Source organism: Cebidichthys violaceus, unplaced genomic scaffold, assembly GCF_023349555.1.
Source record: "Cebidichthys violaceus isolate CVI_PGR_0920_01 unplaced genomic scaffold, fCebVio1.0.p SCAF_12, whole genome shotgun sequence".
Lineage (NCBI taxonomy): Eukaryota > Metazoa > Chordata > Actinopteri > Perciformes > Stichaeidae > Cebidichthys > Cebidichthys violaceus.
The window spans coordinates 8,439,720-8,503,721 of NW_027176285.1; the positions used below are offsets into that span (position 1 = coordinate 8,439,720).

A 64,002-nucleotide genomic window follows, 5' to 3' on the forward strand; every position below is an offset into this window, starting at 1 on the left:
TACCAAACATGAAGATGCCCTTAAAGTTGTTTTTCACTTGTCAAGATGTTTTTGTATCTGCTTGGGTGGCAGCGGACATGTTCTCCTGATTGTGGGATTTAATGGACAATCTAGAAACAGCATCGACACTCTGTCCTCTAGACGACACAACGACAGCTGTTTTAGTTGATGTGTGGTTGATGTGTGGTTTTGTGACTCATTCATTTCTGCTTGCCACTAATCTGATCTAATGCAACATGTTTATTGGACAGATACATACACACAACAAGGTCAGAATACAGTCCACCAGGTATGACAGACATCTTGTTTATTTACATGAAGAACCATCCAATTAAGTCATCACCAACTTAAAATATGTTTTCCTGAATTTTTAGCATACATAAATCAATTGTAGTAATCATTTAAAGAAAAATGGAATCCAGTTCTGACAGTGTATCGTACAGCAAGTGCTTCCTTTTACCATTTAGACAAGCTATCACTGGTAAACAGGCATGCAATAGGAATTTCATACAATCAGAAGGCCATTTTATATGAAAAAAGATTGACCCAAACACTGTGCATGTGGTAAAATGGTTGCTTCTTTAATTCACATGAAGACAAACCCACTTATCACCCGACTCTGTAAGTCCTCTCATTTTGACAGAATATTTTGGTGTCTTTGAATGCCTTGTGTTGCTTTTCAGACCAACTACTGTTTTGGTTGACGCTCACTCTCACGCTCAGCAACAAACGACAGACAGACACATAGAGACAATAGCTGATGATCTGTTAAACACACCTCTACTGTGAGTTAACTGCCATTGTTGATGATAACTGTCTAGATTTTCTAACATTTATGGTACCTTTGCAAAACCACGCTGTCAATTTCCACTTAAATCGCCATGTCATTAAGCCATTGTGGCTGAAGGACTGAGGTAAAACACAGACAAGTTTGTGGAGATGTGTTGTTGTTTGTCAGGGCATGCCTAGTTTTAGTCCTCTGTTTGCTGGGCTGTTGGAGGGCCTTTAACATGCTCATCAACTAATCATAACTCAGGATTTAGGGGTCGCACCAGAAGTGGCCAATCAGATTTCTAAACCACCCTTAGTCAGTCCCCAGACATGCCCCATTTCAGAGTGGTACAGCAATCGATGTGCTCATTATATTTTAATACATCACTTGAATACATGATGATGTAAAAATTCAATAAGCACATTTAGGTGCTCTTTTGGTCCTCATTTAGCCCTCAGGGTGCAAGAACAAATAAATTACATCGCTATTGGTCATGAAGATTCATGATGAATATTTCATCAGGATGCCAGGGAATTCTCACCATTGCCGTTAATGACAAAGCATGCCATCTGCCACAGCAACAGGTAATTTAAGGAATCCATCATCATCTGTTGCCACATACGTGAACAGAGAATGATACAGACTGCAGACGATACCCAAATGTCTGGTTGTCTGTTGTCTAAAAACAAACAACACATTTACTTTCTGAGCACAGCTTGTTCCAGTCTGGCCTGACGTCTTCCAGCTCGACTGGATGAGGTAAGGATTAAAAGCAATGAATAATACATCCAAAACCTGCATTTTCTCATCACATTTTAATTGAACTTGTTTTACAGCATGATGACATCATAACCATCCTCAAACAGGCCAGTTCATTAAACCCTTGGTTCACGTATATACTGGAGTGTGGTACAGTCTGACCAGACCAAGGACAAATTAGTGTCAGGGAAGTTGACTGAGCCAGAGCAGGTGCTCATGGTGAATGTAAATTGTGATAATGCATTTTATTATGAAATATTCATGAATCACTGTGCAATGCAGGCCATGTTGTACACCAATGTCTAATTGCCAATTACACCCGCAGCTCACAGATCACGATGGTGAAAGCGATAACGATTTCAACAATATAACAGAAATTGCGGAAATTCATGTGTTAGGTCATTTAATTTCTTCTAAAACCATAAAAATACTAAATATCTTAATGAACTTGTTTTGAAGGACAGTTGAAGAAAATAAGTCGAAGAAGGTGATCTCAAGAAGAATGTAATAGAGAACACCACATCCATCCCTAAAGAAAGGTAAATTATGAGCTGTGTCGACAATATTGACATCTTAAGAGCTTTATGGCGGGGAAACAAGAAACACACACATCCTTTGCTGTCAGTACATGCCTCTTTTATGTGTGTCGAGGTCTCCTCTAAACCCGACACTCTCTTTAATACTGCTAGAGGACATTTTGCCATTGTTTTTAGTTATTTCACCACAATGGTGTATTTAATTAAAGTCCTATGAAAACTTGAATCTCTAAAGTGTCAACTCATCAGGTAAGCCTTGTGATAATTCACAAATTGCCAAATTCAAGAACAAAGATTAATTAATTATTAATTATTCTTTCATTATCTTCATACTGTGATTTTACGTTTTTGACTTCTGCATCTGTTACTCTTTGTGAAATTTCCCTCTTGCGTTTTTTCTTTATTCATATTTGTGAAATGGGGTTTATAGATACAATTGACTTGAATTAATTCTCCACTGGCTGGGATCTCAAATGCAAATGTCTCGCAGTGATAATCCAAAGCACTTTTTGTGCCAAGCCTCTCACGAACCCAGAGAAAGTAACAGTTGGTATCTGACTCTCGATGTTACGATTCTGATCACATAAATGCTGTCAGTGGTGCGACCTCAGTTTCTGAAACCAAAGGTTCTTTAGTCAATTACAGAAGCAATCAATAATCCCAAATTAATCTTTGACGGTAAATTGTTTTGATGTAGGTGCCATTGATGAGATTTTTGGAACTTCTTTCTGCACTGTTAGTTTTATAGATTGCATTTGCCATGCAGGGAAAATGCTGTTCCAGTTTCTTGATCTAAAATTTGACCTATGTTTCCTGACGATAAACATGAATCTCATTTCAAGTAGAGTGATGTCTAACTAGCTCAACACTTGGACAAAAAAATGGAGACATGCAACCACATATGAACATCAAGCAATTGTGCCGGCTAACAGAAACTTGGTTGTGTTACCTATTGTGTGTTTTAGACAAACATGTCTAATTCTTCACTATAAATTTATTTGCTATAATTTTTTGGGTGGATTAAGACATGGCTGGCATGGCTGAATGCAGGGCTCAGTCAGAGGTCATTCAGCCTCAGGATAGTCTTCTCGGACAACACATTATGAGCAGATGTCACTGATTGTTACCATGTAAACATGGCTTTTAGTTAGCCTGGGGGTAAGGTGGCTAACTTCTAGGCCAAAAAATACCGTAAATCAGTCTTATCATTATTTTTTACTCGGTTTAACATGCATTAGATTAATCTAAGAGCAAAATTAAGACCAGACCAGACCAGTTTAAAATAGATTTGTCTTTCTAAATTGCAGTGAGATTTGCTCTGCTGCCTTACTGGTCCTGTGGTTGTGGTTGTTTTCTGCTGTTTGTCTTGGCCCTCAGTTACTGGGACTAACTGAAGGAATACGTTCTTTGAATTTAGAGGAGTTTTCCTCCATCCAGCGCTGAATATTTCCGTCTTGACTACCTGGATGTCAGCAGCTATGTCTTTGATGTCTCTTACCTGCCTGCTTTCAGGTCTGCTGCCTCTGTAGACAACCCTCAGCCCTCCCTAGAGGCTTAATTGGATGATGGTAGGATGGATGTCAGGACTGAGGTGCTCTCAAACCAGTGTCAGCCCTCAGGTGAAACGACCACTGTGGTTCACTTTTCACCCTAGGAGGCATTTATACGCCTTTTACTTATAGTTGCAACTGTACAGCCATCAACTGCAATACACAGGTGACTCTAACACTCCTGTTTTATAAAATATTGATAAGTTTGGGTGTGAGGAGTTTGACTGGACTGCTCAAAGAAGCTTTCCTGGCTTCTCAAGAGAATAAAAACATCTTGGTTTAGCTGTCATATACTTTTTTTACAATGTATAATTTATATGGTGGTTATCCCCAGATAAATGTATCCAATAACTTTCATAAGTGCAATGTTTCTCTGATATTTGATAATATGTTTGTATTTGAAATGTGCTGCAAACATAAGCTTTACTACAAGCTCCATTGGGACATTTCCAGAAATCATTTCCATCAATATGTCTTTTTAGGAGCAGCACATATTACTGCCTTTGTTATAAAAGCACCGGATGTCTGTGCTACTATTCAACCATGTGTTTCCACAGCTTTAAAGACTATGTGAAAATGATTAAAGTCTCAGAGTCTGAACCTTCACATATCCACCATGTTGTGATTGGAAAGAGAACAAAGGCTGTTTTTCTGGTTTTAAGTTTTCTTTTGTGAATACGGAGCCAGCAGGAGGCTCAGGTGCAGCAGAAAGAGACGATCCCTTCACATTCCGACGGGAATAGACCTGTCAGTCCTGTAAATGCTTGAAAAACCAACCAGTGGAACCACATGCAGCCCTCTCAGCACACACCGCACTTATCTAGCGTGAACCAGGGTGGAAAGATACCAACGCAGGGCATCATCATGCAAGATGCAGGCATTCTCAACGGGTAATGTTTTTGTTTTCTGAGGGTTTGCTCGCACTAACCTCCATCACATTTCAGTGATTCATACAGCTTGCTTACAAAAAGTGACGGTGTGTGCTGCTTTGTTTTGGGTTTAAATAAATAAATGATGTGATGTAACCCCTTCAGTGGGCTTGCTCGTTTCCAGGAACTGGATTGTTTTTCATGAGCAAATTCAGATTTGCCCAGTATTCCATTGTCAGTTTTTTTTAAATATACAGTTTATATCCCCCATAAATCCTTCCTAAGATTGCAAAAAAATGTGTCAATGTTTGCTCAACCTGCATTGATAAGTGAGTGAAAAGACACATTGCTTTGAGTTATTTATGCTGCGGTCAACTTGCTGTCAATAGCTAAGACCATTTTGTCACTCACTTTATCTTCAAAGTTTTAGGAAACACTCATATTCTCCCTATTGAGAGTTAAATGAGAAGATAGGTAGCACTCGATAGAGCTACAGCCACCATATGATTAGCTTAGCTTAGCATAAACAGGCTGGAAACAGGGGGAAACAGCTAGCCGGGCTCTGTCCAAATGTAACAAAATCTACCTACCGCTAAAGGTCACTAATTAACATGTTATATTTCATTTGTTGAAGCGTAAAAGTGACATGATGGGGTTCACAGAGGGTTATACACTGGACTATTTCTTTAGAGCAGTGACTTCCTGGAGTCTTGGCGTTACCTTGAGAGTACCGGGAAACCAGCGGAGACTCCATGGGGAGTATGTTGTTACCTTTGGACAGAACCAGGCCAGCTGCTCTCTCTCTGCTTTCAATCTATGCTAAGCTACACTAAGCGGCTGCTCACTGTATGGCTTCATACTTATCAATCAAATATTATAGTGGTATCAATCCTCTCAACTAATTCCAACAAATAATGTTCCGTCTTCCAAAATGTTGAACTACTCCTTTAACCTTATTGATTTGGTTGCCTTTGGTCTTTGATGGTGGTTCCCTTTAAGCCTCTCAAAACCATAGCTCGGATTTTAAATTTTACAGAATTTGATAATGAACTATTTATTGACTGCCTGAAATGTGCTCTGTAAATTGCCTGCAGGCTTAATTTAATTTTTCAGTATTAGTCCCTCACCTTCCATTTAGCCTCCAGCCTGCTACTGCAAAGAGCTCAAGAGCCTCACTTGTTGCGATGCCTCTTACTTTTTTTGATGAAGCTATTAAACATGCAAGCTTTTATATTTGCCTAAATGTGTTTTTGTAATTCTGACTTGTTTTAACACCCATCACAGGGTGCAGAAAATGAAGATAATCCCGTTATAATTTGGAAACGGTCAATAGACTCGGCTGTGACAGAAGCAGCAGTATAGTGGAGGCGTGTGCGCGCGCGCGTGTGTGTGTGTACGCGTGTGTGTGCGTTGCTTCGTGAGAGCCCAATGAGACTGGAGCAGACAGCTGTAAAGAGAGAGAGAGAGGATCACTGCCTCATTCAGCGTGTCTGTATCAGATGAGAGGGGGTCACCCAGGAATCCCTCGAAACTGCTCTCCAGGGGAAAAAAGAAACGTTAGACGGTTTTGTCTGTACCTCGTGTACCGGATAGTATCAGCTCGTGAGGTCGTTCTCTGGTGATCGATTCGTTGTTTTTTTTAAGAAGATGCCGTCACGGGGGAGAAAAGTGATGCAGATTATGTCGAAAATAGACAGTTTGAAAGAACAAGACGAGTTGTAGGAATCAGCGACACCAACAGCGAAAAACTCAATTAAGTGCCGATATTTTTTCAATTGATGTGTCGTCTTTCTTTCTTTTTTTTCTTCTTCTTTTTTTAATTGCAGGAGCTATGCAAGGCAAAGCAGCCTGTTTATCTGTTTGACTCAATATTAACATGAGCTAACCAATATGTTAATGGTCAACAGGCTGTGAAGTAAAAGTTTTCATTTAAATTTTTTGTTATATGGAGCACGGTGTTGTCTAATTGCTCCATATAATCTGCTACAGGCTATACATTGAAACCAAAGGCGGTTTACAAGCTGCATTCTTGGTTAAACACGCAGCTCATTGCAAGGCGTTTTTACTCATTTTAGTCTCTGAAAACACGACGAGGGTTGAACTTTGCGCAGGGGGGAGTTCCCGTTTCATTTGCTTGAGATTTTGCTCATCAAAGACAGTAGCAACGGGTCTGTCTCAAAACTCCGGAGAGGTAGGATATATCTCAAAACTCCGGAGAGGTAGGATATATGAAGATCGCCACACAGTTGGTTGTCTCTCGCAGAAATGCCAGTGCGTGCTGTGACCACCAGGTTCATGTACAAGGGACTTTGCACTATTGAAGATGTCCTCACCTACCGGACCCCTGTTATCCTGCCTGAGGATGAGGTGGAAGGTGAGTCTCGTGCGTTCGGCCGGTTGGATTGTGGTCGCATGTGCTTGTTGTAACGTTGTAGAGTTGTTACATTTAGATGCAACGTCCACCTGACAAACCAGTTCAGGACCCCGGAGAGCTCCATGCGGTGTGCGCTCCTTTTCCTGATCCACAGATCGGACTGAACACTAAACCGAAGGTCTGCTTGGAAAGACCAGCAGTGACGATTTTTTTTCATTATGTTAAGGGTCTAAATGTTTCACAAAATCTAGGATACATAGACAAACTGTATGTTTACATTTCACTTAGACTGGCTTTCTTTTTTGCATATTTTTGCTTCTGATTTGTGTCACAAAATATTTTTTTGTCATTTGTACATGATTTTAAAATGTCACATCATCCTCTGATAATCATAGTAGTAAGCTAATAATCCTCCTGATTCTCAGCATATGCCAAGTTCTCCACACATGGCACATTGTCATAAACTTGTGAGTAAAAGACATTGTTGAATACAATATCTCCTGGCTGCATGGCACCTGTTAGACTTAACTGCACTGGATTTCACTTACTGTAAGTCGTTTGTGCTTGAGCCAAGAGACAAGACTTCAGAGTCAAGGGGACAATGCTTGAAATTTGCACAACAAAAGACGAGCCTGAAATAGAGAAAAAAGGGAATGGAAAACGTATAACTATAAAAAGATGTACATTAAAATATAATTTCTAGAAAATCCATCCCATATTAAACTCAGTAATAAGATAGGAGATTGATTCATTTTTTCAGTCTTAAATGAAATCCTCTCATCTCTTTCCGGTTTGTGTGATGAATTTTGTCTTTGATTAAAAAAAAAAAAAAAAAAAAAACGACCATCCATAGCACAGTGTTGCACTTAGGCCATCTAAAAGATTAATTAGAGCATTATGATCGTTCTTTCAATAGAAAGCTTAGTGCATAGCCGTTAAGAACGAGGTTTTGTTTTGGCAAATGGTCCCCACAGTGAGAAAGCACAGCTGGCAGTGACTACAATAAAGAGATAACTCAGATCAGATTTGATATCACCAAGTCTTTTATTCAGAGGGAATTCCATTTCCCTTTCTTTTGTCTGCAGGTTGCCCGCGCCCACAAGTGGCTGCCTGCCCTTCCTTTGAGCCACTCATTTGACATTGAAAATCCACTATCTGCAATGACGACATAAATTTAATTAAAAGGTTGGTTGGCTATGGAAAAAGCACGAATTTAGAGCAACAGTAAAATGGAGTGTTGTGTGTTGCATGAGATGCTGTGCAGCCGTTGACGACACAGCCTTTCAAGTAATGGAGAAGTCTTTTCAAACTTACTGATTGGTAGCTATTCAATATTCAGAACAGAACAGAGACAGAGAATTCAACCATGACTGTATTTACCCAGGGAAGATTCACTGAGCACATAATGCGCTGCTTCATTTACATGGCCTCACACCTCGGCTGTGCCCTGGGTAAACAGGACTCTACCTTTTGTCACCAAGCAGCTCCACCAGTGCGTTGAAGAGCACTTTGTTTGTAGCTGTTGTGGGAGTCTTCCATTTTCAGATCCTCAGACAGACTGAATCAGCAACCTCCCACTTACTGACCAACTACCCTTGACACTACAACTGCTCCACCTTCACACACAGCGTGGGAGCTGCTGCTGCTGCTGTTGTTCTGTGAGCAGCACTGCGGACGGTCCAGTGTCTCCGAGTGAAAACGGCTCTTTTTTTCCCAGAGGTCTGCAAAACAGCCAGTACATGTTGTTTCATCCCCAAAATCTTTAATTACTGCAGGGCAGACGTTCCCTAATTGCTCAGCCCATGTAATTATCTCCCTAATCATATTTATGATTATGTTAATATATTTTTCCTATTAAGGTGTGCGTATACCCAGTGTAATTTGGGATCATCTGAGAAACAGATTACTGTAACACATCACTGTGACTGAACTACATCAAGCTTTGGGAGGTGACTACACAACTGATACTGAGATAAGCACAGTAATGGTGTGTCTTCATTTTCACTTTATAGAATGCAGACCAACCAGATGAAAACATCTCAGACCTCAGCCATTAAATCCAGATGGCTAAACTCTGACAGCAATGTAAGAGTTTATTTGGCCTTATTATCATCTGGTCACTAAACCCTTTTGCTATTTAAAGTTTTCTTTGAAATACATTTCGGTTTACCCTGCTGTTTTGTTTTTTTTTTACCTTTTTTAACTGCACAACGTCTACAGAAATCCATATGATGGTTAAAATATAGCCTAATATCTAAACTGCTTATTTAAATATTCACCTTAAAAAGTGGCACTAAAGACATTTAGCAATTCTGTTTTAAGTTTAGCAAGTAGAGACCATGAAACTCACACAAAAGTGAGAATAGACAATCCTCTGTGACTCAAATCAACGGGAATCTCTCTCGGTGACATTGTTGCAGACACATGCTGACCATTTTAGTGCGCACTGACAAACACAACACACAAGGTCAAAAGGACCTTACATCATGTTCAATCAGACTGTGCGTGTCACACTGTAGCCTTAGTGACTTAGTGGTAAAAGTGAACAGGAAACATCTGACCGTTTACAATTATAGTGATTTAAATTAGTCTAGGGAAGGTGAGAGATTCCCACAAACAAAAACACATCACATATTTGATCTGCCACCAACCTTTTGAGCTCAGAAAAAACAGTCCTACATATAGAATACAACTTCTTCAGGGTTATTGACAATATCATCCGACACTTTGATGTTTAAGCAACCAGCAACTACCTCGGTTTAATGCTGAAACCAATGCAGAAGTGCCCTGAGCTGCAGAATCTCAAAGCTGTTTCAGTAACACTCCCCACTGAATTCAACTAACTCTGCAGTTTCTTTATTGAAGAATACATTTGAAAACGTTTTCTCTATAAATTCAATTTCTCAATGGATAACTTCATTTCCCATGATGTGTGTCTTGGTAGCATTTTAAGAAATATATGATTTAAAAGTTAAACAAGAATAGGAAGGAAAAAGAAAGGCACTGTTCATCATTCAAAAATAGATTAATGACACTGAATTTTTACTGGCACATTTAATGAGGATTTTTCTTACCATTCAAATGTAATTATAACAAATAACTTTACAGGTTTAATTTTAAATGCATCAATGAATTAAATGATTACAATCAACCAATAAAACGTGGATAATTATTCAGTGGCACACATGAGACTCCATAGAGATTATCTGAAAATCTTTATAATCCTGTCGTCTCAAGACATTTGTGATCTTTAATCTGACATTTTATGCGTATCACAATCACATCTGCAATATTAACTGTATTTACCATAGCTATATTGGACATTGGCTACAATATTTAGAGAAATCTTTAGAATTAATAGCAAATAGTGAGGATTACAGACACTTCCACTGAATGAAGTCACTATTGTGTGTACTGGGTGAGTTTTAGGGAGGCTGATTAAATACTCACAGCTCTTAATGGAACTGCGGTTTCCAGCAAATTTTTGTCAAACAGATGGTTGCCTAGGTGGGCATGCGGGTCAGTGTCAAGGCTTCCGGCCCGCTCCTTCGCACTTGTGTCATGCAGTCGTCATAAACCCTGATGTGTATTCAAACCATTACTACTGAGCAAGCAACTGCACCACAGTTTTGTCTAAAACTGTACAAAGGCTATGCTTATCGATTTGGGCTTTTAAAATGTTTCATCCAAAACCTGATTAGTTTAAACTTTAGTTATTCTAATTAATTTAACTTTTAATGGACTTACCTTGGACATTGGGTTGTTAGGTAGTCTCTCTGTTATGGATATCTCTCAGTGGAAGGAAAATCACATTTTTTCACTAATGCTACTTATTGATGCCAGTGACATTGCTGTAACCCGCTCTATTGTTTGTGTTCAACACACCCATTTAACATTTATGTGTATGTTTACCCTGTGTGAAAAAGTTACAGTCACTGAGCATCATTTTGCAAATATGTGGACATTGTGCTGTGCCAAGTGTATCCCCATTTAATGAGCGCAATATTAAAACCAAAGTCCAGAGCCAAGTTCAGCCCATTATGCATGAACTACTGGGATAACTGAACCTATGATATTTTGCCCAACATGCATTGCAATTTCTTTATTACCTTTTATAATCACGCTCACAAACGTAAACAAAGTGATGTCTAATCATGTGATTATGTGCATGCACATATAGTACATGTGAGGTAATAGACCTGATATTCTGAAGATATATTGAATGATTAGACTCAATGTAAATAACCATGATCAGTAATCATATAAAGACACTCTACATAAACCCATTTAATGAACATATAATAATCATATCAAATGTCTTATTTAAAAAAAGCATCTTACCGTGTCAATATTACAATTAGTAAAACACATAACTTACATTAAGCTGGCAGACACTCAAACCGCACATGTGTTGAAACCGATAACACTCTCGTTTTATGGCTCAACAGTCATAACTTCCCAGCAGTTAAACTCTTGGAGGTTTTTTTGAGCTTGTGTCACTCCTCGGTGCATTGCTGACGGAGGATGTGAACAGTATTAATAGATCACAGCCAGCAGGAGAATCCCCAGATGTCAGGCATTGTAGCGAAGTGTAGACCCTCTTCCACTTTGTATGCAAAGCTGTCGTCTTTCTGCTTACAAATGGAGTGTTTTTTTTGCAGCAACATTGTCATAAGACAAGTATATGCGTGCTATGTATATGTGTGTGTGTGTGTGTGTGTGTGTGTGTGTGTGTGTGTGTGTGTGTGTTGCTGTATGCTGTATTACAGCTGTCAGGGCTCTATAACTGTAAATATACTGTACACATACAGAGTGATATTTGTCAGATCAGATTCACAATGACTTCTTCACACATTACATTGTTTTTGAATTCACAGCAAACTCACAACACCAAGGTTAAAAAGCTACAGACATGACACGTACATCTTTGTTGTAAGTCAATGTGACTTCCTCTGTGGTCAATGACAAATGTCTGGTCATTACGGTTGTCACCGTCGTTGTTACAAACAACATCATTTACCACTGTTACAAGATGTTAATTATGAGTGTCCTTCCTCTCCCCTTTTCCTGTCTGTTGACTACAAACGTATTTCATTTACGTCACCATCACTGAATTGGGATGCACTTCGAAAGAGAGCAAATGCTAAACTATGAAAACTTGGACAAAAATATAAAATCTGCTACTATTGTCTTCCAATTTAACTGAGAGGTGAGAAGAGCTGCAGGTCGAGTTACCCACAAAGCTTCAATCTGAGGCTGCATCGAAGACAGTAACCTGAAGGATTCGTAGGGTTAATCTCACATAGCCGAGCCTCCGTCATTTGTAAGAGAGCTGGACATGTTCTCAACAGAACACATTAGTTAAGAAGACCGTGCACTGCAAAAAAAAAAAGAATGGTAATCAGCCTGTTTCCTTATTTTTAACATAATCTTATTATTTTGTCAGGATTTTATCGTCCTTGCTCAGACAACACACATATTTCATTTTCATCTTGATTTCAACTACACACCTGTTAAGTTTCATAACTCCATCTTGCACGGTTGTGATGCTGTCGCGGCTGGTAATAATGTCAAGCTCTGGCTGTTAATAATTATTTTATTTCCCCTAAATGTTCGCGTAACATAATTTCAACTCCGCCTTCAAAAAGCTGCAGGTAGTGGAAGTATTTAAAAAATGTTGACAGCTGGAGCTGTTTTAGCTGCAGGGCTTGTGGAGCACGTCCTCTACGTCTCTGGTGACGGTGTGTTGTATGTCAATGTAATAATGTGACGATGCAGTAAATCTGTAAGATGAGGTGTAAATGTGTGGCACCTGGGATGATGGGGTGATTGATATTTTTTATTATGTGTTTGTGTTGTTACAAGACTCTCCACAGGGGCAACAAAGTACTGTATGGTTGTATCATGTCTTGTCGCATCATGATTCATATTTTTGTCTAATTCAGTTCACACAGTCTTGTTTATCCAGTGTGACACCCCTGACATTTTTGTGGTTATTTTGCTAAAGCCATTCGCTTGTGCAGATTCAATCAGGTGTGTATAAATGAGGTATTTAGTTCAGTATTTACTTCTAAAGCATCCATACAAGTTAAACCATATGAAGCTACTATAGTTACCTAATTCAAAATCCAGCACCATACAAACTTCCTGTTTGACTATTATTGATGTGAGATTTATCCTTATGTACTTTTGGGTTTATAGTCAGCCAGAAACATCAGTTGGATTTTGAAGATAACAGTGTAGTTAGTACAGCCCTCATTATTTATGTGTACATTTGCAGTACTCTCACAGTATTTGCATGATGTGTAGACCTATTTTTGTTCTCCATCAAGGCCCTCTCAGCTGTACAGCGTTTTTATTTTTGTAGCCTCCGGTAAATATGATTCACATGTTTTCCCCCCCTTCAATATCAGAAGGATGTCATGGGTGTCATCATATCATTATTATTGTAACCACCTGGGAGGGGCTGTTATTTAATGAAAAGAGTCTGATTCATCTCCCGGTGAAGATTTGTTATCCTCTGACCAATTTTCTGTAACTACCTCAATGAGTTCCCTTTTGATAAGAAAACCACTTCATTTTAGGAACAGCTGTGACGCCCCTCCCACTGTCCCGTTGTGCTGGCCGACCTCAACAGGCAGTTGGCTGACATGGGAGGGTCGTTAGCTTGATTAAGCTCACCTGGGCTTTCCAGGCTATAAAAGCTGGTCCATGCGCTCGCTGTCTCGCTCACTTCCTACAGCGGACGCCCACCCTGCATCAGTGCCTTTTGTTTTTGCACCGTCAACAGCGCCACAGCTCATAAGCCACACATCCATGCTTTGCTTTCATTTGCGGAAATTGCTGATCTACACTCTGTACACAATGTTCATTTGTGTGAACCTTAGTTTAATGAATTATGTTTGGTTATAACATTGCGTGGACTCCCTCCTTGTCACATTACCTGAGCCAGTTTGTGACACACACACATAACCCCACAGTTTTTATTTTTAAAGGACCAATGTGTAGGATGTAAGGCTTTGTAATGACAGAAATTTGATATAATTGCCATTCATGATTAGGTTTACATTGTGTATACCTGAAACTAAGAATTGTTAATGTTGTCGTTAGCTTAGAATGAGCCCTTAATATGTACATAGGGAGTGGGTTCACCATGTTTCTACTGTAGCCCAGAATGGACAAACCAAACACTGGCTGGCTTCAATGTTTTTTACATTACTTGAAGGTCACCGTAGGTTTTCTACACACTTAGAATGCGAGCGGTGAGCAGAGTGGTAATCAGTTGGTTTCAATATATCTGCAACCTCACTGCTAGATGCCACTAAATCCCAAACACTGCTGACTTTAAGGGGAGAATGCTTGTTAGGGCAAGTGTCACTCTTTTTAATATGGTTTCCCCTCTGGACTTGAATTCTGAGGTTGCTGTAAAAACATACCTTATTTAAGAATGTATCCAATTTCTTTAATAACATCCCTTTCATCAAAGCAAAGGTGCTGCATCTTGGATTGACACAAAAGATCCTGTTATTAGTGAAAAGACCTGAATGTCTCTTTTATTGTGTAAATTGATGTTGAGTTTTTGAATGTGACTAGACTATCTGACTAAGAAAAGATAAACACTCATCTAGATTAGAAACAACTGAATTTGACATCTGATTTTGAGACGAAACCTATTGTGAATAGCGAGTTATGTCCATGCATGCACATACAGCAGCTTTGGAGACTGGAGACTGCCTGTTGTTATTCTCTTCTCTTCAGTTCCTGTGGAGCAAAGAGACTGTTCATCTACCTCCTGCTGTATTAACTCTATTACCGTTTCCTGTGCGATGTCATCATCGTTACTGAGGGGGAAGAGGGATTTTTGCAGTGATCTGGACAATCACTGTAGGGCTCCTTTCCTCAAGGATAACCTCAAGGAGAACATTGTTCCTTGTTGTGAAGACAACACTTGCTTCCCCTGAACCTCACACATTTTCTTGTGTCTTCTTTTTCTTGGATTGATGCAGACAAGCTCTGTTTTATATACTTTCTGTCTAGTTAACAGTTCCAGTTTCACAGACAGTTATGGTTTGGCAAGTGACAGATTAAGCAGAGAGCTGATGGGAGCCATTTCAAAGTTGCACATGTTACATGTGAGATAATGGGACCACCTGTAAATACACAGAGCCTGGACAGCAACTATGTGATTCTGATACCCTTTCTCTCAGAAAGGGACACCAAATGTGGCATCAAACAGTGCTGATGTACCAAAATGTGTTAAAAAAATAATGCTAACTTTATGACTACATGAATAGGATTTTTAGGAGATTCTTGATACAATACTCTACAATGCACCATCTCTGTTCAGTTTAGTCACAGTTACATGTTTCACAGTTAATCCATAATGAGCATTTTTACTTTGTACCCCCTGTTGTGGTATCTTTTAATTACAACATGGCCACTTTAACACTTTCAAAGTATTTATTTCTCATGAATATCATGAATGTCTGGTTAGCTTCTTTTTTAATTCAAATGGAAGGTTTAGGATATCAAAGTGATGCAGTTTCATCTCACCAAATGCCATGTTGGTTTCCCACACTATTCTTCTGGCTTAAAGCCATTATTTGGGATTTTCCCAATTATTTAGGTGAGCGAGCTTCAATGGCCTTTCTGCTGCTGCCAGTGGCAACGGCACTCTGCCAGTGTGCAGCACAGGGCTTCTTGGCATCAGCCCTCGTCATGGACCATTTTCATGGATGTTTTGAGCTGCACCAACAACCAGCTTGAATCACTCTGCCATCACTTTGCTGGTCGGTCAGAAAGGTCAATAGGATCTGTTGGTCTCCGTGTTCTGTTTTAGCTCATTTGGAAGGTCAGCAGACTTTCAAGTCCTGGGTTTAGATCTCACGGTTGGCAAAAGTGTCTCTTTGATGTTGGGGCACATAAATTCAAGCTTATCACAAATTGTATACCTGCTCCTAAAAATTCCGAGGGCTTTGTCCTTTTGGGATTGAGCCAAGAAGTAATCTGTGAGCTACGATGTATGAGGAGAACACCTGATTTAATAAGAAGATGAGGGAAAGACAAAGGTGATAATCAAGTCAAAGACGCTAAAACAAACTGCAGAATAAATAAACATCAAACAGCTTGTTTGCTCGACAGGAAACAATCTGCATCATGATTTTATGGCAGCTGTTGGTCTAACCTGCCATGAAATTGTCAGTCAATATTTCATTTTGCTCTGGCATGGCAAAATTTGATGAAATGGTTGGTCAAATCCCTTTTGTTTCAGTGAACTCAAAAATATCAATCTGTCATTTGCTTTTGGCCTCAAGAGACCCAATCTTCCAACATTTATAACACAGGATACAGGATATGTTGATTACATCAAATATATTCTTGTGCCACAAAGTAAAAAGCAAACAAAAACTGATATTTCCTCTGTGGACCCCCAAATCCTTTTTAAGACAGTGCAGTGCCTGTCACCAGGATGTAAAGAATGCTCATTATCAGATGAAATATGTATATTTACTAATTTAGACGAAAGTTGCTACACACTCATGACTCAATGCATATTTGTTATTGATGATTTAAACACAGTAAGTTAGATTTAGCTGTATCTAAATTCATCAGTGATTACACAATATGTTCAGACTGATTGTTCTGTATTTTTAAATCCATGTCAATAATCCCTCTAACACATCTACCAAAGTATTTGTTTCCTATTCGTTCAGTCTGGAAGGGCATATTTGTCAGTGTGGACACACCCATAACTATGTTTTTACCCTTGACTTGACTCACTGATGACGTATTTAGTTTGACTTTAGTGTTACAGTCAATGCCATTATCTCAAAGACAGACACTCTAAAATATTGTGACACATCGGTCATAAAAGATCTAAGTCACTGACGATATTTTACAGCATTTCTAGACTCAACGTAATGTCACTGACTTGAGCAATGACTTATTTCCTGTCTAAATTAATGATTTGCTTAATACTGTTAAACAAGTTGGTATTAAGTAAATTCTCTGATCAGCAGAATTAACCCTAAAAAGTTTGATCATACAACCTTGGTTACTTGCTGCTGCAGGGTAAATGCTGAATTAATAAAACAAATAATAATCTTGCGATCACATAATGTACAAGGACTTTCATGGTTTGGCCCTGACTTTAGATAACCGGGCTGTTGAACCCTCAGAGCAGTGCAAGGTCACTTAGACTCTCTGACCAAGGACTCAGAACAACAGCTGTGTCTGTTGAATGTTTTCAGCAAAGCTACATTTTTACCAGTTACCAGTTTTTGCCAGTTCCAGTTCAAACAACAATGGGGGCGGTTCTGTAGTATCGTGTGTATTCTCTTTGTACATATGTATGTACTGTATCTATGTCTAAATGCATCTGTTTTGAGTTTGTATGTTTACTGGCATGTGCAATATGCTCTGTTATTGGCACCAAAAGACTCCATAATGATGCGTTTTAAGATTTATGCAACTATGACATGCACGAGTCGGACATGATCATGTCAAATAATAAAATAATAATGCCTTTGCCAAGCTTTTAATGAGTAGTTTTTGTTGAGACTGTATCAGAGATGTATTTCAAAGGCTGCACTGTGTTGCACCATATGGTGTTCAAATTATGTGTCGACATACTGCATTGCATTTTAAGTAAAAAATATGGGCCCATAGGAATTGGAGATGTCTACATTGCCTCTGTAAATTACTGGTAAATGAATGTAAGATCTATATAAATATAAAATATAATGTCCTATATTATTAATAAATCAAATGTTCAATTATGTAACTAAGCTGAACTATTGTGGTGGAGAAGGGTGGATGATGAAGAGAGGAAATAGACTAATCTTGTATATGGAATGCCAAAACATTGTCTTGAAGAAAGTAAATTATTGTATTTCTATGTTGTAAAACCAGGTGATAAATCAGAGATGAAGTATTTATTTTCAGGGAAGTAGAGAAATAGTTTAACCCTAGTGGATTCATATGGATTCATATATATCATCAAGATATTCCTGTCTTATGGTGTGAAACATCAGCAGTCCAGCCACTGCTCAGCTCACTCAGTGAATTTATTATTTGTCACTGGCGCCAGGGGTCGTGACATTGGCTCTAGGGTGGTGCTGAAGGAAGATTTTTTTAAAACTCAAACAGCACTGCTGGCTGTAATTTAGACAGATCTGTTGTATCTGCAATGTCAAGGTTTGGTAGAGACAGTGTCACTTTTTCAGAAAGACCTCAATGACTGCACCAAAGACAAAAGACAAATTGTTCCCAGTTCTATTGTCCCACAAGGTTGTAGTCTGCCACTTTGGGTTCACTTGTAAACTGCAGTCTCTCAGTCATTCATGTACTCAAGATAGATGATAGGTGCTTGTCCACTTGTCGGTTTGAATACAAATTACAGGCGATGCTTTCCCAATCACACACTTGAATGCAAATTAGTTTTCTCCATGATAGAAGCAGCCAGTAGAATGTATTCATTCGACGTTCAAATGAAGTTCCATGAAAGCTCTTGCAGCAGTATCCAAGTAAAACTGAATGTATAGGTGAGTTTGTGTTTTAGCTCATGTTGAGGTTTGATGACATAACCTGACTGAGCCTAGATCGGTTAAAATGCTCAGTGGTGGGACTGGGCGGTGTCCGTGTCCCACGGTCAATTATGTTGATTACCATGTTCATTTGTTCTTCTCAGCACTTTCCCTTTTCCCCTTCTAGTATATGAGACTAGCATTGTACATGGACATGCTAGCTTGTACATTATTCATGTATCATTTATATGTTGGTATAATTTCAACCTTAAATGTTCAATTTTCTTAATTGTCTTGTTTCATCTAATGACATGGAACTACTGAGCAAGCATTGAAGAGTCTTGTATGAGGATCTACATCAAAAAGAGGCTCAGAGGTTTGGTGCCTTTGATGTGCAACTGCTTTTTTTACCACTTCAAACAGAATATTGTGATGCAGGGTGAGGATGGGAGCCAAATGGCAATGTTTGTGGATTATTCACCAAAAGTTGTTGTTAATTATAAACACATGAACCTGCTCGCTGCTTTCTTTCACAACCAAGTGTGCTATGGCTATTGTAACCGGGGTTGTCTGTGAAGGTGTCTGTTGGTATACATCTATAACAAACAATGAATTTGCACCAACCAAAACACATTCTATAATATAACAGGCCAGGTAACAAAATAGAACTGGGAGGGCCCTCGGAGAGCACAGACCTCCGCCAAGGCCAATCCAATCTGAAATGTAATGGATTTTTCCTTGGCCCATGCTACACCCTTCCACCAAGTTTCATGAAAACCGGGCCAGTCGTTTTTCTGTGATACTGCTGACAAGCTGACCAAAAACATGACCTCCTTGGCAGCGGTGATGAATCTTGATACAAACAGGAGCCACACTTTGTATGTTTATTCTATTTATGCAACTCAGGAGAATGCTACTTCACTGACGCTGAGCACCACTTACTGTACAAATATATAAAGTCTCTCTCCATGGTGCTGAAACATTCAACTACAGTCTCTGTCTCTCTTCATGGTTCTGAAACATTCAACTACAGTCTCTGTCTGTCTTCATGGTTCTGAAACATTCAACTACAGTCTCTCTGTCTGTCTTCATGGTTCTGAAACATTCAACTACAGTCTCTGTCTCTCTCCATGGTGCTGAAACATTCAACTACAGTCTCTGTCTCTCTCCATGGATCTGAAACATTCAACTACAGTCTCTGTCTCTCTTCATGGTTCTGAAACATTCAACTACAGTCTCTGTCTCTCTTCATGGTTCTGAAACATTCAACTACAGTCTCTGTCTGTCTTCATGGTTCTGAAACATTCAACTACAGTCTCTCTGTCTCTCTTCATGGTTCTGAAACATTCAACTACAGTCTCTGTCTGTCTTCATGGTTCTGAAACATTCAACTACAGTCTCTCTGTCTGTCTTCATGGTTCTGAAACATTCAACTACAGTCTCTGTCTCTCTCCATGGTGCTGAAACATTCAACTACAGTCTCTGTCTCTCTTCATGGTTCTGAAACATTCAACTACAGTCTCTCTGTCTGTCTTCATGGTTCTGAAACATTCAACTACAGTCTCTCTGTCTCTCTCCATGGATCTGAAACATTCAACTACAGTCTCTCTGTCTCTCTCCATGGATCTGAAACATTCAACTACAGTCTCTCTGTCTCTCTCCATGGATCTGAAACATTCAACTACAGTCTCTGTCTCCACCATTTCATTTGCATTGTATTGTGGGAACATTGCTAATTTAGTTTTTAGTTTTTGGACAACAATGGAACTTTATACAGAGGAATAAGAGCATATCAGGATATGTCTACAAAGATAATACTTGGAAGTCACATCACTGTTGGTTTCGGAAATGTCATGTGAATTATTGAAAATAAGAAAAAGATATATATATATATATATATATATATATATATATATATATATATATATATATATATATATATATATATATATATATATATATATATATCACCAGACTTATCCTTTACTACCTGTGCAGTATCTCACTCCTGCTATTTCCGCTCTTCAAACATTAAATATTCAGGTATGCCATCCTTTTCTCGAAACATTACATCTAAGAAATAGGGATTATACTTTTTTGTGCTTTGACTTTGAGTGTAACAAAAACACAATGTCTTCCTGCTTTAAGGTACCTTAATGTCTTACTACAAACATTGTGTACAGACGTATTTCAAATAACATCGTCAACTGAGCCAGCACACTGTTGCTCACAGTGTGAAATTGTGATAAATCAATATTAACATGCCGTTGCTCCTTCCTCTCCACTCTTAACATAATTATTGCCCTTCATCTCCCAACAGAGATCCGTGAGGCTTTCAAAGTATTTGACCGTGATGGGAATGGCTTCATCTCAAAGCAGGAATTGGGGACGGCCATGCGCTCACTGGGCTACATGCCCAATGAGGTGGAGCTGGAGGTCATCATCCAAAGACTTGATATAGATGGTATGTTTTCTCTCTCTCTCTCTCTCTCTCTCTCTCTCTCTCTCTCTCTCTCTCTCTCTCTGTCTCTGTCAGCGAGTTAAGAAGACTGTTGCATTTAATTCAACATATGAGCCAAACAGTGACAGGTTTGTATTTCTGTCTGTTCCATCAGGTGATGGTCAAGTTGGCTTCGATGAATTTGTCACATTGCTCGGTCCCAAACTCTCTGCTGCTGGAATGCCTGATAAGTTCCATGGAGCAGACTTTGATTCGGTGTTTTGGAAGGTATATGTTGGCATAAGTATTCGCAATCAAGTCCATACCTTTTCATTGATCAGTGTCAATTCTCTTTCCTCTTTTATTAAGTAAGTTTCCCTTCTGGGTTCTCTGTTGTTGCGTGATGCAGAGTAATCTGTTTCAATTAGATGACAATACAGAACTGATCTAAAATCAAGTCATTTAAATAACAAATTCTAACATTATTCTCACATTATGCATAATACTCTCACGTGCTTCTTTGACTTTTCTCATTAACTAATTTTCCAAATGGCCTTGACATACTACACCACTCTGATAATTACGGTACGTCGCAGTATCATATATGCATCTCCTTGCATTTAGTTCCATAATGAAGTAAATTAGTTCACCCGGAGCTGCCCTGCACTACCACTATATATTGTTGTTCTACAGCTTATTTGTGTCTCTGAGGGGATTTGAGACAGGAGTTTTCCTCTGCTAATTAGACCTTTCTTGGTGTTTTATGTCTCCTCAGTGTGACATGCAGAAACTGACTGTGGATGAGCTTAAGAGACTGCTTTACGACACTTTCCGTGACCATCTCACCATGAAAGACATTGAGAACATCATCATGACTGAGGAGAAACACCTAAACAGTACAGACTCCCATGTGGACATTGACAGTATGTCACATGCATATTTTATTTCACACATTGTTCAGACATTTGTAAGGCTCTGCTGAGACACTAAGATGTGCTAATATTTCTTCTAAATCTTTCCACAGCAAGCCCAACTCAACAGGAAAAACACACATGTGTGCGTAAAAGCCTGATTTGTGCCTTCGCCATCGCATTTATCATCAGCGTTATGCTCATAGCAGCAAATCAAATGCTGCGCAGAGGAATGAAATAAATGCTACACCAGCTGGTTACAAAGGAATTTAAGGAAGGACAATGGAAATTTAAACATTCACCAAAAATACTGTTTTTGGTTTTGCTCAATGTTTTCATCACCCACGATGATTCTGTCACAGCTCCTCTCGATAACGGACTAAATGATGTCACGCAGTGGGTTTGTATGACCACAAATAAAAATATAAAGGTACAAATTTTAAGGAAAACATTTCAAGGGCTGATTAGTATTCAAAAGAAGAGTATGTCATTAATTCAGAATTATGATGATGTTTTCTAAGAAATTAGATAGGAAAGCAGACTGTAGAAGTACGTGCTGTAGTAGGCTAATAGCTGTGCTGTATCTAATATATCAAAACATATTACTGTTGTTGACTAGAACTCTGCCATTTGGAATGCACCCAATAATGATATAACTGATGATAGTAATAAAGCAATACAAACATGTTCATGGGCTGCATATTAAGTAGCTATAAATCACTTACAAAAACACAACAATAGATGACTGGTTTCTGCAAAATGTGTCTCTTTTAAGTCTACATCTGTGTCTAAGATGTCCAGTCCAGAAGTCCAACTCATATCAAGTTTAACATACTTTGCTGACCTCGCATCATCCGTAATCTAAACCTCAACAAAAGAGTAGCCTGACTAATTGTAAACACAAATCTGTTAAATGGAGTATTTTGAATATTCTGCAACATATTAGCCGTGCTAGCGGTATGGCTCTAATGATGGCAGTATCTGTCTGTCAGTCAGTCAGTTCGTCACTTTGACCCAGTCTGAAATATCTCAGAAACAGTTCCACGGAACGCCATGACATTTTGAACAGACGCTCATTATTTCCAGAGAATGAATTGTACTGACACCAGTGATCCCCTGAATTTTCCTGTAATGCCACCAGCAGATCAAAGTTTTCACTTATCCTGTAAAATATCTCAATATCTGCTAAATTAATTGGCATAAACTGTGGTACAGGCATTAATGGTACCCTAAGGATGTTTCCCAATTACTTTGGTGATCCCCTGAATTGTCGTCTTGCAACAATCAAATGAACCTCAGCTTTAATCTTTGGTTTGTGCTACTTAGCAAATCTTAGCATGCTAGCACACTAAACGTAGATGGAGAGAGTATGGTAAACATTATACAGTACCTACTAAACGTAAGCATGGTAGTGTTGTCATTGTTAGTGTGCTGCCATGCTGACTTTAGCATTTAGCTAAAGTCTGTGTCACAGAGCTGCTAGTGTGGCTGTAAACGTTTGGTCTTGTTAAGATATTGTGACGCTGCAAACAGCTTTAGGAAAAACACGCAGAGGGTTTCATGGAATCATGCTAATCTGGTTAGGTGCACTGCTTTGTTATTGTCATTAGATGCTACAAACAAACCGTGAACAAATATTGTATTATCCAACAAGTCCTAGCTCACCTTAAACAGAGGACGTTCGTTAACGCACGGACCAAAGGCATTTCATTTAAAAACAAAGACATGAAAACAATATAAATCAATTTCCCAAAGTTTCCCATTTCCCAAACCGTGAAAATGACAGCCCAACAATTGGAAGAAACTGGTGAAAAACACACAGGATCACACTGGACAGTGCTGCTGAAAAAAGGATGGAAAATAAAGGGTTGAATGACGAGGACACAACCTTTGATCCTCAAACCATTGTTGTGTACTCAAGTCAGCTGATCCCATGGGCCTGTTCTCAAAGAACTGGTTTGTTTCAAAGCTCAGATTGAGCCTTGGTGAGTGGTTTGTAAATCAAACCAGTTCCCCCAGCAAAAATGTAGATTTTAGAATTAAACTGAAGTGAACAGTAATATACAAATAAAAAGCAGAACACATAAGGAAATCACAAAATCACAAAAAAGAAATATCAGACAACACTTTACGCAAGGGTATTTATTCAAAAAGCCCAGACTTCAAGAAAAATTACGATCACACAACTCGTAAAACATGTGTTTCATACTTACAGTCTGCCAGCGATGCATGCACAATGCTACATATTTCAATTATGTGCATCCAGGCACCAAAGTGAGTCACATTAATGAGTCACAGAGACACAAGACAAGCCAACAGATCTGCTGTATGACCTGAGTTACCAGCTGTGAATAAAGTCAACCATGGAAAGTTTAGACTAATATTTAAAGCAAATGAAAATGAAGGATATTAATTTCCCATGAAACACACTTGCATGTGCATTAAACTAGAAATATGTGTTCTATGTGCGTGAGATCAAATTTTTAACGCTAGTGTATGTATTCAAATAATTATGCAATTTGTATAGTAATTAATCAAAAATAAGCAGAATTTGACATTTTCCTGTAAATGTCTATTTTTGTGGACGTGCAGACAATATCAAAACACTAAATACTTTGAAGTATGCTGTGAACAATAATTTAACATATCATGAAAAATGTTGTTTTCTGGCTTTGACATGGACCACCAAACAACATAGTGTTTAAAGTATAACATGATTATATTTTCTTACTTGGTAAAGTGATACATTAAATCTATGTGTTTTTATTATGAATGTAAGCATAATGTTTTGTATAAAACAAACAATACAAAAGATGTACAAAAAAAATAATTTCCAGGTTGACTGGACATTCAGATACAAGTTCTTGTGTGTATTAATGCCATGCACTTACATTAACTTTTCTGATTTGTTAAGATTCATTTTTCAGAATTTTTTCTTTCATAAATATTTGTCAAATTTGACAGGTTTTACAAAATGCTATATATTTTTTCTTGCTCTTTTTATCTTAAAGTTTATCAAAGTTACATCACAAGAGGAAATGTATGAAACAGATAGCATCATTCTGGCAATAAAACTGACATTTTATCTCGTACATAGCTTATGTATGAACTACTTATATAACATCACATTACCTCTTCATGTGAACATATCATGTGAACATATCAAGGTATGGGTTTTGTGTGAATGTAAAATCTAGTTATTGTGTCAAATATTGTCTCAAGACATATAAGCAATTACTGTGTCCTATTCTGTATGTTACAGTGCTTTAATGAGCAGATTTGTGTACACTCTGTTGACGGATTGTCTTAATTGTTGTTATTGATTTGATTTGGACTGTGGATGTCTTCTGTCCTGTGCCTTTGTCATTCAGAGTAAAAACTGCACTCTCATGCCTTGACTTAAAAGTAACGTAAGAAAGATTTTTAGAAAGAAGGGAAATCAATTTTACAAAATCATCAGTTTTGACAAAAAATGAATCTGATGCTAAATTTATTTTTGAACTGAAATGACTTAACAGTAATCCAAGTACCAATAAGTATTAATGTATTATCTTTCTCTCTCCCTGATAAAAGTCCCTCTAACCTTCCTCTTACCATTTGTATCTCCTGCTGTGTGACATTACTCGTAATCTTAATGTCTAGTTTGGGAATAGCCGGCGCTGTTTGATTTCTGTAGCTGTTAATGCACATTTAGAGGTTAATGCATCTATTGTACACTAATGTAAGTGGTGTCTAGATGCATGTAATCCAATAAAAACTAAGGCATTAAAAAGGAGCTTGCTGTTTGTTTGTTTGTTGTTTTTCTGTTTACAAATGTGACATTGGTTGCAAATAAAAGCTGAATAAGACAAATATCAAAAAACAAACATTTACAGCAGACATTCAAGTACAGAAGTTAAGAAAAGAGGATCAGATCTCGTGTAAGTTTCTTAATACAATTCACCATCTTATTAAAAGATAAAAAATGTGAATACCTTCTAATGTGGAGTTTTGAATCACTTACATTACTCCTCATGTTACTAGAGATAATTAATTGATTTGTCAAGAAAAAGTGAACTATGTAATGTAGTTTTACTGATACTGCCAAGAGTAATATTATGTGTCAAATTGTTTACTCAATTGATGAAACGGGTACTTTATTTCTACGGAAAAATACACCTTTGCTTCACTGAGAGAAGGTTTGTAGGTTTAATGTGTGACATGTTTTATTGTTTAACATTACTCAAATATTGGCCGAGCTGCTGAAGATTGTAGTAATATAATATAACATTTGGGAATTCAAACTGAAGAGTAGCAAATCATTTCCACTATGTTAAATATTTGCATTCAGTCAGCACTTACATTGATGTTGTTTTGATCGAGTATGCAGACTATAAGCCTCTTTGTAAACGGGGGTCAGGTTTTTTATTGAAAGAGGAGATCCAGTGAAGAAGACCCAATGAGTCCAGTAGATGGCGAGCCAGCTGGATGAACTATCTGCTTCCTGGTGGGAATGAGCCAGTCACTTGGATTTGGTACCAGCTCAAACAAACAATATGCTTAAAATAGCTCACAAATCAGACCTCCATCAGATCTGAACTCAAAGTTGACTTTCACCTGGAAGTTACTTGAAAATGTGGAGAAATGCCAATTCTTCTTCATATCCACGTAAATGTTGCATTATTTTAGCTATTCATAGGCAAACTAAAGTAGCAGTTAAGTGAAATCATGTGTGTCGTTGTGTTTATGGTTGTTGCACTGCTTCTGACTCTAGAGCGAGGTTTGCTAACTCATGCAGGGGTTGATAACATGTGCTTTTCCTTCCTCATTTAATATTTGCGAAGTCATTTGTTAAATGTTAGTGAAATAATTCGTAGTTTACAGCCGTGTTTGCTTTGAATCTGACTTTTTCTTCACTTTCTTTGTTGGTGCATTCAGTCTGAACCCAACTGGATTTCCCTGTGTCCTTGTGTGTGACGTAAACTAAACGGGGACCCACACATAAACATGTTGATCTGCGCCAATAGTGGTAAAAAACACCTTTAAAGTCAGAGACGTATTTTGGCCACGACAGCAGAAGAAGAATTAGACAAAATAGAAAAAAAACTCATAGCAATTTAATGAGGCCTCTGCTGTAAAAAAAAAACCAACTGGATTAAGTACAGTACATACACGTTATGAAGAATGACCTAATCGAGGACTTAAACAGGCAAATAAAAATGATGATACATTAATAACAAACCCAAGGGATCTGCATGCTGGTTCAATGACAACAAACAACAAACTTTCAAACAATTAAAAATGTCATGATGAAACTTAATCCAGATCATTACTCTGCCCTCTTTACTATTTAGGAGGTAAAATGGTGTTTTCAGCTGGCTGGGTTAGAAATAAAATTTGATCACACCTGTGATTACCCTGGTGACGCAGCAGAGGACTAAAATGAAACAACAGATTATTTCCATCTGCTTAAAAAACCTCCATTCCATTCAGGACCTCATGACGTGAAATGTAAATCTGTGGAGGAGTCTCTAGGTTAAAGCCACTTCACCACAGAGCCCGGCTTATACTGCCTGTATGGAAAGAATAAGTGAAATGTTTAAATTGATAGTTCAACAAAACATGACCTAAACTATACGGCATTAAAAGTGTTTTTTATTCTTATTTTTTTATTTATTTCAAACCTCCCTTCAAACTGCCAATTACAAACGTGACACCATCTCTTAATAACATAAGTATTCTGTACCATTCATCCTATTAATGTGGCATACCCACTTAATAGTGCTTTGAAGCACAAATTGAATATCTTTCAACACCATTCTGTGTTCACTCTGACTTTCCATCCGCCTGGAGGAGGAGGCAGGAGAGAGGGTGGGAGGTCGGGGATGGAGAGGATCTGTTCAGGTACGTCACTTTCTTCTTGGCCCTCTTCGCTGTCGTCCTTATCTTTTACATCTCTGCAGAGATAAATAATGGAACACGTGAATTCTATATCAACAAGAATAACCGTTAGAAATGCTAAAGATGTCTGAATAAGTGTTGAAACAAAAATCAAAGTGCATACCCTTTGCTACCGAGGGCAGCTTGCTTCTTCTCCCTTCTGGAGAGCCACTCTTCTATACTTCGCCCAGGCATCTTTCTGTCGACATAGTCCTCTCTGTGCCGCCTCTCATCTGAAAGAAATGAAATATCACTCCTGTCAACACATCGCAATTCACACAGTCATCTGGACGAACAACAAGTTGTACTCGACTACCATTACATATTGTTTTAAGCCATGCTGGAGGACGTGCTAACCCAAGGTACTTGGCATGCTAGCCCTCTGCTGCATTACATTCTAGCTACTAATCTGGACTGTGTTGATATTATGTGACACCTGTGAGTGCAGTGTTGAATGTTAACCTCATTATTAATAAATCATTTAGATAACACTATTTATATTGGCAAATGCTGTGTGCATTTAAGGTGTGGGATATTGCTGTGGTAGACAGCACCACCCTTTGGTTACAGCTTACCTTCCGCCTGCCTTGTTAAGATGAACAGATCCTCTTCGGACATGTGAGAAAACCTGCAGTTAGGGCCAAAATCACAAATTCCTAAAAGAAAAGAAAAAGCCAGGGAAAGTGATTATTACAAAAGGGCATTTAATAGAGAGTCCTGGTTGTTGGATACATGTAAATTCAAACTGTTCTGTTACCTTTTTGGAGAAACTTCCTGCAGGGTTTCTTTGTTTGCTCATCACACAGGATGGCTGAAGAGTCTAAAAATAAAAATGATAGTGTTGTCCTTGGTTATATATATAATCTTCCATCATAAAGTGAGCAGCCAAGATGGCAAAACAAATGTAAGCATGCTAATTCTCCAATCAGAATCTCATAGATAGGTTTAAGACCTAGACAACTTTTTAAACTGTAAACAAAAATAAAAAACTATGGTAAAACATGTAAAAAATATAGCATATAATCAGATTTTTCATTGTGAGCACATGTCAGAGGTTTACGGTCTCACCTCTGAAGTAGTCATACCAGGCCTTTTTAGCTCTGTGATGCTGGACACCGTTCAGATGTTTCTTCCTGTTGTGCATGTTGTCCTGAAAGGACCGGTCACAGTAGTCACAGTAGTACCTCTTCCCCATGGTGCAGGTTATGTGCTCAAACCAGCAAGATGTCACCTTTTAAATGGCTGAAAGACAGAGAACAGAAACAAAAGACATTCACATAAGCACTGTCAACACTAGACTTTTTCTTTAAAATAAAAAGCCATACTGTATACTGTACAAGTATCAATTGTGTTCTTGATTATTTTGTGATAGATTATGGATTCATAGTTTTATCTATAAATTAGAAATAGTCAAACATGCAGAACACAATTTCCCATAGTCAAAGGCGTCATATTGGTGTTCTACTTTGTTTTGTCTGCCCAACAGTCTACAAACCAAAGATAATTCAATATTTACAATTATATAAAACGACCTCATATCTACAAAAGCTGGTTGCGGCCACCTACTGGTTTAGAAGTGAAGGTGCCTATGTTTTGAATGTGCCTTGGTATGACTTCCATTTCTACTCTGATGATAGAAAGGTTTACGATTTAGAAACATACTCAGCACGTAAACGAGAAGTTTGCAGCTCGAACAAACACTTCCCCAGATAACCCAGCGGAGCACGCGTTAACTTCCCAAAATATGTGTGCATAGCGTTATTAAATCTGGATAGTTAACGTTAGCTTACGTGCTTACTATTACATCAATGCAGGTTTGAGTTAAATACTTATGTATATTGAATTTAAACAGAAAAGAGCACAAACCATTGGCGAAACAGGGCTGTCCTCCTCTGTGATGTTTAATTTGAAGGACCACGCGCAGTATGTTGCTGTGAAAGAGATAAAGGACAACCTACTACCAAATAACTTAAGGACCGGAAGCGGGCAGGCAAGCGTGTCACAGCAGCTTCCGGTCCTGCGCAGTACGTCAATCCACCGACATGGCGCTGGCTAAGTCCGTCTACAATCTGCTCTTCAGGAGAACGTCCACTTTCGCCATAACCATCATGGTTGGAGCGGTCTTCTTTGAACGACTCTTTGACCAAGGTGGCGACGCGATTTTTGAGCAAATGAATCGCGGGGTAAGTGTGTCCTTTTGGGGATTTAAAGCTCGTTTAATCCTGACCTTGTAAGCAGAGGGCGAAGCGGCGCTAACGTTAGCTAAGCTAGCTTGCCTAGTCGAGCATCGTCTTTTTTCAACTCTTGTTTGTGGAGACAACCTATCTGTTCATATGAAATATCTAACGTTATCTAATGTATGCTTTATTACAGAAACTATGGAAACACATCCAACACAACTACGAGAACAAAGAGGAAGAATAGGACGCCGCTGGGTTACCTAAGGCTGAAGTGCAACTTGTTGTCACACTTCCATCATCCATTCTTCCTGGACTCCATAACGTTATCTGAATCAAACATCGGTCAACATGGACAATGTGCTTCAAATCAACCGACCCGCGGGAGCTGATTGACTGTCCAGACCACCATGAAGAAGGAGCAATGGTTCCTGTCACCTCGTCCTCCTCTTTCTGCTGTTATGTGCAAAGCATTCGTTCTCCTCACAGATTGTAAATTGTTAAATTAAAAGTGTTAATGTCATACAGATATTGCAGTGTTTTGATTTGTTATACCTAATACGGTATGCATGTGTCGAAGCAGATTTCATTATCAAATTATTTGACTTTTATTTGACTTACTGGTATTTGCAAAGAGCATTGTATTTACAATAGAGTACTAGTGATTGAAGTAAATTATTACTTTGATACACTAAGTACTGAACACAGGGTCTCCAATTGGCTACTGTGTGTCTGTGTATTAGCTTCTGGAAGAAACATACTTTTAGACCAAGGATAACTTATATTTTCACTATAAAAGGAAAGAGCATCTTGGTTCTAGATGGATTATAAATGCATCAAATGCAAATATTTATTTTTACAATCAACACTTGAAATAATGAAGGCACTTGTAAATGACACAGTAGTACGAAATGTAAAACATACTTTACTAATTTTTACCCCTTAAGATTTAATTAAACTTATTTTTAGTCTTTTTACAAAATATGCAACAACACACACACAACACTGGCAACGAGGAAGTGCCGCAAATATTGTCATGAAAACTCAATAGTTTGTTGAAATAAAATGACGCTCTTACTCAGATTACACTGTACAACGAGGTGCTAAAGATCCAAGGCCACCTGTCAATGGTGTAGATGTTGAAACAGCTATGACAGGGTCATACAAGGCCACTACAATTCAAATTCATTGCATACAACTGCACCGACCCTCAGGCCGCTAGGGAGCACCCTGGCACCGTCTGTCTCACTGAAAACTTTTCCTGTAAACATAACAACCACTGATGGCTCAGTGTTTGACGTCACAGCCTGCTTTGATTAATTAAATTAAATTAAAAATGTGTGCTCGCAATGAACAGTTAAGCAAATAAGCTTTGTACAATAATGCTGAAACATTCACTATATGCAAATCTTACCAAGGAGCCGAGTAGCAATGAGAACAACATGTAGGAGTCTTATTTTCCACACTTTTAAGTCTGAAACAGAGTTTTAGCATTTGTAGTCCACAATGTTGAAAAATACACACGTGTTTCAGGATAAATTGCTATATTTTCATTCCAAGTCAAACAGTAAAAACAGCATCTTTTAACCAACCCCATAGTCTAGTAAGCCACAGGTTTACGCCCAGATCTGACAAGTATTGTATTTCAGGTGTGAGCATTTTCTCACAGATTGTCCTGAAGTTTGGATCAATGTTTTTCTTCATGTTGTACCCCAGGATGGAAGACTCTCCTACTGGCTGCCAGGGCAGGAAACGTGGGTCTTGAATCTTTTGGGCCTCAACTGCACTTCCGTCCTCGATACAGATGTCCCTCATCTCAGAATTCCTTCTCCTCAGCTCATTAACCTCCTGCTTCATTCTGTCTCTCCCATACGCCTCTACTCTGGCCCAGAAGGTAGCATTAAAGTGCTGGTAGAGTCTCCAGTCAGCCCCGTTCCACTGTAAAGCTCTGGCTCTCAACTCAGGGGTCAGATGAGATACAGATGAGCTCCTGCGAGCATTGAGTTTAAAATACAGGACGTCCTCCGTGGTCCAACACAGCGTGTCCTTCAGCAGGACAAGAGACTCCTCGAAATATTCTGCGAAGAGCACGAGATCGAAACGTTTCGACAAGTTATCAATATCCCTCATTACACGAGGATCATTGGCCTCCAGGTTGTTGTCCAAACCAAAGTCAAAAAAGAGCATATTTCTAAGGTAGAATGAGTTGAAAGCGTCTGCGCTGTAGAAGCTCTGAGGATTGTTCAGAAACTCTGCCAGTTTGTTCTCTCCATCGATCCTCCAGGTGAGAGGAACTGCTCTGTGATAATAATGGAAGGACGACTCAAAGAGATCCACAGGGTCGCGTAAGATGGTGATGTACACGGCATCCGGAGGCAGGAGCTTGGCCACTTCTCGATGGTCAAAGCGCATGTGGTTACAAACGATGTTGAAACAGTCTCCAAGCCTGTAGTCCTTCACCTGGGAGCACAGGAAAGGCGATGGGTAGAAGAAGTCGTTGCGTCCATCGGGCAGGGCGAATTTCAGCTTGTGCTTTTCTCCAAATCTGAAGAGGATGTTGAGTATGGTGCTACTAGCAGTTTTATGGGTCTTCATGAACATGATGTTTACTTTGGGGGAGCACTCTTCTGACTTTGTGCTTTGAGAAGGCATGCTCACATTTTTCTTCAACAGTTCTGCCACACTGAGAGGACACGTGCCTTGCTGGGAGCCCCTATGAATAAAATGTAAGGATAAGCAAACAGAATAACTGACTGAACTCAATACAATAATGCTTCCCTTTTAAATTCTTTACCTGTTCTTTCCTTGGCTTGAGTTCGTCAAGCAGTACAGTGCCAGTATGATGTTGGTCAATAAAACCCAGAGAATGAGCCTTCGTATCACAAATGCACACTTGTTTCCTTTGATGCCAGACATCATTAACACCCAAACGTTAACCTGAAGATGAAATAAGAGAAATTAGATAGTGTAATAGTAGGAAATTTTAACAAAACAAAACAAAAACTCAACAAAAGTCCTTAGTTACCTTTATGAAAGCAGCAACTGGCAGTTCTTAGAAATAAAAAACAATGCCGAGTTCCTAAAAACTGCAATTCTCCAAATGGCCACGTGAGGCTCCTAAAGCGAGTCAATCCCATAGGCCCAACTCTCCATCAGAAATAAACATGTTTACCGCCTGGTGCAAAAAACGGTGGTTGGTCTCTTTAGCTAATACCCTCATTCATGAAAATTCTATAACTCACCTGTTTATATTATATTCAACTAAGACTTTTTTTCTATATATCGATCTGACATAATAGCCGCCCTCTTTGAGCTTCTCTTATGATACTGGGAACGTAATTTTTTAGGAAACAGGGCTGTGTGTTCCTGTACAACCAATGAGCAGAGCACACACTTCTCATAAACAGCTTAAATGCCCTGTGGCAATTCTTACTCACAGGCCAAATATTTTACCTCCTTTACCTCACCACCTCCCCCAATACAACAGAGTAGTTATTAATCATATACAGGCAGCCTGGACCTGACCCATTTAAATCAAATGTAACCTGGTATTCATTTGTGCATAAAAGAAGAATATCTTTATGATAAACTATAAAGAAACGAAAGGACGTAGAGAAGCGCTAATGCAGATCAGCAATAAAACTGCTGCTCAATCCAAACACAGAGCCCCCATGTTTACACTTTAAACATGTTTATAGTACTTCAATTCCCTTCACAGCACACAGCAGAATTGGAAAGAGAAAAGAGACATTTACATGAAAAACAAAGTTTAGGTTTAGGAAAATGGCTAAATATCAAAATAGATTTCTACGGTTGACAGATGATTGCTCTTCATATCAGTGTCCCTGTGCATACCCGCTCTGATTTCTAATCTTTAACATTAATAGTCATCTATGTAGTGCATTTGTCACATTTGATATGAATAACTATCATACTTATATGTCTGCCTGTTAGAGTAGTTGTAATACATGAGGGTGGGAAATTAACTTTCAGCCTACGTTCAACATGTTTTACCTTTAAATAACAATTCTGTTGACCCATTATTCTAAAAATAAATAAATCCACCTCTTCTTTTGATTATCAAAACATAATGTCATGGTAAATCAAAGAATGATACAATGATACATGTCTGTCTGGATAGAAATACAAGTAAAGAGATTTATTTACCTGCCGATGACAGCATTAGCAGCGTGAGAGTGAGGATTGTCCACAATGGTGAAAGAAAAACCCTCTATTGTTCCACATGCTGTACACACTCCCTGAGGTCATATCTCATTGGCTGTGAGGAGTGAAAGAAGCCAGATGTACGTTACCCTCCCACAGAGGCTGAAGTGGTTTGTAAAATAAGCCGCTGTTAAAGATATATCTGTTGTAACAGAGTGTAGGGTGACAGATCATCTTCAAAATCAAGCAGGTCTGTAGCTTCTGAAAGTATACTTATTATTATATAGTAATGAGGTTATTTTATGTATTCAGAGTTAGTTCTGTAACGTATTCAATTGAATCCACTTTATTATTGTAGTACAATATGCTTAAATTAGAGAAAAAACTTTATTCCAAGTATGAAAATTGCATCTTTAAGTGTAACCAAGGTAGTTTTTCCCAAAACACTTTGCTACTTAGTTGTACCAATGTTTATTTGCCATGGGGACGATATTTCCGTGGTGCATTTGACCGTCTTAACTCCAGCAGCAGATAAAAGAATGCAGATATGGAGGGTGTAGTGATGAACACCTTTTTGTTTTCATTGTTTTTGAGAATGTGTTGGTCTAGTCATAAGAACACTGACCTACCCATTAAAAAATGTCGTTTTTTTATTATGTTCTTTCACTCAGTAAGATGGCTGGGTGATCGCATACATGTGAAACGACGTATTTATAAAGTGTAGTAGTTTAGAATTAGGTAGCTAAAACATGTAGCTATTGAAGAAAATACCAATATACAGAATTTGAATGTATTACATGTATAATGTATGATGATAGTGTCACAGTATATTATGTACTGCACATCTTGGAACTGATGTCATAACTTAAATAATAATAACATCTAGCTGTACAGAGAGCACACCCAACAGGGTCTGCTTGGTCTCAACACAGCTGTGTTGTGCTGTGGGGCTGTTTTGTTTTTTTTTAGTCTCCAGATACCTGGACCCAGGTGCTGCCTCAGCTGCTGTTGACTTTGGCTGAATCATCGCTTATTTAGTAGGTCACATCTATTTGGCAAAGGGAGCCCACGAGCTTCTGTGTGGCAATGGTTGTAGTTGTTGATGTCATTGACATCACAATACGTCAGCGAGGACAACCAGATGTGTGTCACTACCAGATAACATCAGGGTCGATCTATCCATGCTGGGGTGCTATAGTAAACAAGGCCTACAGTGGCACAAGCTGGAGTTTGTGTATCTTTTAGGCAACAATATAAATGTTGTTAAGTGTTAAAAAAACGATGTCAGTCATGATGTGTAACTTTTGAGTTTTCAAAGATCCTTCACAACTTAAGATATTAAGTAATTGTCCACTTAAATTTAAAAGAGTAAACACAATTCTGGTTTCTTTTAATGTTAACTGTATTTGATTGTGTTAAATGATTGCATATATTTTACAACTGTACAAAATATAGCATACTTAATCAGCAGTGATGAGGAAACCAAACACAAAGAAAAAAACATTAGGAAATGCATTTAAATTAAACCAAATACTCAAGATGTGACAGTGCTAACACACCTCATAATATACACGTATATATATATATACATATATATATATATACACATATACATATATACATATATATATACATATATATATACATATACACATATATATATATATACATATACACATATATATATACATATACACATATATATATACATATATATATATATATACATACATATATATATATATATATATATATATATATATATTTGTGAGCACACATGTGAGACATATTTAAGCCTTAAAAAAATCAAACTTTCCATGTTAGAACAAAGAGCTTAGACCACTCAAACCAACACTGTTCAAATGTGTTTTCAATTTTATGACTTTTAAAAAAAGGCATTTTCCAGTATTCATTTCCAGTGCTAAAAAACATTTCCATTTAAAAAACATTATCCATGACTTTCATTCAACTCAATTGAACTTTCATTCAATTGAACTGACAGGCAGTGTGTCCTCCAACACAGTTTACACAACAGTGCAGGTATTCCTGGAGTACTTTGTGTCAGAGGCAAAATGAAGGTCAGCAAACAGTCACTTCCACGTTACAGGTAGTGTCCACAGGTCCACATGTCCACAGCACATAAACATGGACAGTTTACAATTCGTCATGAGAGATCAAAAAGAGGATCGCCTTGTTTGTGCTGCTGCATTTACTGCTGTTTATCAAAATCACTATGCTGCAAACGAATTAGCCAGTGAACTGATTATTACATCATCAATAAATAAGCTCAAACAGGGTACAATCCCCTCGGAGGAGTGAACAGTTACAAAAACAAAACCTAGTTGTACAGTCGCTGATTGCTTCCAATTTTTCTTATGAAAACAATCATAAGGCACTTTTGAGTGACAGCTACATGTGAGATAAACACCAAACAAAACATACAAAGAGCGGTCCTTTACCATCAACAAACAAGGGACCCAAATATATATTTATATATAAGCACGTCATCTTTGGTAACCAGACATTCACAATATACTTTTTATTTAGCCTCTGTACGCCATACTGTATATTAAAGAGGATTGCTGTAGCGAGAACATTTGAAGTTCTTCGAAAAAAGTGCATTTAGTTGATTCTGAGGATTACAATCCCATTATTTTAGTTAAATAAACTAATTCTGATTTTGAGGCAAACATAAATCCTCACTTCCCAGCCTAACGAGCTGAAGAAGGACATGAATGTTACCCTACAGTAAGGAGGTAAAGCCGCTGGAATGCTTACAGACACACTGCAGTTAGTATGTCATGGTCCTGTGACTCAGTAGACGGGCTTGTAGAAAATCTGTCCACCCAGCACTCTGCGTTTGAGCTCCGTCCACAGCAGGCTGCGCTCTCTCTGGGATCCCTTCATGAAGCCACGGTTCTCTTGAGCACGGCGAGACAAATAAGGAATGACCTCGTTGACTGGGCCATATGGAACGTACTTGTAGACGGGGAAACCTGCTTGACCTGTTTTCAACAAAGAGCAAGGAGACGTGTTTGGAATCACTGTGTGTGCCATGAGTTTGTACTTAATGTCTAACATATTCTTTAAGCTGACAATAGCTCACAAAGCTAACCTTGGGGTAAAAAAAAAAGCTGTAGAAACTGACTCAACGCTCAATTGAAATAATGGTGCAGTAGATTAAAATATAATCTTTTTTGTTTGAGGTTTTGATACTACATATCAAGTGATAGGAGAAGGTTAAACCAGCCTTTATACGTCTCACCAGTGGAAGAAAGGTTAGGGCTGCTACAGCATTAGTCTTTTCACTTCACTTGATAATTAGATCATATACAGTAGATCATTGCATAATTATTTGAACTGAAAGCTCAGCTAACACTGACTAAGTAGCACCTCAGTTATTGGTTTTCTGTATCTCACTTGCATAAACTGTCTTTGTCGTGCAAAGAGGTACGTGTGTGAGGGTTTTTTTGTTGAGTAAATGTTATTTTTGCACAACTCAAAGACTATTTTCTTAAATGTGTACCCCTAACCTACGTATTTGGGTAGTGATGTGTTTCTGCTCTGAACCAAAGTATCATAACATTTGGTAATCAGACAGTTAAGGACATTGAGAACCCGGAGTTGTTTGTTCCCGATATATCTTTAGACTGGAGAGGTGATTTGTGACGTCAGGGGCCTTGAGTGTTAAAAAGCTGACCCGTGTAAAGAACTACGTTTCAGTGGAACCTCTTTAGCCACATGACCATGTGATGCAAGTCTCTGATTCCATAACATACTGTTTACTTTTAGTATCCATGCTGAGTGCAACATACCTAGCGGGAAGCTTATCTGGTCACACATGCCCAGCAGCTGTCCAAAGTAGACTTTGTTCTCTGTGGGTGAAAGACCCATCTCATTCATCCTGGGAAAACAGAAAGAAAAAATCCATGTCAAAGGGCTGTTACATAATACGAGTGTAGTATTCCACCATTGATTTGGCAAGCTCATTCTGTAAATCCTATAACAAGCTGATAAAGACTACGTTTCACTTCCTCAGCATTAGTTTAAACTATTAAGATTAATCTTTTGCGAACAAGAGGTGTTAAGGCTTCTGTGTATGTTCAAATGAAATCTGCATGCAGGCCTGAGAGGAAACATACTTTTCGAGGGTGAATTTCACTGTGTCCTCGTTGTGAGTTGCAACCATGATATTTGCTTTCCTGCTGTGTTCGATCTCCTCCAGCACGTACTCCAAACACCTGGACAAACATCAAGGCAGATGGTGAAGATTTAGACGTTGTCTAGCAAAGTCACGAGCGGCTTTAATACTGATTCAAAACGTACTTGTGATACATCCTGTTGGTGGCCTCATAGTCCGGGTTTATTGGGTCTTCGTAGCCAATCTCTTTGGCCCTGTCTCTCTCTTGGTACATGTAGGCTCCACGAACCAGTTTGGCACCAAAGTACCAGCCCTCCCGTCGTGACAGCTCAACATCCACAGTTACATTGTCATAGGCGTCCTAATGGTATAAAAAAAAAAAAAAGGACACGACTGAAACCCAACAATCCTTAGAGGTCAGGATGCTCGAGTCTATGAGTACATAAACAAGTTTAAATGGCGAGCAAATGTTCCAAAATAATCATCAAAATTATCAAAACATGAAATTCCAAGAGCCACCTGTGATGTCTCCGTATAAAGTATTATACGGCTTTACTGAGGAGCTTGCTATTGTACACGAACAAAACATCTCATCAGGATTTTTTTAATCTGTATTATAAAATGATTAGTAGCAACAACACAACGTAAAGTGTGACAAATGTGCCAACAGTATTGACAAAAAAATATCATTTTGGTTTCACAGTTGAGACAAACAGGAAGGATTTGTAGATTTATAATCAACAGTAAAAGTCATGATTATCTGCAGTCTCACCTTGAGGTAACACTGGTACGTGTTGAAAATAATTGGCTTCTCTCTGTTGAATTTCCTCTGCATTTCCAGGGTCAGTCGACTAATAGCTGGTTGAAAGTACGTCTGCTCGGCGTCCACCATTAGCCTAACGCCATTCTCCATGGCGTGCTAGTGAGCACAGACAGTGTACATGGTTTTATAAGGGACATGTGCAACATCGTTAACGTGCAAGACAAACAGGAGTTCATCACTTTAAGCAAACACAAATCAGTTCTGATTATTTTTGATTCCCTTAAACCAAGTTTGCAATTGCAATAAATTGGATTTAGATTTCTGTATAGTTTCTGTGTAGTTTTACTAGATGCACACTTATTGTCTTTGAGGATCTTTACCTTGGCCAGAACGTCCACTCTTTGTAGCATTCTCTTCATCTGCCTCTCCTCCTCGGCTGTAAACGTGTTCAACAAAGGCTCCAGGTGGCCTGTCTGCGCAACCAACACACAAAACATCAAACTGTTTTGCTTTTAAAGCCATCTTTATGACCGGGATTAACCTGCAAATTGAATCAGTATGTGACACGAAGGGGTTGAGAGCAACATGAGGGACTCAGCCAGGGACTTAATATTGACATGACTCACCTGAAGGTTTGGCACCATGAGCAGATTGGAGATTTTTGTTGTGTCGTTTATTAAACTGTTCCAGTCCAACAGATCGATCGTTCTGCCAATAAGATGTGAGAAAATGTATATTAGAATATGTTAACACACTGTTTTCCTACTGACTAAACAGAGATTCAAGAACCTAATTGTATTGTTGCACTATTAATGTGACGTATTTGTTGTCATCATTGCAGTAATGTGAGACCATCTCACCCTGACAAACCCAGCTTCTCTCTAGTAAACCAATTCTCTTTGTCGTCCACGGCTCCACTACCCATCTCAGTCAAACTTTCCTGCAAAGAGATATTCCAGTGATTCAAAACAGAATCAAAAACAGTTATTGCTTTAACAAAAGACATGACATTTAAAGTCGTGACGGCTTGAACACAACTAAAGCACACGTCAGAAACAACAATAAATGAGGACCCCAGCTATGGATGAGTGTGCATTAGACTTGGTGAAGACGTACCTGGAGTTGTTTCAGCTCCAGCTTTTGTTCCAAAACCATCATGTTAGATTTCCCCTGCTGCGCTGAGAGGAAGTTAAAAAACTGTCTCCATTTAACCAGGACTTCTGAAAACTGGAGCTGTTCAAACACAGAACAATTAATCAATGATACAATTATTATGTTGTATTTGAATCATATTGTGATGAGGTCAGCAAGACACATCAGTGTTTTATTCACAAATAATCTCTTGCTCACTGTCAACTGGCACATACTTTTGTGTTTTGTCCTCACACTGTGCCCCGACACATCAATGGGAACACAATTATGTGAACCTGTGATCACACTATCAACTGACGTTGACTCAAAACCATAAAGAGATAAATCAACGGCCGATGTTTGTTTTGCCCGTTAACCTGTAATAAATGGAGAATGGTTTTGCTAGTTGTAGAATTCAAAGCGCTGTGATTGACAATCAAAGCCATTCACACCGTTATCTAAATACTGTCATAATTACATTCAGTTGAGTTTTGAAGACATAAAGTTAAACTTACAAGGAACTGTGGGCGTCCGAGAGCCGTCATTTTGATGGCAGAAAATCCATCTGCTGAGGCTCCCCCTGAAAATGATCACACATTTTATGTCACTCAATGATCTTTATTACAGGGACGTTTTAGTGTTATAATATCAATTATAATGATCATTTATTCCACTGCTTACTCTGAAAACCTACTTACTCACTACTACTTACCAGAGGCTCTAATGCAGTTTATGAATGTCTCCATTTGGTTGTCACATTTGGACTCATCTGCATAGAAGTAGGTACGAGCGCTAGTAACACCTCCACGCCTGTCCCCGAACTGACGATGGGCCTTGTACTTCTTCTCGCGATGATCAGCAGCTGGAGTTACAAGAGGAATGGAATTATTTCAATCCTGCAAGTTTTTGTTTTGAGTACTGTACATTTATTTATTCATGCCTGAATAAACCTATCACGAGCACAAATGGCTCATGGGAACATGCAGTTGATACATTATGTTACATATTACATAGAAAGCACTAGTAAGGGAATAACACACTTGAGTTTTAAACATCAACCACGTAACATGAACAGAGTGACCCCTCACGACATTACACACCCCACTAAAACCAGATACAACCAGTACTCTCTGGGGCAGACCACATGACCACATGACGAGACATACCAACACTGACACTTGACTAGACTTGTGTTGCATTCAGGCCGAGGTCAAGCAACTGAATACGCATGGTCAATGAAGCATGCAGTGGCTGGTTGTGCAACAGTTAGACTACATTACATACAATAAATGTTATTTTCCACTGGTCTACAAACCTGGACTTTCTTTCTCTGCTTCAGAAACACACGCACTGAAAAAGAAGAAGAGATTATCATCAGAGGAGAACAGCAAAACAAAATGCATCTACCTAAAATAGTTTGAAGAAGACCATTTCAAAGGATGAAAAAGATGTTGAGTAAAGGGGAATGTCATTTTAACCAGTCTTGCTGTGACCTTTTTATTCAGTTACATAATGATCTCCTTTTCTAGACATGCTGTGACCTGAGAGACGCTTAAGGGGAACAAAGAAAACTGCTGTGTTCACTGTGTTACCTAACAGTCCTTTCTTTCAGTGAGTTAGATCTCGATGAAGATCATTTGATCCTAAACAAACAAATAGTTTGTTTAGTTAGTTCAGCATGTCTATGTTTGTGCCTCGAGAGAGGATCCGTGGTTCATAGAAATTAGCTTATTTCCTCCTCAGAACATTGCGCAACACTTTCCCATTTGGGCCCCATGAAGGGACCGAACACATAACTCTAGAAGGCTTGCAGCCTTTTCAGGAGGTACATCCCCCTGCTCGACCAATCAGAGGAGAGGGGGCTCTCCCAGCCGACCAATAGAGGACAGGCACTATTCGGTTTGGATTACAGTCTTGTGGAGGAAACATACTGTACATTACATGACTCATGTTAACTTGATAAGAAGCGTAACGGAGGCTAGAACTAAAGTGATAAGATAAGAATTGAGTCATATCAAACTATTGGAATGACACTGAGTAAATAAAGAAGTCAAAAGATAATTTAGAGAGGGACGACATGTAATAAAAACACAGGCGAGGGAAGCCAATCCCAAGTTCACTAACAGAGTGTTAAACTCATGTGGGTTGACTAGACTTTTGACCAGTTTAATGTTATATATGTTGTGCCATATGTTTTGAACTGTGAAATTACTCTTAGCAAGCATATGCTATGCACCTGTGTCTATACACCTAAACCGGCTAATGTGACAAAGGGCAAAATGTGTGCCAAATTCCCTTTTGTCCTCATCACTTTTCCCAGTGTGCAGCTCCTAATGAAACCATTGGCAGGGGGGCGGGTGTCGGGTGTCTCTCTTAATGGCATTGGCCTCTTCTAGTTACTTCCTGTCTCCCAGTTTGTTTTTAAAGACTATCCTGTTTTGAGAGCATGGGCGGGGTCATATAGCCTACTGCTTTGGAACATGTGATCCTGGGCTATACAAATAAACTTGACTCAACAAGGCTTGTCCAGTTTTGCAAGTTACATAACTCAGCTCTTCATCCAGTGCACATATGGCACATATTCAAATTGAAACGGGTTAACTGCACCTGTTTTAAAGCATCAGTAAAATAAACATTACTCACTCCATTTCTTTCTTCTGGGCCTCTTCTTGTGTCAAGTCCTCTTCAACGCTATAGTCCAAAACTGCCCCCACGCCAAAGGCCTGGTTCTTCTGAATCAGAGGCTTGATGGAGTTGTGATCTTCTCCTGCCACGAACTGACCGTAGAAGGTCATTTTCATCAGCTTCTCGAACATCCACTGACCGAGTACCTTCTTGCTCAGAGCCATCAGCTGTAAACAAAGCAAGGATGATACCATTATAATACTCCATCAGAAAATAGGACTGAATCTGACTTGCCCGTACTGTTACAGTTATATATTTCTAAAATGCTTTTTGTTCTTTGAATCAAAAGGCTGACATCTGAACACAACCAACTCACCTCTTTGTTCTTTTCAACGAGGATGTCAATCGTACAGAGCTTGAAAACCAGCAGACTTCGGAGCAGCTCCACGTTCCCCTTGCTTCTGTAGGCTTCCTGCGTGTTGTTGAAGTCAATGTGGATCTTATTCAACTGCGTCTTTTTGGTTTCGCTGATGAGCTCGACCGGCAACGCTTCCACCACGGCGCATCCGTCTATCGGTGGATCTTTCTCCTCCTGACTCTTGGTGGATGCCGCCGTTGACTGACATCTTCCAGGTGCTGCGCGTATCTTGCTGACATTGCCCGGGTTTGCCCGAAGAAGAGCGGCTAAAAACTTTGTGTACGACATGGTTTCCTTATCTGAACGCCGGCCGACCTCGCCTCGCCGAACCCTCGCTGTGATAGTGCGAGAGGAGCGCGCGCTGAGCAGTTGAAGTCAGTCATCTCGCGGGGCGGTGCGTGCCTCGCGTGTTACATCACGCTGCCTGGCATCCGTTTGTGCGCGTTCTCGTTCTCTGGACGTCAAAGCCCCTCGCAAACCACCGATAGATGTAGAAACCACAGCGATATTGCAGTTTAATTTCTGACTTTAGGGCTTTTTCCCCCTCCTATAGCATGTCTTCACAAAGAAATGATGAAGAAATGGTTAGGTTTAGCTTTTAGTTTCAATTCTTAACGTATTCACCCATAAATAGCCAGATGGATTGGTTGAAATAATCTGACCTGCTGACAGGCAAGCAAGTAAATCTTTGTAGAGCCTAGCACCTTTCACTCAGATATGTATACCATGTTGTATCTGCATGTTCTCTTAAAGCTGTATATGTACACTGACTGAAATGCTCAAACATATTCCATGTTTTATATCTGCACCTGAAAACCTTGTTGTTTTTTTGTGCATTGTTGTATACATATATCCCCCAAAATTCATTCTAACATATTTGGTCTTTTATTTTTTTATTATTTTTCTTACAAGAATTTGAAATAAATTATTATAAATAAATAATGTTTGAATAAAGTGTTGCTGTACGGCCTGAGTTTGTAACAAGTCCACCAGTGCACACAGATGACTTTCCTATAAGGCCTCCTGCAAAACCCTTTCAATCAAATCAAATATGAATAGAATGCAACACCACAGCACCGCCTCAGGCAAAAAAATAGCATTAGCCTTCATATTTCACATGGGTCATATGTGTTACAGGGCTAATTGCATTGGATTGCATTGGATCTACTCTACCAATATTATATGTGTAGGTATCCATGGTATGTCACCCCCTGCATTCCATTTATTTGACAATTCAATCTTTTTATTTGCAGCCTTTGTTACTCCATTCAGATTTTATGATAACCATGTGGTTCTCACTTAAGTGGTACTTCCCTGTCTAGTTACACATTCATTTTGACAGCATATTCCCTTTTGATGCAGCTGTTGTTGTTTTTTAAACTGATTGTCTTACTGTTTTACTAGGCTCATTTAGCAAAGGAATGATTCCAAAACAATATTACTGTACTTTTTAAAAATATTTTACATTGTTTGTTTCTTAATGAGTCGATTCCAATTTATTTCTTTATCAGAGAACATCAATTGTCAAAGATTGGAGTAGAATTAGAAGAAGTGTTATGTAACTGGTTGTGTAACAACCCACCCAGAGAGTGAAGGACTAAAGGGTCTTGGGACAGAAAATGTGAGAATGTGTGACAATTAGAAAAGAGGATGGTGCATCCTTCAATTTAAGTGAAGAGGAAGCATCAGGTGAGAGGGGATTTAATGGAGCCATGACTAGCAGCCTACATTGATAAGGACACTGCCAATCCAGATACACTACAGAGACGAATGAGACATCACTGTTTTGTTTTGACCAACCTGAGTTGAGGCCGCTGTGGTGGTTGATTGATATGCTGTTTCAGCAGAGGCTCAGGGCAGGGAGGGAGGTACGACATGCTGAATAGTCTGCAGTGTTTTACAATGTACAACAGTTTTTTTTTTAATACAGCTAAGCTAGGATTTAAAACCTTTTGTTTATGACATAATTAGGAGTTGGGATACAAAGCCAGCAACATGTTTCCTTTCCTACCGGCAGGAAGCAGCAATGCACTAATCCTCACTACTGTCTGCCGGAAATACGAAGTAGAAGGAGCCACAAAGCTAATGGCTAATGTTGCTAACTAACAGGGAAGTAGCACAGCGTGCGGACAGTGAGCGTTAAATATACGGAAGAAGACGACCTTACTTGTTTTGAAAGGTAATCGCACTTTGTTAATTTAAGTGTTGTTTATTAAATACATTTAATGTGTGCTGCCCAAATATTCGTATCTTTGAGTGTGAGAACAATTGGGGCGTTTTAGCCGAAACAGACTCGTTAGCCTGGCTAGCTGACCTTATATTCCCAACAAAGAGACTCATATCGTAGTTACTGGACTACATTACACGTCTTAAACTGGCGATAACTTTCAAGCTACAAACGTCAAGCTCAACTGTTCGGCTTAAATATTTTATGTTGCTTACTAAATATGTAGCTACGTTGCAGAAACTGTTAAGACAAGCAACCAAAGCTAAATAAAGTGAACTAGGCAGCTGCGGGCTAGTTTAGCCGTGGCCTCGACACAGTTTGAGACTACGTCAAAGGTTAAAAATCTGGCAACCACCGTCGTTTGCTGCCATGTTTGCTACTCAGTAAATCCGCCATGCCATAAATACTATATTTGTTATCGTTAAAATCAGAATTTGTTGGGGACATTATTAGTGGTGTGTTGCTTAAAATCTATGGTAACATGTAAGGATATAGCTCGGTGTTGCAATTCATAGCATATTTTGTTTATGAAGTAAAACATAAGATGTACTACCTTAAATCTATGGCACTAGTAGGCTTGTTATTTATCTCACTGGAATGCTAGTATATTTTTAAGTGAATACATTCAGGTTACAATACCTGAATAAATGAGTGGATTAACTTACCACAATAAAAGCAGATGCTTCCCTTTGGGGCACACATGTAAACGAGTATGGAAACGGTGTGAATCATTTGCTAGGTCCTTTGCAGTCACATTTTCTTCACATAGTGCTATGTGTAGTTACAATTTAATACTGTCACTATTTTATTTTTTTAAGGTTGTTGGACATTCATTACCCTGTGTTTTAAAGCTTCCAGGCTTGGATCCAAGAGGGCTGTGCCATTTGCCTTGAGCTCGTCATTTACTCATGTCTGCATCCCTGGTTTAGATTTTTATTTATTTTTTCTAAATTAAGGAAGTGGAAGCAGAAGGACTAAGTTTTGGATTGGAACCAGGATTGAGCTAAGGACCACCTCCATCGCAATTTGTAAAAGAAAGAAGTGATCAAGTCTGCAGGTGCCCCCGTTCTGTGTCAGCAGTACCACTCTTTCTCGACCACCATGTCGGATGGCCGGATCTATGTGGGGAATCTTCCCGTGGATGTCCAGGAGAGAGACATTGAGGATCTCTTCTACAAATATGGAAAAATCCGTGACATTGAATTGAAGAACAATAGAGGCACTATCCCTTTTGCTTTCGTTCGATTTGAAGATCCACGGTGAGTTTTGGGGATCTTTGGCAAGTCAAATCACATTCCCGCTTGTTGGAGAACTTAAGTTTATATGGTATAATATCATCTCCAGTGACTGGCTGCAGGAAATGGATGGAGGCCGCATTTCCAGGTCTATGTCCACTAGTGAAACAAGCATACGTTGGTAAGGAGTTCTTTGCTCTCTTCTCTTAGGGATGCAGACGATGCCGTCTATGGAAGGAATGGATATGGTTATGGAGACTCCAAGCTACGTGTGGAGTATCCTCGATCATCTGGTGCTAAATTTGGCCCTATGGGAGGAGGAGGAGGAAGAGGAGGAGGAGGAGGAGGAGGTGGTGGTGGTGGAGGAGGAGGAGGTGGTGGTGGTGGAGGAGAAGGAGGAGGAGGAGGACCTAGGGGAAGATTTGGACCCCCAACTCGAAGATCTGAATTCCGGGTCATGGTGACTGGTAGGTGGACGTCATGAGTCATAGCCAGTTCATATGTCGCTCTCTTTCGTGGCATCCTGGATGTCAAAGGGGTTAGTAGAATGGTGGACGTAAGAGTCGTAGGCAGAACTCTTTCTCTCTCATAGCGGACTGGAGGACAAGGGACTAGTAGAGGACATCGTGAGTCGTAGGCAGATATTTTTCTCTCTTTCATGGCGGACTGGAGGACAATGGCACTAGTAACAGACATCACGGGTCATAGGCAGATATTTTTCTCTCTCATGGCGGACAAGAGGACAAGGGACTAGTAGAGGACATCATGAGTCGTAGGCAGATACTTTCTCTCTCTCTCAAGGCGGACTGGAGGACAAGGTGGACTAGTAGAGGACATCATGAGCCGTAGGCAGATACGTTTCTCTCATGGTGGACAAGGGGACTAGTAAAAGACATCACAAGTCGTAGGCAGATATGTTTCTCTCTCTCTCTCATGGAGGACTGGAGGACAAGGGACTAGTAAAAGACATCACAAGTCGTAGGCAGATATGTTTCTCTCTCTCTCATGGCGGACTGGAGGACAAGGGGACTAAGTGGATGAGGTCAAGTCAGCTCCTTTAAGTCATGAAAAACGAAACAGTAAACTGAAAACGGTCATGTTGGCTGCATAATCCCAAACACCGACTATATTGACCGGTAGGTGTAATTTTGTCTTTGTATATCATTAATTAGGCCTATTTGTTGCATGCTACATGTATCTGGTGTTTATACAAGCATGTGTATATGAGCTGTAGACTGACCAACCCCTTTAAGTCTAAGGTGTGTATAGTTGCCTAACTTGGCCAGTCATAATAGAGCAGATTTATGGATGTACAACATCCAAAAATATTGTGGTTTGCTGAAGCAATCGACCAATATTTGAATTTGAGCTTTTCAATTTTTATCAATTACTGTTAAGGTGAACTTGACCCTGCAATAATTTGCAAGTGCTCGGTAATTTAATACGAGGAATTAAGTTTTGTCTTTTTCCCATTCCAGGGTTACCACCAACTGGGAGCTGGCAGGATCTGAAGGATCACATGCGCGAAGCAGGAGACGTTTGTTTTGCAGATGTGCAGCGTGATGGAGAGGGCGTGGTGGAGTTTCTTCGCAGAGAGGACATGGAGTACGCGCTACGCAGACTGGATCGGACCGAGTTCCGGTCACATCAAGTGAGTTCCAGTGATGATGAGATTTAATTATTCCTGTACCTTTTTTTTTTTTTTTTTTTTTTTTTTTTTTCACGTTGCGAAAGGAACACATTTTCTAAATATATTTGTTTTCTTTTGTAGGGCGAGACTGCGTACATCCGCGTTTATGAGGAGAGGGGCACCCCAAACTTTAATCGTTCCCGCTCCCGCTCCAGATCCCGCTCCAGATCCAGAGGTCGCTATTCGCCTCCCTTTCATAACAGAGGATCTCCCCCTGCACGCTACCAGTCGCCTCCACGCCATACTATGTCGCGCCATAGTCCACCCCCAAGGAGGCACCCGCCACAGCACAGCCCACCGCCACGTCATTACCGGTAGAAAGGCATGCCATTTATAGAGGAATTGGGGGAAGTGTTTTGTAATTCTTCTTTTTATTTTAACCCCAGGCCTCCTCGTATGATACATCATTATTTCTTTCTACATACATTCCATTGTCATGATCACCTGAACACCCTGCTTCTCCCCACAGCCTTAAAGCTTTTTTCTTTGTTCTATAAACACCCATATGTATTATCTGGAGTTGGGATTGTCGATTTTGATTTTGATTTCTTCTTAGCGATGTAATTGTATTTGATTACAATATAACATTTTGGAGGTTTCTTTTATAAAGAAATCCTGGGTTGTGATGTCAAACCTTGACAGGAGTGGTAATGTTTATTGTACAAAAAAAAATACACAATTCTGCATCTATCAGGCTGAGGGTCGTACTGCTTCTTATTCCTTATTGTGTGTCACATTCCTGTAGCTTTAAGTATGACGTGTTTTGCCAATTTAAGATCGTGTGAAGCTAATCAATACCATAGTCCGATTCAAAACATGCAAATTTAGTGAACCTTTTAGAGTAGTGACACATGTTGACTGTGAGCCTTGCTTGCCAGATTACTTTTTTTTTTTTTTTTTAATGTTTGTACCTCTGACTGAGGTGGCCTGTAGGTCTTCAATGTTGTTTTTTGTTTACCAATAAAATGCAAACTTTTACTGGCTGTTTCATTCACTGTCTTAAAACTTCAATGACTGATTGTATTCAAGTGAAATCACACAGCCTCAAAGCTTATTAACAGGAATATTTACACCTGTGACTTCTGGCTGTGATTTTGTTGAAGGCTAGTTCTACATTTGACAGTTAGCTGTCAAATATCTCACACTAATGGTCTGTGAACATACAGTATATCCTGAGCCTGTTCAACATCGACATAAGATCCTGCAGAGCATGATTGAAATCTAACCTTTTTGTGGAAGTTCACAAGAGCTATGAAAAGGTTTTGAGTTCAGCTGAAAGCTACTATCAGGTTATCAAATGTCCCCCTGTGTTCTGCCAGAAAATCTCTGTGGTGGAGGGATAGAGAGGGATCTTTCTTTAAAGCCTCATGTTCTGCTAAACTTTGTAATGCATCTTTGCACAGAATGAGGACTGTTCTACAGCTCTGCCATCAAAGTCACATTAAGAAGGGCTCTTTTCATGACTAGTAAGGAAAATATGTAACAGCAACCAAAACTATTACAAAGTACACATGGACATTCAAGTGTTGCTTAGATTTAACTTCAAAACAAAGAACCTATCGTTTAAAGGCCGAGTGACAAACGAGGCACCAGTGCTAACCACAGAAACTAACTTGTATGAAAATGTCAAATGTGAAAATATACATGAGGCACATGGGATGCAAAATATAATATTTTTAATACGCAATAAATTAATTATACCAGGTGACAGTTTGAGAAGACAGAAAAAAATAAAAAATATATTTATTTCCAATGGCACATTTTTATCTTTCTGTTCATTATAATCCGATAAAGCCCATATACAGACATTGTATTGCATTTTATAAATATGTACTTTCTTTGTTTCTTTTTAACACATTGTATACAGTAAATCTTCTGACAACAAACACAGCAATGCACAAACAGCAATACTCGGGCATGTTTTAGAAGATCGTGTGGAGACGCATTAGCAGTGATATCAAAACACTGGTATTTAAGCCACAGTGAACCGAACATGGGTGTGTTATGGCTATTTGTAACTGTAAATGTGTCACCAATACATTTTCTGACATACTTTTACTGGTATCTAGCCATGTAGATAGTTTTGTATTTATCTGCGAAGATTATAAGATTGAATCCATGTAGAACTTCTGCAAAATAGATCAGATTCACAGACCTTATTAGGCTTTATTAGACCTCATTAAACCAATTTAAATAATGACATCAAGGTCTCCAGCGCATTGTTTCTGGAAATACACGTTGCCAATACATGTTCATTTTCAGCTGAACAAATGATTAACTTCCACTGTATTAGATTAGCAGCAGAAGATTCAGTGCTGTAAACATACACATATAAAACCAAAATGATCCGCATGGCTACATACTACTGACTAGCTACCACTGACCTGACCCTTTATGTAATAACTTCACCTTCTGGCACTCACTAGACTGTGAAAACCTGAAGAGGGCTTCAACAAGATCCAATATACAAGTAGCTGGAGCTGTGACAGTCTAAGCAGCACTGTAATACAGCACAATGCACAGCAACTGTGTGAGGAGGTGTACAATAGATGTATCTGGTGACCATTTCAGTCGAGCTAAAAAGAGAGCCCTCCAAGGAACTGGAGGGCGCCGGATACAATTTAACAAGCTAAGCACAAGAGGACTGCTCTTTCAAATGAATTAATGAAATAGGTGAGCTCATCAAGGTGGAGGCTGCTTTCTGTGTACACTAGCTTTACAGGAAACGAAATGCAGCAGAGGAAACATGTCAAAGCTAAAGTCATGATATTGAAGTGTTTAGCAAGCAGAGCTCTTTGTCAACAGATATGGACATGGGGATCTTGAGGTAATAATGAAGTTAGAAATGCACAGTTACTCCAGGAAATCATCATTAGTCATTGTAAGACATGTTGCTAAACGTTTGGGCATATCAAAATAATGGACTAGAGCGTGTTAAAGGCAACCAAGATCGGCAGGCCCAAAAAATATTAAACTGATCTCAAAGTGGAAAAGAGAAGTGTAGAGTGCAAAAGAAGAATGCTTCCCTCACTGCCACCCCCTTTAAGTTTACCACCAGCTCAAAATGAACCACCATAGCAGCAATGCTGCAAAGAAGTAGAATCCGTTAGCACTGTATATATAGTGAGAAACTGCTGAATTCGTCAGCCTGAGCGGCATTGTGTTATTTGAGGTGAGAAGAATGTGAGTGCCCATTTAAAGCAGTAGCAGTAACCAGTCTGCACAGAAAAAGAAAGTGAATCAATGCATCAAGGAGGTCAGAGATAGAAGTAGCACAAAGTATGGCAGTTTGGTAACGGAGGAAAAGAGCGATACTGTACTGTATGCAAACTATGTGCAATCATGCAAGACTGCACAGAGTTCACAGCTCCGGTCTGGATATCCTGCAAGTGTGTGTGCATCAGATACAAGCACAGGAAGAGAACCATCAAGGCCCAGAGAAGCCAGCATGAGGTCCTCAAAATGGCTTTTGAGAAGCAAACCACACATACGACGTGGACACAACCTCCTCTAATGTACCTCTAACGTTTACGAAACCAAATCATCCGATAATGCCAGGCATTATTATTACTGAAATATATTCAAGTGCATCACAAGATGTTTAAACATGTCAGCTACAATTTCAGCAAAAAATAATAACAATATTGAAAATATATTCAAGTGCATCACGAGATGTGTATAACTGAACAAAATCAACCTCATTAGAAGAACAATACAGTGACAAATTTGGTTGCTGTATCCCTGAAACAAATAGCTCAATTTAAGGCAAAATAAATAACATCCTGAAGCATTTTCATCAAGGGTACATTCACTAGGTGAACAATAACACTTTCAAAATAAATTTACTGGCAATAATTGAATCTCCTGAATATAGAGAGGAACAACTGGAAAGAAGTCTTAAAATAATGACCAGTTGTCTTTTCGGTACGTACCAATCACTGCATTTCATTTACATGTATTCCTTTCCTCTTGAATAAACTACTATTGTGTGTGTGTGTGTGTGTGTGTGTGTGTGTGTGTGTGTGTGTGTGGTTGTGTCAGTATCTTAAGACAAATTAAGCACAGAGAAATGTGGGAGCAGCAGCAGACACGGCAGCATCACTTGTTTTCTATGAGCGTCTGCACTTTGTTGACCAAGTCTCGAGCCATCATCAGGACCTGCGGAACGTTGTGTCGCTCTGCCATTTCTGAGAAGAGAATTTTAAAATCTTTGTAACATACTTTGTAATATTTAGAATAATCAACAGTTTATTTTCTCCTTGATACTGAGTGAGTGGAATTTATATTTTGAAAGTATTCTATATTATCATAGCTGAAATATAATTTTAATCAACTGGTTTACTTAATTGGCAACATGTTTTCCACCGTATCGTCTTATCTTACCATTAAAGAACTTGATGATGTCCGTGAAGTCCATGTTATTTTCTAGGATGATGTCTCTATACATCTCCACAAGGGCCAGAGCAATGAAGAGCACAAAGTGGTCAGAGGAGGTGTATGTGGCGGCCCAGATTGTTTCCCACACAGAGTATACGTCATCGTACACCATTTCTGTGCAAACAACAAACAAATAGATAAGATTACATTCAGTACCATGTTATACAAATTGCAAAATTCTCATTAATGGACAACTCAAGCAAATCACCTCTTTTGAAGTCAAGTAGAAACCAGCGATAACAGAAGTAGAAGTGTGTGTAATCTCCATTCTGCTGCATCAGTTCAAACAGCTCGGAGTCCAGGATCTATTAGTATAAAAACAAAATGTTATCTTTGTTTTACGGCTTTTATGAATATACAGGCGACACATGTGTTAGATGCACAGATATGTACATACCTGGATAAGAGAACGCATATTGGCAAAGTGAGAGTCCATGGCACCACCATGTGGAAAATTCTGGTTCATCCTCTTCATTAGTTCAGTGAAGCAGCTAAATGCCATGACCTCTGTGAAGCACACACATTAAAAAAAAGAGTGACTATTAGCCATTTATGTGCATTTCGGTAAGTGTAGTGATAGAGTTTGCAGTAAAGTGTCACTGACCGTCGTCTAGAATAACCAGCAGGGGAGCCAGCAGATCGCACATCCCCTGGACGTAACCTGTATCCAGATGCTGCCACACGTAACTGCAAAGTCAACCAAGTTTTTTTCAGACATTATTGTTTTGGGTTGAAGACAAACGTCAGAGACACTAAGCATGGCGGCACATTTACCTGCACATGATGTTACGCAGCTTCTCCAGGTTCTCAGGAGTGAAGTACCAGTATGCTCTGTCACAACGTCTGACATCTTTGTCGATGCGATGTAAATTGATCAAATACATGTCCAGTGTTTCTTGCTGCAAAAAAAAAAATGAATTCTGTTAGCATGTGCTTGTGATCAAAAGAAGAAGTGTGTCTGCATTTCATGTGTAATGCTTACGGAATAGGTTTGTTCTTCTGAGGATTCGTCGTGTTTGGCGTCTCCTCCCACCTCTGCAGACTCTTCTGGTTCAGTGAGCACATTTTCCATCTCAGGCTCCTCTTCAGAAAGGCCCAGGTCGGTGCCCTCAGGACTGGTGTTACAGGCTGTGTCCAGATGGTGATCTAGGACAAGGTCCTCTGATGCCATTTTCTGTCTTTGCGCAAGGGGGACAGGGGGAGCAGCAAGACCTGCCAAAGGCCTGGCCTTGATATCCTCAGAGGTCACACATGTCCCTGCAGGAATGTCCTCCATTTCCAGAGCCGAAGGAGAGTCATCTGAATCTGCTGTGTCCGGAGACTGCCGGGAGTGGGACGATAATGAAAGGCTGCCCCTCGACGCAGACTGGAGAGCATTCAGTACTTGTCTGACAGGTGAATTTGAACCAGGTTTCTCAAATGGAAATTCTGCAGCTTTGTCTTTTTTGATTTCAGCCAAATCACTAACTGTTCCTTCTGCGTCCTTTCTTTCTGGCTCTGTGGTACAGGTCTTTTTTTCTGAAGCTGGCTCAGGTTTTTCAGAAATCTCCGGCTCTTTTTCACCCTCTGGATTAGCATCTTTTTCTGCTAAAGGCGGACATAATGGCTCCACTTCCAGATCTTTGCTCTTGTGTGCTTGAAAAGTCAAGGTCTGCCCGAGTGGAGGTGCTTGGAAATATTCATTATGAATCTCTGTTTCTAGCTTCAGAACATTAGTGCTCTCTGGAATACTTCTTAAATTCATATTTGTGTCGACTGCTTTTAAATCTTCAGATTTCTCAGATTTTGTTTCTTCTAGTTCAGGTTTTTCTTTCGATTCAGATGTCTCTTGTAACTTACTGATTCCACAGTCCTTAACCATCTCACCTTCTGGAACTTTCTCCATCTTTGTCTCTGAAATCTCAGCTTTGGCTACTGGGTCCATTACATCCTCACCTCCGGACTGTGATCCAGTTGTAGGTTTTTCATGTGTGACTTGTGATGCTTCTGACTGCTGAGCAGTTGCAGCTCCAACAGCTGACTCTGTTACAAGAAGGCTGTTTTCTGAATCCAGGTGTTGATTTGACAGACCCGGGGAGGAGGGGCTGCTGGAGGGAAGTTGTGGGGTGTCTGCAGTGCCACTTGTGGTTTCCTTCAGTGGACTACTTTGCTGTGCTTCTCCTTCCTCAAGCCTGGGCTCAGTCTCAATCTGATCCACTGCCTCAACTGATTCAAATACCTGATAACCAAAGGAAAGGGGTCAGCATTCAATCCATTGTGTGTCCCGAAGCAATGAAATGGACAAAAGTTGAGGAATTCTACTGTGGTTTTACATGGGTTAACATTGCTGCAGAACATTTTCTAAGGTATACTATACTTTTGAAGACAGAGTCATCTCAAAAACTATGGGATGGATTGCTTTGAAATTTAGTAGACATACTGAGAGGATGACACCTCGTGATTTTGGTGATTCCCTGACAATCCTCTAGTCCTGCAAGTCCAATCTTTAACTAATCCTGCCAAATAGCATAACAATTATTTGCTGAATGGGCACAACATTTTGTGCAGACAATCATGGATCCCAGATAATGTATCTTAATGACTTTGTTATTCCCCTGACTTTTTGTCACAATCTCATCAACTATAAAATGGATTGTCATGTTATTTGGTACACACATTCGTGACCCCCTCTGACTCTCAAATGTAATCACTTTGGTGAGTCTCTGACCTTTTGATCTAGAGCCATCATGAAGGTAACACATTTCAGTTTTCTTCATTTCTTTGATTTATGACCAAATAACATAAAAACTAAAGGCAACACAGTGCAGCCTCACAGAGCCACTAACAAAGCTGAGAGGTCTTTATCATTCATGTACAACTTTCTGACAACACGGTTCATTAATGCAGTATTTTTTTCCAAGTGAACTATGAAGGTCCCGCCATTCTTTTGACTAATATAATTGGGACAAAGAATAGCGGTAACAAAACATTTACTATTTAAGTTATGGAATGTCTAGAAAAGTTATATGTGTCCAAACACTTTTTACAAAAGATCATTGTGATGTTCATGCTCATGAGAAATTACCTGCGTGCTGCTGGAATCACTTTGTGAGTGGGCATTCTGTTGTTCTGAGCTGCTACTTAGAGACGACTGCAGTGGAGAAAAGCATCGCACAAGAGATAAAAAGCAGAATTGTCAACTTGGTTGGAAATGTCATAATATTATAAACAGTTCGCTTTCAAGTTTTTATCACGATTACATAACGCAGGACATTTTGTGCCAAAAGGTCAAACTTGCATCTGTACTGATGGTGGAGTCCCGCTGCACTGGCCCTCTTTCCACACTGGCTCCGGTCGAACATCTGGCGAGGGCCTCAGCATGTTTCTCCCTCTCCCTCTGACGGACTATGGCCTCACAACCCTGCCACTCCTTTAGAGTCTGCTCATACATGGTCCGCATCTGCTCATCAATCTGAAACAGAACCCTCGTGTTAACACAGATAGAAACATCCCCCGTGGTGTATATGTGTACTTAACAGTCTTATAATCATAAAGTCTGACAGCACATGGAAATACCTCTAGCCTGCATTTCTCAGTCATGGTAAACTGGTAGTGTCCCAAAAGGAAGGGCCAGACCTCTTTGCGTAATGAAGGAGCCACACCACCAAAATACACAAGCCTGTGTATCTCCTCCTCCTCATACGCCTGAAAAAGATTAGGTCTTGGTACTAATCAATGCTGACTTTTCAAAAGAACCATTTAATACTGTAATTAATTAAACCCCAAAACAATCTTATGGCCTGGTGTTTCACTGTGAATCTTACAGAGCTGTCCTTAAGGAAACGGCCCCAGACCTCCACAGAGAGTCCTCCTCGGGCATTACAGGGCACATCAGGGTCAACTATAGTGATGTTGACCAGAGCAGAAAGGTGCGTACGAACTGTGGACAGATGACGGCAGTATGCGAGCCCTGGAGAGGAAAGATACAAGTTTTCATATTTACAAAAACTGTTGTTTCTTTAGGAATTGAATTATTCCCCAATGAATCAAAGTTAATCGACAGTTGTTTGTATACTCACATCCATAGAAAGCACGGGAGATTATCTGGTACTTCATGGTGTCACAAAGGAGCTTTAAGGGAGCCCTGGTAGGAAAGGAATGGCAAATTCAACTGGATTAATCAGAATTTATATTTGGGTCTGTCCCTGGGAAATACTTACCTTTCCTGATTACAGCCGTTTGGCAGAGAGCCTTCAGAGGAGCCATTCTGTGAGCAGGAGGAGCAGGAGGACTTTCTGGGCGTCGGTTGCCACAAGTTCACGCCCTGGTCCATCAGCTCCAGGGCCACTGCACAGCATGATAGCCCTTATCAGTACCGTTGCTACTATCATCATCATAGTTAAGTAAAACCAGATGAAATTCCAATAGTTTTGGATATAAAAGAGCATGTCTGCAAATAATAAGAAAGATGGAGAAAAAATGGAGAAAAAAAAGATGGGGATGGAGATGGGGATGTTGCATACAAATTACTGTATGTCCATGCAAAGTTGCCTTATTGTCGTTGGGACTATAATGTGAAATGGACATACAGGATAGGCAGGACAAAGATATGAAATGTATCAGCTTAAAATTGTAGATAAATTAATTAGAAAGATGTACATGTAAATATGATATATGCAGAGGGAAAACAGATTTATCTAAACTGAAATGGTCTAATCTGTAAATCAGTATTAAGAGAGTAATGCGATCGTAGATCTAATCTCTAGTGATGTTTTATTAGATTAACTCAGGGAGGCAGAGCAGGACAATTAAAGACACTTACTGAACTCCATCTGAATGCCAGGAAAGATGATCCGAAACACATAATCGGTTGCTTCATCATCTTCCTTATCGGATACAGAATCACATGAGCCGTGTGGACTCCTCTTTCGCAGTTTGGGGAAAACCTTACCCTGTAAAATGGAAAGGAAATGTTTTGCCGAGGATTGTCACAACAGATTGTAGCTGTAGGTAAATGTAGCATTATTGCAGAAATGATTGGAAATAAGATGCTACAGAAGTATTTTGTTATCCTCTGTTCATGCTGACCTTTCCTCTCTGATTCCAGAGCGGTGGGTCCAGCTGCCCGTGAGGTAGCAGGCCGGTCTCCAGGCAGGTCAGAAACTGGAGGAGGTGGCCTCCTTTGGGGAAATGTAGAGGAGGTCTCTGGATCCCATCCTGGCTCACCAAGACTACAGTCCCACCACTGTTCACTGGAGAAATAAACAAAATAAAAAACCAAGATGAATAACTCTTTAAACTCCTACGTTGGGTGCTTAAAACATTAAAAGTTGATACTTTACCTTGCTGATGACAGTGGAGATACACAATCTCCTCCAAACGAATTGTCATAGCATAATCCCAATAAACACTGAAAGAAAGATGAGAAAATAGGAGCCATTGAGTGTAATGTAAAAACAAGTTTGTTTTCTTTGATTGGGTTCTATCGGCCTCACCTTTTCTCAGAATCTAGCTCCCCCACATTGCCATTCATCAGCTGATTGGGTGTCCATTTCAGTGTCATGACGTCTGCAGTTTGATGCAGAGAAAGGTAGCCTGGGATGGCCTCCATGTCATCTCTCTGCAGACACAAGTAGGAGCTTTCAAACCACAACATGTCTGCCATACTATAACAGATGCACCCAGGTCCCCAGAAAATAAACCAGCCTCTCTTAAAGGATTGTGTTATTGTTGTATTAGAAGAAAAAAAACACGCACCGGCTGCACCAGCACATTGTTTTTCCCAAACAGAAGTGTTGCTCTGGAGTTTTGGTGAAGTGATTCAACATAGTCCCTCACCCACATCAGAGGGCGATCATCCATGCTACCACTGGACTGTCTCTTCTGGATCTGGTACAAGTTAAGAAGACATCAGATATATTACACCCAGTAGTTTATATAACTGATTATTTGAGAAAAATCAATCAAAGCCTTCACTATCTAACCAGGGCAGGCCGTCTTGAAGGTGAATCCTGCCGACAGTGGCCGCTGTGGATGCGATGCCGCTGCACGAGCTCGTCAGCAGATGGGTCCGTCCAGAAATGGTCTGCAGTCTTAACTTTGGTGTACTCCAAAGCACAGGGGCCGACTGTGAAACAAGGTTAATGAGTTTAAAGTTGTTCAGATACGAAAAGTTAGTACAGTAAGGCCAAAGGGTTTCAGTGTGGTCCATGTGCTGGTTAGTGCAGTTTATAAATACCCAATAGAGATGCAAGAATTGGTCCATCCACAGGATCCATCAGCATGGCTTCTTTCTCATAGAAGGCACTGCAGGACACAATATTTGGAACATTTTATTTAGTTATTTTATTCATTATTTAGAATTGAACGGAGGATATAATCTTCTAGAGCCGGTGGCTTGTAATTGCATTAAATGATGCATAACAATACCCGCTGTTCTCCACCAAGTACACGACAATCTTGTCTAGGAGCTTTTCCATCAGTGCAGTTCGGATCCAAATGTGTTTCAGTGCCTGAGGGGGGAGGTTGGCCAACTTGTTTTGCCGACTGCGGTCATTACTCAGGGAAGAATTGTTCTGCTTGCTGAAAAACAGAAGAGAAACCTGACAGATGAGATGTCTGTATAGGTGGTGAGAGTGGAACAGACGCATAGAACAGGACGAGGTATTAGGATGCATTATTGCACATAAAAGTAAAGCAATAAGGGGAAGGATAAACAAGACTAGAAAAGTGGAAAGCATATGATGCTTTTGTGTAACTGGCCTCGCACCGACGGAAGTTAACATCTCACCTGTTTTCGATGAGCTGTTCCACCTCCTGGACCTTGTGGCAGAGTTCCTCAGCAGGCGAGAAGCTTTTTGCCGCCTTCATAAAGAGTGCTGCAACCTTGTTACTGCAGAGCAGACCTGCAATACGTCGCTTCAGCCCATGAAGAATGCAGGCCTCCACTACAGCTACACACACAAACATACACAGAGTATTGACCATTATTTGATTTAGATTTTTTTTTCAATTCAATTTTGTTCATGTTTTTGTGTCCACAAGGTAGAATCGCTTCACTTGCCTTTGAGTTTTGTTTTTATTTCATGAGTGAGGTATAATATCCTCTTTGTGAAAGCCTCAAGCCTTCATATTTTTTGAATACAAAAATAAAAATAAACGGTGAAAAGCAAGCACAGGTGGCACAAGTAGAAATAGACTAAAATCTGTCCAATACACCGTTGCTAGGATATGAGGGACGTGAATCACACACGCCTCACTCCTGGTTAGTATCAACGCCTTTGAAGGGTGTTAGTGTACTTTAGTACATAACCATCAATCCACCTTATTAAATATAAATCAACATGATGACTAATAGCATTATAAAAAGAAATTGCTTGAACAGACTGTAGGGAACCATTTTTCATTGTGATGATGAACTCGTAGTAGGTGACGACTTGACACGGAATGATGTCAACCATCTTCACTGTACATGTCAATGAGGTTATAACAACTACTGTGGCTTAGTGTTCAAATACAGCATGTCCTGTGCTATTATCTCTGAAACTAGATACACAACGTTCCAAAAAGTTTTTCTAAGCTGCACAAAACAACATTATGCTACAAAATGACTCTCTCTTATTTACTTTGTCTCTCCCTCGTTATAGCCCCCTCTTGTGTAGCCTATGATACCCATTCCTTAGGTAATGTTAAACTATAAAGCTAATGGAACAAGGCCTTGAGCATGTACCCTGAATTTTGGAATACCCTGACCGGAAAAGATGTCTTATTGTGCACTGTAATCACAAAAACACATTTACCGCAGAAGGATATGATGTGGCTGCTGTCTGCGTGCACAAATTTCCTCGTTACGGCCTCCTCCATAATTTGTTTCACCTAATAGAGAAAGGTACACGATGAGACAAGACCTAATCTGTCTGACACAGTTACATAAGGTGACAGGGAGTCCAAACAAGAAGCACAACAGGAAGCAATGGGGGTTACGCTACAATAGGTTATGATGAGGAGTGGTGCAGTCCCACAACACAATCATGAGGAAAACATACAGACCAAATTATTAATTTATTGTATAAACTCATTTGTCATTTGCACTCCCTCATAATCTAAGAGCACCACACACTTTTGTCTCTTTTAAAACTATAACAGATGCATTTAGTCCTTTTGTTTACTGGAGCATGGAAACCCTGAGGTTTCCCTCAAGACTCAAATGGATTTAGTTCTTTTCTAGATGTTCTGACGAAACTTTGTTCTTGACACCTACGACTGTTCCTCTGGGAATGTCTCAACTGAGATGCATAGGGCAGGCACTATCAGATAGTATAGATTTCCCTCTGGTATTGTCACAGTGTGTGATCGTCCCTGTCGGGTTCATACACATCTTAATGTTTATAACATAATGTATACATTTGTATTCTCCAAGCCAAGAGATAACCTCATACAATGTCAGTTATTTTAATTGGCTTGTTGTCACTTCTGTCATCATCATCATCATCATCATTATCAATCAATCAATACAATTTTAGAGATTAACATTTTACTGAAGTAGTGCTTGTTATGGAGCTGGAAAAATTATGTTCTGCAAAATATTGATGTGTGTTGATAAGCAATACAACACTGCACCGTAAAACTGACGCTCTGCTGTATGAACCAAGAATGAGTTGTAACAGTCTTGTCAGAAATTAAGATGAAAGATGGAATTCTATTGTATCAACATGAGACCAGAATCCCATATTTGCAGATGAGATGTTTGATGGCCACAACATGTTTGGGTCCCTGTTCTTCTTATGGGAAAAAGAACCTGAAAAGTCTGCTTTATCAACCTGAACTAAAAATCTAAATGCTATAAATATGATGTTTTAGTCATATGCTGTGCTTTAAATCTATGTATCACAGCTGAGCCCCTCCTTGCTGCAGGATCTAGCACCAGAGACATGGATGTTTGAGAGGCAATGAGTCACAGGTGAGGGGGAGCACGGACACGATAAGAATGGAAGCACCGGTCTTTCTCAGCAATGAATAAAACATCCAGTTTTTTCTCCCTGGGGAGTCGTGGAGTCACTGAGCAGTTTGGAACAGTCTGAGGTGTGATGTCTTTAATTTCGATGTAGATTAATATCCAAATGGATCATAATTTCAGTCACAATCATCCAGTTTAGGTTGGACTTTTTGCATTTCATTTACCACTAAAATGCCAATGAAACAGAGGCAAGGGTTACACCTTTAATATTTAAAAATAAAATAAGATGGTGTGTTATAGAAAACATGTTAACCATGATTAGAGAGAGAGAGAGAGAGAGAGAGAGAGAGAGAGAGAGAGAGAGAGAGAGAGAGAGAGAGAGAGAGAGAGAGAGAGAGACTATTCCAGGATATGAAAAAAACAGGTTTGGATGGATAGAAACAAAGGATAATGTACACAGCTCCTTATAAATGTAGTTTTTTTCCACCTGAAATAAAATCATCTTCACCACCACCACCATCAGCATCATCATCATCATCATCATCAGCATCATCACTGGCATCGTCAGCATCGTCTAACCGTTAGACGTTTGTCTTGGATGCTGTCATATACAGGCGTTAGACTCTAACGCCTGTATATGACAGCAGCCAAAACATGCCATTTTAATGGCAGCCTAATTACATCCGCTTTCATTATATAAAAACAATGGTACATTTTATGATAAACAGGCCTATGGCGTAGTCGTGGCTCACACCCGATGAACGATGTCCACACAAACACACGCGCGCACACACGCACGCACGCACGCACACACACATTGTCTAAGTCTACAGTGCCAGTAAACATAAACTGTGATGAGCGACAAAGACATAAAATCCAACGAACCTCTTTCTTCACATTGCGCAGCAATTTCTGGCGCGTCTCGGCCTCTGTCACGGGAGAAAACATGATGAATATGCTGATCAGATTGCTATTGTGGGAAATAAATGATGACAGGCTCACGACAGGGAAATAACAACGGCGGCAGTATCAGGCCTGTACCTCCCATCGCTTCGGGAAGGGTGCAGCGGCTGACACGCACGGCTTTTCCTTTGAGAAGGTCTTCTTGAAAGCAATGAAGACACCGCTGGATAAAAGGCAGAGAGGCTCCGAGATGTGCGATGTGTTCTTAGCAGAGGGAATTAAACCTATCTGTTACCTCTCAGCGAACCAACACCCCTTTAAAGTCACAGTAGCCTACTGTACACATTAAGCCATATACAACGGGGACGCCTGTTCATCACCGTAGTCCTTTTTGCTGTGCCTAAAACTTATGTTAAGGAACGTTTTGATGCTTCATTATTTCTTAATCAAATTATCCATACAATAATCAGAGCCTGATTAATACATGTGGGGATTACAGTGAATGAGCCCCAGCTCTAATTAATCAAGGCCTCATTAAATTAATTATCACAATTACTTCTCAGGAAGTGAAGAGAATAACAGATACATTATGCATTCACATAAAATCCACCCCACAATATGGTCATGTCATCTTATCATATATATACATTATGTGTATGTGTATGTATATGTAAGATGCACATGTAGTAATACCATGTGCATTGTAAACCTTGTACAACCTTTGGCAATACAGCCATCTTCATTATAATCATGCCAATAAAGACAATTTTAATTTTGAATCTGGTTGAGACACATATGTTCAGGTTATATTGAGACAAAAGGGTTAGTTCAAGTTTGTGGCCCAAACCTGTAGTGTTGTTGTTAAATCACATTAAAGGGAGTTCCTGCATAGATACTTTTTTGTTGTTGATTGATATACAACAACCAGACAGGAATGTTTGTTTTTGATTAAGTCAGCTAATTAATAGAAATCTGACAAATTAAAGAACTTCATGTTAAAATCCAAAAATACCATAGAGTCAGTCATGCTCATTGATTCACAACATTGTCCACAATGGACTAATACACCCAGAGATGTTAATGAAATAGTTACCACATAGTATGGAAAAATCACTCACAGAGAGTAGAAATGTGTATGGGCTAAACTGTATATTGCCTTCTCTCCCACCCATACTCTTGTCTTTCAGTTGTTGATCACATTAGGTTTAAACCCCAAACCTCAACATTAGACTCCATTAAAACAAGAGAAAACTCTCACAAAAAAAAACCCCACAGATGAAAATGAAACAGAAGCAAAAAACATAGAAGAACTCATATTGTCTTCATCAGGACCTATTTACAGGGTCACTAAATGCCACAGGTCACAAAACAACTGGATAAGAGGCAATGAGTATTTATGATACAAACTAGTCACAATCTGGAAACGAGGAGGAAAAAAATGAGATGGAAGCCACATTCATTGGCTGCAAACACCAGACAAGCTCATCCTCATCCCACTCAT

At 39.5% G+C, this 64,002-nt stretch overlaps 7 protein-coding genes across 11 annotated transcripts; 3 read left to right on the forward strand and 4 right to left on the reverse strand.

The window, feature by feature from the left end:
• Positions 1 to 6,006: 6,006 nt before the first annotated feature.
• On the forward strand, positions 6,007 to 25,426 carry cabp7b (calcium binding protein 7b). Its single transcript, XM_068706162.1, has 5 exons — positions 6,007 to 6,860; positions 20,706 to 20,849; positions 21,001 to 21,113; positions 21,601 to 21,748; positions 21,850 to 25,426. Exons 1-5 carry the CDS (start codon positions 6,752 to 6,754, stop codon positions 21,975 to 21,977), a joined length of 642 nt encoding a protein of 213 aa, XP_068562263.1. The 5' UTR covers positions 6,007 to 6,751; the 3' UTR covers positions 21,978 to 25,426.
• Positions 25,427 to 26,810: 1,384 nt separating this feature from the next.
• zmat5 (zinc finger, matrin-type 5) lies at positions 26,811 to 29,644 on the reverse strand. Its single transcript, XM_068706163.1, has 6 exons — positions 29,522 to 29,644; positions 28,724 to 28,897; positions 28,413 to 28,475; positions 28,231 to 28,311; positions 27,780 to 27,888; positions 26,811 to 27,672 (listed from the first exon to the last, which is right to left on the reverse strand). Exons 2-6 carry the CDS (start codon positions 28,848 to 28,850, stop codon positions 27,525 to 27,527), a joined length of 528 nt encoding a protein of 175 aa, XP_068562264.1. The 5' UTR covers positions 28,851 to 28,897; positions 29,522 to 29,644; the 3' UTR covers positions 26,811 to 27,524.
• A 25-nt stretch (positions 29,645 to 29,669) lies between these two features.
• uqcr10 (ubiquinol-cytochrome c reductase, complex III subunit X) lies at positions 29,670 to 30,355 on the forward strand. The gene is made up of 2 exons (XM_068706164.1): positions 29,670 to 29,838; positions 30,029 to 30,355. The coding sequence occupies exons 1-2, from the start codon at positions 29,698 to 29,700 to the stop codon at positions 30,077 to 30,079; spliced, it is 192 nt and encodes a 63-aa protein (XP_068562265.1). The 5' UTR covers positions 29,670 to 29,697; the 3' UTR covers positions 30,080 to 30,355.
• A 372-nt stretch (positions 30,356 to 30,727) lies between these two features.
• gal3st1b (galactose-3-O-sulfotransferase 1b) lies at positions 30,728 to 34,078 on the reverse strand. The gene is made up of 3 exons (XM_068705526.1): positions 34,000 to 34,078; positions 32,627 to 32,769; positions 30,728 to 32,545 (listed from the first exon to the last, which is right to left on the reverse strand). The coding sequence occupies exons 2-3, from the start codon at positions 32,749 to 32,751 to the stop codon at positions 31,393 to 31,395; spliced, it is 1,278 nt and encodes a 425-aa protein (XP_068561627.1). The 5' UTR covers positions 32,752 to 32,769; positions 34,000 to 34,078; the 3' UTR covers positions 30,728 to 31,392.
• A 1,291-nt stretch (positions 34,079 to 35,369) lies between these two features.
• prodha (proline dehydrogenase (oxidase) 1a) lies at positions 35,370 to 43,410 on the reverse strand. The gene is made up of 14 exons (XM_068706165.1): positions 43,033 to 43,410; positions 42,675 to 42,883; positions 41,347 to 41,381; positions 40,744 to 40,893; positions 40,547 to 40,611; positions 40,017 to 40,133; positions 39,761 to 39,840; positions 39,527 to 39,608; positions 39,281 to 39,373; positions 38,910 to 39,056; positions 38,323 to 38,498; positions 38,139 to 38,237; positions 37,812 to 37,900; positions 35,370 to 37,001 (listed from the first exon to the last, which is right to left on the reverse strand). The coding sequence occupies exons 1-14, from the start codon at positions 43,360 to 43,362 to the stop codon at positions 36,811 to 36,813; spliced, it is 1,863 nt and encodes a 620-aa protein (XP_068562266.1). The 5' UTR covers positions 43,363 to 43,410; the 3' UTR covers positions 35,370 to 36,810.
• Positions 43,411 to 45,153: 1,743 nt separating this feature from the next.
• On the forward strand, positions 45,154 to 49,204 carry srsf9 (serine and arginine rich splicing factor 9). 4 transcript variants are annotated; one of them, XM_068706166.1, is made up of 5 exons: positions 45,154 to 45,253; positions 46,153 to 46,560; positions 46,747 to 47,003; positions 48,015 to 48,187; positions 48,308 to 49,204. In XM_068706166.1, the coding sequence occupies exons 2-5, from the start codon at positions 46,403 to 46,405 to the stop codon at positions 48,542 to 48,544; spliced, it is 825 nt and encodes a 274-aa protein (XP_068562267.1). In that variant the 5' UTR covers positions 45,154 to 45,253; positions 46,153 to 46,402; the 3' UTR covers positions 48,545 to 49,204. The 4 variants fall into 4 exon arrangements, with proteins under 4 accessions (XP_068562267.1, XP_068562268.1, XP_068562269.1 ...); XM_068706167.1 differs by having other exon boundaries at positions 46,258 to 46,560; XM_068706168.1 differs by having other exon boundaries at positions 45,156 to 45,253; positions 46,120 to 46,560.
• Positions 49,205 to 49,885: 681 nt separating this feature from the next.
• sgsm1b (small G protein signaling modulator 1b) lies at positions 49,886 to 62,802 on the reverse strand. Of its 2 annotated transcripts, XM_068706171.1 has the most exons (25): positions 62,640 to 62,802; positions 62,484 to 62,527; positions 60,442 to 60,517; positions 59,433 to 59,595; positions 59,072 to 59,224; positions 58,881 to 58,948; positions 58,627 to 58,769; positions 58,400 to 58,531; positions 58,138 to 58,262; positions 57,985 to 58,052; positions 57,731 to 57,894; positions 57,465 to 57,594; positions 56,863 to 56,989; positions 56,722 to 56,786; positions 56,467 to 56,612; positions 56,219 to 56,347; positions 55,941 to 56,114; positions 55,728 to 55,793; positions 53,646 to 54,881; positions 53,438 to 53,562; positions 53,268 to 53,350; positions 53,061 to 53,170; positions 52,872 to 52,968; positions 52,610 to 52,777; positions 49,886 to 52,413 (listed from the first exon to the last, which is right to left on the reverse strand). In XM_068706171.1, exons 1-25 carry the CDS (start codon positions 62,644 to 62,646, stop codon positions 52,325 to 52,327), a joined length of 3,888 nt encoding a protein of 1,295 aa, XP_068562272.1. In that variant the 5' UTR covers positions 62,647 to 62,802; the 3' UTR covers positions 49,886 to 52,324. The 2 variants fall into 2 exon arrangements, with proteins under 2 accessions (XP_068562272.1, XP_068562271.1); XM_068706170.1 differs by lacking the exon at positions 62,640 to 62,802 and having other exon boundaries at positions 62,484 to 62,546.
• Between the last annotated feature and the right edge of the window lie 1,200 nt (positions 62,803 to 64,002).

What these genes read in the sequence shown, in the direction of transcription:
- cabp7b (XM_068706162.1), top strand. Translation starts at nt 6,752, where the DNA reads ATGCCAGTGCGTGCTGTGACCACCAGGTTCATGTACAAGGGACTTTGC. An exon ending in GCCTGAGGATGAGGTGGAAG is followed by an intron (nt 6,861 to 20,705) that starts GTGAGTCTCGTG and finishes ATCTCCCAACAG; the next exon opens with AGATCCGTGAGGCTTTCAAA. An exon ending in CCAAAGACTTGATATAGATG is followed by an intron (nt 20,850 to 21,000) that starts GTATGTTTTCTC and finishes CTGTTCCATCAG; the next exon opens with GTGATGGTCAAGTTGGCTTC.
- zmat5 (XM_068706163.1), bottom strand. Translation starts at nt 28,850, where the DNA reads ATGGGGAAGAGGTACTACTGTGACTACTGTGACCGGTCCTTTCAGGAC. An exon ending in CTTAACAAGGCAGGCGGAAG is followed by an intron (nt 27,889 to 28,230) that starts GTAAGCTGTAAC and finishes CATTTCTTTCAG; the next exon opens with ATGAGAGGCGGCACAGAGAG. An exon ending in GCTGCCCTCGGTAGCAAAGG is followed by an intron (nt 27,673 to 27,779) that starts GTATGCACTTTG and finishes TTATCTCTGCAG; the next exon opens with AGATGTAAAAGATAAGGACG.
- uqcr10 (XM_068706164.1), top strand. Translation starts at nt 29,698, where the DNA reads ATGGCGCTGGCTAAGTCCGTCTACAATCTGCTCTTCAGGAGAACGTCC. An exon ending in TTGAGCAAATGAATCGCGGG is followed by an intron (nt 29,839 to 30,028) that starts GTAAGTGTGTCC and finishes GCTTTATTACAG; the next exon opens with AAACTATGGAAACACATCCA.
- gal3st1b (XM_068705526.1), bottom strand. Translation starts at nt 32,751, where the DNA reads ATGATGTCTGGCATCAAAGGAAACAAGTGTGCATTTGTGATACGAAGG. An exon ending in TCAAGCCAAGGAAAGAACAG is followed by an intron (nt 32,546 to 32,626) that starts GTAAAGAATTTA and finishes TTTTATTCATAG; the next exon opens with GGGCTCCCAGCAAGGCACGT.
- prodha (XM_068706165.1), bottom strand. Translation starts at nt 43,362, where the DNA reads ATGTCGTACACAAAGTTTTTAGCCGCTCTTCTTCGGGCAAACCCGGGC. An exon ending in AAACTGCATTAGAGCCTCTG is followed by an intron (nt 40,612 to 40,743) that starts GTAAGTAGTAGT and finishes GATCATTTTCAG; the next exon opens with GGGGAGCCTCAGCAGATGGA. An exon ending in CGTACCAGTGTTACCTCAAG is followed by an intron (nt 38,499 to 38,909) that starts GTGAGACTGCAG and finishes TTATACCATTAG; the next exon opens with GACGCCTATGACAATGTAAC.
- srsf9 (XM_068706166.1), top strand. Translation starts at nt 46,403, where the DNA reads ATGTCGGATGGCCGGATCTATGTGGGGAATCTTCCCGTGGATGTCCAG. An exon ending in ATTCCGGGTCATGGTGACTG is followed by an intron (nt 47,004 to 48,014) that starts GTAGGTGGACGT and finishes TTCCCATTCCAG; the next exon opens with GGTTACCACCAACTGGGAGC. An exon ending in CCGAGTTCCGGTCACATCAA is followed by an intron (nt 48,188 to 48,307) that starts GTGAGTTCCAGT and finishes TTTCTTTTGTAG; the next exon opens with GGCGAGACTGCGTACATCCG.
- sgsm1b (XM_068706170.1), bottom strand. Translation starts at nt 62,546, where the DNA reads ATGTTTTCTCCCGTGACAGAGGCCGAGACGCGCCAGAAATTGCTGCGC. An exon ending in GAACAGCTCATCGAAAACAG is followed by an intron (nt 59,225 to 59,432) that starts GTGAGATGTTAA and finishes TCTGTTTTTCAG; the next exon opens with CAAGCAGAACAATTCTTCCC. An exon ending in CAGAAGAACAAACCTATTCC is followed by an intron (nt 53,563 to 53,645) that starts GTAAGCATTACA and finishes TTTTTTTTGCAG; the next exon opens with CAAGAAACACTGGACATGTA.